Source organism: Corvus hawaiiensis, chromosome 30, assembly GCF_020740725.1.
Source record: "Corvus hawaiiensis isolate bCorHaw1 chromosome 30, bCorHaw1.pri.cur, whole genome shotgun sequence".
In the NCBI taxonomy this organism is placed as follows: domain Eukaryota; kingdom Metazoa; phylum Chordata; class Aves; order Passeriformes; family Corvidae; genus Corvus; species Corvus hawaiiensis.
This window is the reverse complement of record NC_063242.1, coordinates 7,576,231-7,637,178: the sequence shown is the minus strand read 5'-3', so window position 1 is coordinate 7,637,178 and position 60,948 is coordinate 7,576,231. Positions and strand designations below refer to the sequence as shown.

At 43.1% G+C, this 60,948-nt stretch overlaps 2 protein-coding genes and 1 long non-coding RNA gene across 3 annotated transcripts in view; 1 reads left to right on the top strand and 2 right to left on the bottom strand.

The window, feature by feature from the left end:
• Positions 1-5,620: 5,620 nt before the first annotated feature.
• Positions 5,621-12,528, bottom strand: LOC125318567. The gene is made up of 2 exons (XR_007200425.1): positions 10,755-12,528; positions 5,621-6,625 (listed from the first exon to the last, which is right to left on the bottom strand). It is a non-coding gene; the product is annotated as an uncharacterized LOC125318567 (long non-coding RNA).
• A 9,366-nt stretch (positions 12,529-21,894) lies between these two features.
• DIPK1C (divergent protein kinase domain 1C) lies at positions 21,895-34,046 on the bottom strand. Its single transcript, XM_048289456.1, has 4 exons — positions 33,786-34,046; positions 28,294-28,971; positions 24,707-24,871; positions 21,895-23,059 (listed from the first exon to the last, which is right to left on the bottom strand). Exons 1-4 carry the CDS (start codon positions 33,966-33,968, stop codon positions 22,844-22,846), a joined length of 1,242 nt encoding a protein of 413 aa, XP_048145413.1. The 5' UTR covers positions 33,969-34,046; the 3' UTR covers positions 21,895-22,843.
• A 13,668-nt stretch (positions 34,047-47,714) lies between these two features.
• The window catches only part of CNDP2 (carnosine dipeptidase 2), a 15,434-nt gene continuing 2,200 nt past the window's right edge, over positions 47,715-60,948 (top strand). The window contains exons 1-9 of the mRNA XM_048289118.1: positions 47,715-47,799; positions 50,390-50,485; positions 51,435-51,578; positions 53,475-53,637; positions 55,183-55,271; positions 56,161-56,361; positions 57,685-57,769; positions 58,331-58,491; positions 60,456-60,620. Coding sequence (XP_048145075.1) covers positions 50,426-50,485; positions 51,435-51,578; positions 53,475-53,637; positions 55,183-55,271; positions 56,161-56,361; positions 57,685-57,769; positions 58,331-58,491; positions 60,456-60,620 — 1,068 coding nt within the window. The 5' untranslated portion in view covers positions 47,715-47,799; positions 50,390-50,425. The remainder of the gene's footprint in view (positions 47,800-50,389; positions 50,486-51,434; positions 51,579-53,474; positions 53,638-55,182; positions 55,272-56,160; positions 56,362-57,684; positions 57,770-58,330; positions 58,492-60,455; positions 60,621-60,948) is intronic.

Genomic DNA, 60,948 nt, shown 5'->3' with positions numbered 1-60,948 from the left:
AAAATAAGAAGGGTTATTCTCTTGGGAGGTACAAGCAAGAAACCCCTATGCCTACACATCCAAAAAAGATAGGTACCTATTTAAGTTTTTATGTTGCCTTTCTTATTACATTATGCAGCAGAAATATTTTTATTGCAACTGGAGCTTCATGTCTCTGGTATATTTCAAAGCACATGAGGTAAATGAAACTAAATTAAACCTCTGCTGAAGAGGGAAAAAAAGGGGTGGTAAATCATAGTTCAAAATTATAGCGTCTAGTTCTAATCTTCAAAATAAAAAAAATCAGAAAATTAACTTAATTTCTTTTCCATTAATACAATGGTAAATAGTATGGGAAGAATTAAAGTGGACCCCTGGTAAAGCAGATAGCATTCTTCAGCTTACTGTGTCTCTTTTAATGTATGTGGCCAGCACTGTAAGGTACTGAAGTATGTATATATTCAAACATTTGTTAACCAGGAAAATTCTGTAGCGCTCTTTGTATTGCAAGAGAGACCTAAGTAAGGCTCAGTTCCATAAGTTTGTCTTTTCTGGGAGTGAGGATGCTTTGAAGGCTGACAAGAGCTTTTCAGTTTTTCCATCTCCTGTAGGAATGCCCTCACTAAAATGCCACAAAAAGTGAGCATGTTGTCCTGGGTTATTATTTTTCAGTCTCATACTACTAGTTGAATATTCTGCCTCTGCAGGCTTTTTAATTTAGAAAGAATAACAATAAAATCCAAATTCTGCCCATCAGTGAAAGTAAATGCATTCCAGTAATGGAAAACACATAGCTTCCAATACCTGGGCACCCGGCCAGCCCAGTTTAGTATGAATCATACATATTCATTAATTCTCATTTAGAGATGAGTCAATTGGTGTTAGCAGTGTAAGTGCATACAGTATGAGCCACCATTCAGCTGTAAAGGGAAAAACAACACCAGTTTGGGGATTTCATGTGCACTGGGAATACTGGATGAGCGCACATCCCTTGGCCACTGGCATGTGTGCATCTTCTGAAATCTGAGGCTGCAGGGGTGCATTCCCTCATGCCCTGCACTTTCCTGGCACAGCCAGACCTGCCGTCCTTTGGGTCAGAATGCCAATTTTACCTATTTTCCCAGGCCTTTTCTGGGCTGGAGTGAGCCAATCGGGTGGGAGTGGGCAAGAAGTTGAGTTAACTCACAGAGACACTCCTTTAGAAAGCTGATTTACATGTCTGACATATGACTACAAAGATTAATTTATTTTAAATGACTTAAACTAAAAGGCTAAAAGCTACTTATTTGCTGCATTGTTAGTCAGTGATAGTAAGCCTGAGGGAATTTGTTATAAGAATTATGCTGGGAGTTTCAGTACTCTGAATGCTTTAACTTTTGCAACTTTATGGAGAAAAGTTCTCATCTACTGGGATCTTTTCAAATATTAATGGAAAATTTAACATGTGCTATAGAAAAATATTTCTTTCGAAATATTTGGGTTTTTTCCAAACTTCAGTTAAAAAATAATATTTTTATGCTATTATCTGGAATTTTAAACCCAAGACAGAGATCTAAAGCAGTCATATTGACAACTGGAAAGGAGAAGAGAGATCTCACAGAAAGTCCCTGTAGATTAAATAGAAAAAGATACAGAGAAAGAAAGTTTTTTGGTGAACTAAGCCCATTCCCTGCCCAGAGGGAATATGCCCCCCTGACGGAGTACCTGCCTAGCTGGAATCTCATCTGAACCTACTGAGTTGTGCATCGGTAATGGGATAGCAGGGAAAGTATGCATCATTAATTTTTAAGAGAGCTACTGTTAGAAGAAAACGATCAGACTTTGTGAAGTGTAATAGACCTGTCAGGGCCATGTTTTAGTGCCAGAACATTTTTATTTTCATGTCTCTGAAGAGTCAGTATCTGTTTAAGTTACAGCAACACTCATTTATTGTGCAGTTTCACACAGTACCCAGGGGATATTTGATGCAAGGTTCAGCTCCTTCAAATCAGCTGCACATGCCTGCTACTGCATTATCAGGGCAAGTATTTTAGAGTAATTCAGAATACTAACAGTAACCTTTTAACATGTACATTACAAAAAAAAAAAGTGCACCAGGGATTTTTTGTATTTTTGTGAACTTAGGGTAAAGTACTTATTCAGTAACTCACTCTTACTAAGATACAATATGTCACACTGTCAATTTCAGATATAACAGTCACATAGGCTCAGAAGGTCTGTAAAAATTTAAGACTCACATAGCATCTCTGGATGTGCCACTTGCAGTTCTGATGAGCTTATACTCAAGCAGGACAGATACATTTTTGGAGGCACAGACTGTGGACAGGAAGAGAGAGTTGGTGAGTATCAAAATTTACAACTGATTCTATGTCACAGTTCCCATTGAGCTCTTTGCACATTTACTCATGTCTGCCTTTATGATTATGGTGGTACTTCTATTAAAGGTAATTAATCAATCATACTGAATTCTATGTAATTTGTGTCACTCTCCTCTGAGTTTATGCTTGCTCAGTCCAAAAGTGCAGTTCTCTGCCTCCATCCTGATGAGGATCTTCCCACCTCTGCCTCATGAGTTACAATGTGCTTAGAACTACAGTGTGAATAATGCACTTTTGGGAATGCTCTCCAGAAAGTAATTAATGGGACTGGCTTTCATTCCTAGTAAGTCATGTTTGGGCAAGTAACAATTTTCATATTGTCCGGGTTGCTCAATCTTGTTTAATAAGACAGATGTGATTAAATGCATTCAGATTGTCCGAGCCAGGTGTCTTTTGAAAAGGAAATCTAAGAAGAATTGAAATAAGCTTTATTTTTCCCACTTTGGTCTTTTGAGATCGAGGTATTTTGTTAATCACCAAACACATTCGATTTCTTTTACCTTTTCCTTCTAATGTTTATTCTTGGAGGGTTAAAAAATATTTTGACTTAAAACAAAACTGTGAGCATAGGTATTCAGCTCATGTATTTGTTCACGTGTTTGTTCATGTCTTTTTCATCCTTGGTCTTTTTGCTTCTTGCTTATGCTTACAATGCGTTATCTCACAGAGCTGCAAACTCCCATTTGTGATAACATTTTGCTGCTCACTGCTTTTTCTCCTGCTCTATTCTCAAGCGGGTCACCCACAGCTGCAGATCCTAGGGGTGTCCCTGCCCAAGGTGTCCCTGTGCCTGCCCCAGGGTGTCTCTGTGCCTGCCAGCGTCTCTCTGGCTAAGAGTGTCAGCCCAGCTACATAGTACCAGGACCATCATCGCCTGTGGTCAGGCATCCCTGGGATGGCAGGGCTCTCAGGCAGTATGACACGGCTGCAGATCTGGTTGGAGAGCAGGACCCAGACTTCTGTGCCTCAGCCTTCCTGTTTACACAATATCAGAGAAGATCTTAACACAAATGGTCTTTGTTTGAATGCAAACTCTTTGCTCTAAGGTGCTGATCCCACTTGGTACCCAGGCCCTGGCCACCTGGCTGCCTCCCGTAATGCCCTGATACCCATCCCTCCATTTCCCCATCCCAGGCTTGAAGTGATTATGCTGTTTGTTTGATGATGCTGACATGATTCCCTCCTGGGCCAGGAAAGGCCCAGGAGCAGCTAAGTCTGTCTGTGAGTACATGCCAGAAATCTATTTCTGAGCAGCCCAGTGCATCCCAGAAAACCAGACGGCGACAGCTTCTCCCACAAGGCTTGCTCTCTCCCACAGTCTTAGTCCAGTCTGATGTTTTCTTAGTTTCCCAGACAGAAATCTCTGTCACTCATCAGTGTTTTCTTACCCCTGCCTTAGCTTCCACAACTGTATCTGTCCAAACAAAGATCCAGGGAGGACAAAGAACTTTTCCAGTTTTTTATTCTTTCAAGATTTACTTTGAAGAGACCTTTGAAAGAGGGACCTTGAGACGTGTCTTTTAGAGCAGTGGCTTTCCCAGCATGCAAAATTAAGGGAATGTGCTGCTGAATTCAGACAGATGTTGTTCTTCCCCTGACTGCACCACTACCTTTCTTCCAGCTCCTACAGCCTTTTATGCCTGATGACCTGTGATCACTGCCAAAAAGTTATGTTCCTCCAGTTGTGTATCTGGATATCCGGAAACTGATCCTCTAGCAACCCAAGATGAGGTGACATGCCAGCACAACCTCCTCATCCCTGCCAGAGATAGAGTTGACACAGAAACCATCTAACAGGAAGGTTTGTGGTGGTTGTGCTGATTGCACAGCTTGGCTGCCATTAGGCAGTACCAGACTTGCCCAATGAGCAGGTGCACAGAGGGCATAAAGGATTAGAAATCCCAGGGGAGCTGGATCCATGACTGACACTCACCGGCAGCCCTGCAAGCAGTTAGTTTTCCATACGTAAGACTTGGCCCCAAACTATTCTTAATACTTGGGGAGTACATTTCATTGCTTAGAATTTGTGATTAAATGGGGAAGTAAGTTCTCATACCCCTTCATCTCCCATTCATCAGCATGGTTGCATCAAAACTAAAATAAATGACCTTAGAACGGAGAACTTTTATTACGAAAATATCCTTACAGTATGTATGGAAAGCATGTGACTGTTTCTGAAATATGATCAAAACAAAACCCAGATGACTGTAAGAGGTTGAAGTAACATTATCTTTCCTTTATTCAACCCAACCAGAATTTAAATCTGCTGCAGGCAGTCTTTAGAAATAGCACTTAATGCAATGCCAGAGTATCCTGCAGAAAAGGTACAGCACATTAATGTGCATGGATTGTCTTTGATTTCCTTTAGCTCTGTGAAAAGGCTCAACTGGACAACTGCACTAATGGGAATTGTGTAACTGATTCATTCACAACAGTTAGTTAAGTGCAGTGTTGTTCTTCCATGGTGGAGAACAACATCAAGAAGTTAGACCATTGAATCAATTATTAAAATGAATCTTGGCTACTTTGGTTTGTAAGGGTCTTTAAAACTTGGATTAGAAAGATGACAATAACGTTTGAGAGTAGCTCTTGGGAGCCTGTTTGGAGGGTTTTAAAAATATTTTAACTTTTCCTGCCCTTGCCCCTGGGCTCTGCCTGATTTGATATCTCTGTGGGCTTTGAGGCTGGTGGATTGTCTCAGGCTGTCAGTATGTCCTTATCCTGCCATCCTTCCCAACCCAGCCTGTAAACACAGGGCTGATAGATCCACCCTAGAACAGTGGCATTGACAGAGGGTGCGACATTGACAGTTCTTGAATTTCAGGGGACTGTGAATTGGAAATATTTCAATCAAAGTAGTAAAGTATGTTTTAGCATTGAGAGCAAAACTTGCATCAGTTCCAATAGACACAGACATAGATTTTTCAATTCTTCTCTCTGTTGTATGTTTAGTAGTTTTGAGTAATTCCTGGGTTTTTTTGGGTATCTGAGGACTCAGTTTCTCTGTCCATCTTGAATTCAGAGTAGAGTTTGCAGAGAAGAAACAGCTTTCTAATGAAAATATCATTACTGAATGCTATGGCTGAGTCTTTAAGGGGGTTTTTTTGCATGAGTTTTGTTAGAGATAGGTGAAGCTTTGAGTTTTATTCCATTTTCTTTAGTCAGCTAGACTGTCATCTGGAATTTCTTTTGAGTTTTCAGTACTGTTCTGGCCTAGTCCTTAGGTAGTGGATTTCTCTAACTTCATAAACAGACACTTGAGGTAGAAAAGAATGCAGTTGTTTATTATACAAAGCAGAAGAACAAATACATAGTTTTTTTTATTTTGTCAGTTCTCAATAATAGCTGCCTAGAGAAACATTAAAATAAAACCATATGCTTATAGAGCACTCAATGCCTTTTAAAATGCTGTATAAAACACCAATTTGCTGTGGATTTTTTAAATTTCAATTCATTTAAATAAGTAGGCAAATAGTTTTTTAATTAAAAATGCCAACAAGCATTCTTGCGGAGCATTTTGCTTGAGCGAACATAGCGTGCCAGTGCCTGACCCTGCCTTACCCAAAGCTGTCTTACATCACGAGAAAGACATTGGAAAAAAAAGTGGCTGGAAACCAGCATCAGGCAGACTTAATTGAGAAACAAGTGAGAGTGATTAGCCACTGGAACAAACCAGGAAGAGAAGTGAAGGGCTTTCCATGTCTGGATGTCTTCAAATCAACAATCAAATCTCACATGGAAGAAATGACTAATCAAACAAAAAATTTTGGGGCTCAACAAAGGGTAACTGTATGAAAGCCTGTGATCTACAGAAGATTACAGTATTTAATGATTCCTTCTGGATTTAAGCCCGATTTTGGGGCAAATTAAAATACTGATAACATGAGTGTGACTTTCTGAACCCTGAATTCCCTTTTGCAGATCTTTTTCTTCAAGTCTGCCAAATTCCAAACATCCAACTATTCTGTGAGCATGGAAATAATCTTGAAAAAGCCCAGGTTTGAAAAGTTGCCAAGAAAATCATGGGCCCACATGTAACAATAGACATCTGTAGGTGAAAACTCCTCACAGAAGAGAGAAGCTGTTTTTGTCCTGATGAGACATCAAGGAGCCCGACTGAGATACGGTCTGCTCACATCTTTGGCCCAGAAATCCTCTTGGTGACCTCAAATGTCAGACTGAGATAATTCTATTACTCAGTAAGTTGATCTGGATGGACATCAAATGCAAATGCTGCCAGGATTTGATTGTCTTCATGCTTGACAAGTCTGAGGACAGAAAAATTGATTGAGCAAACCGACTTGTAAGTCATCACCAGTTCTACCAATCACATTTTCCATCTAAGCATTGACTCGTCTGATAAAGCATTTTATCATTTGATAAAACTGAAGTGTCAGGGTTTAAGGTGAAAGAACATGTTACCATATAGGAAAGAACTTCATGCACTTATTTCATTAGATGCTTGTGGTGGTGGAGTCTCCACTCTGAGCCCAGCAAATAGACATGCCTCAGGACTGCCTTGGGACTCCTGCGGCGAGAGCAGGGAGCACAAGTAATCCAATCACCCCTCCTTGGGAATAGCTTGGATAGCAAGTATAAGGTCAGTATTTAAAATACTCACATGAACTGTGCAACATCTTCTGTCCATACCTAACAAATTAATAGTAATTAGAGGAGGAAGAATTCAGTGGCTCTTCCCTTTGCAATAAATTATATTCTGTGAGGTATTAAAAGAGCATCATCTCTTTCAACCCATTTTTGTACTATTTCTCTTGCAAAATAAGTAGATACAAGCTTTAATTTCAGGCTAGCACTCTAGCCAGTGGGATTTTGGTTTTTTTCAAAATGAGAAAAATTGGTTCCTTTGCTGAGTGGATTCCTGTGATCTAAAGCTGCAGTGCCTGTTATCAGTATGCAGCTGCTTGCTTTATATTGCTAACTTCTGAAACACTTCCTCAAGTATTCCTGAAATAGAATATTTCATGTAGAAATAAATGAATTTATGAAACCCTTTTAATTATTTTACTTCAGTAAAAAGATTAAAATCTAGGTCTCTCTTGCTCCACATCCATATTGTAACTTAGAGAATATAACAGAGATTAATCATTTTCAAATGCCAAATACAGAACAAAGTCTATTTTCCTTTCCCACACACAATCTGAAAGCCATCAAACTCCTCCACCGACCTACTGTGCATATGAGTTGAACATTGTCAAGTACAAATTAAGGATCTGATCTAGCAATTGCTTCCAAGCGCAGTCTTACAGAGCTGTGCCGGCTGCGCTGAGGAAATCACAGGCTCAATTCAAAGCCTGCAGAGCACTTCCTGACTGCACGGGGGAGCAGGCATCTCAGAGGAATAAAAAGGCTCTGAATCTGCAATTATGGGCCATATCTAATTGTGAATCTGCAAAAGAGAATATGTTGCTGTCTCAATTGTAGAAAAATTTTGTATCATTTAGCAATAAGATGGCCTGATGTGTTTTTGGAGAGGAGGGTGTACTTGTCTTGAGGGGCTGTTCCAGAATGAAGTTGGTGAGAAACTAGACATCAAGATTTGAGTTCATATGATCTTGCAGTGCCATTTATTCCCAGGGAACAGAGGAAGCCTCCTGCCCTGCTCCCAGGGAAGCTGTTCAGTGGGAATACGTTAGGGAGCAAGGGCTTATATGTAGCCTAGGCTACAGCTGGTGAATGCCACGCCACTCACTGCAGTGTGGATCTCTGTAATTAGCACTTTGTATTTGCACTATGCATTTTAAATCAGGTGTGCATTAATGCATTGGTTATCAAGAATGAGCAGCACAGAGCGTCGAGATTTTTATAAAGACTTATTCAAAGCTAGATGATTTTTAATGTGTGTGATTAGTTGCAACCAAAATTACAGTAATAAATAAAATTATATACAAAACAGGATAGGAGGCTTTTACATAAGAATGAGGCAAACGGTACAACAAATGCCAAATTGATTTCTAATGCTGGTTCAAATAAAATGTTTATAGGAATTGCTTATGCTTTGATCTCAGTACTGAAAAATGTGAAGATTTTGTTTAGTAAAAATATTTTAAAAGCTATTAAACTCTCTGTTAATGTAAGGCATGCAAGTATTTGTAAATGCCTTAAAGAGTGACACTAAAATTGGGAGTTTGTTTTATGCAGCATAGTGATGTGATTCACAGCAACAGAGGAATCCCAAAAATTATGGAGAGCTCTTTATCTTGAAATTCCCCTTTGCTCAAAGTTTCCAGTTCCCAAATAGTGGGTCTGTTCTCTGAAAACCATTATTTGAGCTGGGACTTCTACAGTGCCAGTTTTGCAAAAGGGTTTTGGAAACTGTGCAGAGCTGCTTTGAGGCAGCTCACAAACTGGGGCTAGTCTTTGGTATAAAAATTTTGGTGTTTGCAGGACTGCTCCTTTTGCTGAGAAGCCACAGGTCAACAGATTCTAGACGTTAAGAGTAGTCAGTAACTTAGAAAAAAAAATGCACTAATTCCTTGCCATTTTTGTATTCCTGTGGATATTTCTCAAAGCAGATACCTTTTTTTCCCCAAATATTTTCTTTAATTAATTGGTATTTCTCATTCTTTTAAAAGTTGCTAAAACATTCCCAAGCAGCTGGCTGTGGATGCTTTCCACTAGAAAAAATACTGAAGCACCCTTGAATCCAATCCTAATGAGCCCTGCACTTCTCTAGAGCAATTTATCCCCAAAGTCTTCTGTAGGGTCTGATCGACTGGTTTCTGTTTTCCCTGGCTCTGCTTCTCACTTTGGAGTAATTTCTGTCACCAGCTCTCTCAGTGGCTTCACCCTGAACAGATTTTCTGCTCAATTTCAGATTTTTCCCGTGTCTCTCAGGCATTCTAGGTTTCCTAATGGAATTAGTCTGTGCCCCCTAGCTGTGATTTAACTGATAGGAAAATGGGTTTCTCTTCTCCGTATTTTGTATTTGATGTTTATTCACCTCTCTCTCCATTTGTGCCTGTTGCATTTGTGTTTCAACGTATTTCATCACCCTCTGGAACACTTCCAAATGCCACCTCACCTTTCCAGCCTACAAAGGAAAGGAAATGTTGCACTGAGCCTGCTCCTGACCCCAGGGAAGCTGCCCTGGGTGCCTGAGCCACCCTGCCTACCTCACCTCCAGTCTCTGCAGTTCCAGCGGAGCTTTGCTGCAACTCCTGCTCCCCCTTCTGAAAGGAGTGGAGAGAGGCACAGACATCTCCGTGGAGGTTCCCACCACCTGATTTTTCTTTGAGTGCTGAAGACCACGGAAATGGTTGGTGCTTTAGAGCTGTCAATGCCAGCACTACCTTGGGCTTCTGGGTGCTTTGCTGGGCAGCCAGGATGCCAGTCCAGGGTGGCAATGCAAGGCATGGTAGTGCTGGAAGCTCCAGGGTGAAGACACTATCCCAAAGGTCAGGGATACCTTTCTTCCTCTATTTTTTGTAGGCTATTTTTTTTTTGTTTTTAGGGAAGGCCAAACCCTCAAGGAGTTCACTGTTAGATGTCACCTGCACATTGCTCATTAATAAAAAAATAATTTACTTTTCTGCCCTGAGGTAATCAGTAACAAATATGAGGTAGTGCATAACAAATGCATATCTCAGAGCACAACTTGACTGTGTAATTTCATTTGCAACACTAGACGAGAAGTTAGTCTGTCACTACAACCATGCCAGATTGCAACCAGTGAGGATCTGACTGCTAATTTTTCTCTCCCAATGGTCTGTACTATTTTACAAAGAAGTTTTCTTTAGTGAAAATCCCATTAACATTATTCTCTTTCACTCTCATTACCTAAGAAGGTTCTATTTATATGTGTATTTTTCAAATACACCTATTCTGACACTTTCTTGTTCTGATGATGAGAAAATCTCTGAATAACGTGAGAAGAATAAAAATGTGCTGCCCTTTTTTTTCCCCATAAGGAACATATTGTAAAAGATACTTACCAGTTTCACCAGAACTGTTTGTGTGAGAGCATTTTTGGCTTTCCTGAGAGCAGGGCTGTTAGACAACTATTTTGTCTGACTCAAGAGTTGCTGACATGTCTTATTTGATAACTGATGCAACTGCACAGCCTGTTTAAAATGTTCAACACCAGGTCCTCAGACTGTGTAAAAAGCCCCAGCTCCATTAAGTTCACTGGAGATTTGTCTATTTACACCAGCTGGCACAGTGGAAAATGCAGCTATTATCCGTGGAGGGAAGGGGATAGCAAATGCCGGACAGGCAGCCACTGACAAATAGATTATTTCTGACAACAGAAGAGGAGCAGAATGAAATTCCCCTCGCTTTCTTCAATACTGCTATTAAATACTGATCCACTAACTAATGCCACAAATCTTTTTCTTCCTACAAGCAGCAGGCTTGCCTCACAATTTATAACATACTCACAATTTCTGAGGGGCCTTCCAAGGAAAGTCTTTTAGTAACTCTCAAATATTTGCCACAAAATTACACCAAAGATCCTTCAGTATTCATCTGTGATGTTAAAAAGTCAAAATGCTGTTGTCAGTGGTAGCAAAACAGCTTGTAGCAGAATTCCTGGGAAGCCTGTGCACCCACTGAAGAGAGTTTGATAGGCTTCTGTGCTGTGGCCACTCCAAGTTCTGGCTCAAGACAATAAAGCCCCAAGGTGTCCCAGAAATTCAGCAATTCATGCCAGCAATTTCCAGCTGCTGACTTGGTGGATGACAATATCCCTAACTCTCAGCAACAAGCCCTTGCTTGCTCTCTGAGCCCACTGATTCAGAGGAGCCAGGTTTGTTCTCACTTTCAGCAGACACCGTTCTCTGTTTCCTGCGCCAAGCAGCAAAGAATGCGTTGGTGATTAGAAAACAAGGGGGGTTATTGCCTCCTCTCTGCAGATCTGATAAATTATGACAAGGTATACTTAACCTTTATCCTTTCTGGCATTCTGATGAGCTGCCTTGATGGTTTTTTGGCAGTCCAAGCTGCCCTCTCACTACAGTGGAAGGATGAAGGCAAGGCAGGAGCATCTGTGGCCACAGCTGAATGCCCTTGCAGCTTCAAGCAGAGGAGGAATCTCAACCTGCCTGAGCTTGTTCCTACTTAGAGAACCATGGGATGCATTCAGTCCTCTCCCTTGCCTCATATGGGTCAGATTTATGAAGAATTACTGTTTTTGCAGCCTTGTAAGGGGTCAATTTCAAGGTCTCCAGCCCTGTGTTATTAATGAAAACCTAAATAGTACAAAACTACTAATTAGGAGATCTTAACACCCTCCAACTTAATCTTCAGATCTGCTATGTATGAGGGACTATTGTTTCATACCATTATAACTTAATGAGGAGTATGTTATTAGTGACAATGAACTCTTTGTGGTTTATGGGTTACTGAAGAATATTTTTTAAAAGAAGGCTTTGTGCTCTCAGGGCAATTTATGTTGGAACAAGAATGTTTATAAACTGCAGGTGTCTCATTAAATTCTGCTGGTGATTAGAAGAAGCAGCCATGTGCAGAGATCTTCATCAGGGGCTCTATGATTTGTGTAGTCATGCTCAGTTTTTCCCTAATAGCTACACATTACTAAGCATTGATGCTCAGCTGCTGTGAGCAGAGCTCTGCAAAAATAGTTGGTTTCCATTCAGAAGCAAATGGCTTCGAGCCAGCTATTGATTTATAGACTGACACATCCTCCTTTAAAATGGGTGTGAGAACGTTAGCTATTACCTGTTACCTTTCTCTAGAAGTATGTTAAAAATAATTTTCCACTTGATAAACAGAAGCACAGAGTGTGATATTTATAGTGGTCATTTTCATAGAGACCTCTGAAAAGGGCTGCTTTATACAATTGCATTGGAGAGAGAGAGAGAGAGAAGGGTTGAGAAAGTTTGTCAGTATTCCCAGTTCTGGTTAAATGGTTTGGCCTGAAGGCAAGATGGATACATGCCCATTTCTTCCCAGCATCAACATGTGTTTGAAAACAGCAACTTGGCATAATGTTTTAAAAAAAAACCAACACTAAACACAAAACCCTTTTGTATCTGCAATATATACGGCTTCTTTGGGAGAAAAGGGCAATAATATCCAAGCTTATAACAATAGTGATACATTATTTAGAATTGTGCCATGTCTTATTCATCTTAAAAGACATTTATTTTCATATTCTTACAGAATTTTTTTTAAAATTCTCTGCTAGTAATGTGACAACTGCTTTTTAAAATTTTTATACCTCCAGCGCTTGGCTGGTCTTTTTTTTTGTTCTTCAACTTGCAGTTGTGCCCGGGATAAAGAAGGAGTACTGGGTTTTTCTCAGTACTGAGCTTCTGTTTGGGAGGGAGAATTTAAGCCGCACAAAAAAATATACCAAACTATTTGGCATGTTTCTGATTTTTTTCTCATGTTGAGGTCTTGCAGTGGACATAGATTATATTGATATCAGCTCTCAGCTCTGAAGGGCTAGAGAGGTACAAACATGAATGCAAACTCAGGCATTGTTTATTACCCTGGTCCTGTCCAGCCCCTGGCACAGTGAGGCCCTTATCCACTTGGCCTGAGACAGATACCAAAATATTTAAACCATGATCACATTTTCCTAGAAGTTCAGATGGAGATTGTTTTGGGATCCAAGAATTTTGCAGAGGATTCATCCTATTAGCAATGCAATTCTGCTTTTCCTTGGCATTCACAAAACGGTTGTTCTTCCCATTCCTCAGCTTCCTCAGCTAGCCTGAGCTGGCTTTGGCTAGGCCAGAGTGTGATACCTGTGCATCAGCTGAGGGTAGAAGATGCCTGCAAACTGAATGGGCCACCTGTTAGATGGAGATCAAATGCATGCTTTTGGCTGCTTCACATGAATAAGAGCCACAGTTAAAAGAAACATTTAGGTATTTTGAGTAATAATAGTTTTAAAAGGCCATTATCGTTCTCTGATTTTTAAAATGTGGTTCACATTTTTGAAAGGCTCCATGCTGGCACTGAGACATAAAGGCCACCTAGTCCAACCTCTTGTTCAAAGGTGGACCAGTTAGACTGGATTTCTTAGGGTACTGTCAAGCTTGAATATCTCCAAGGACATAGACTCTACAACCTTTTTGGAACACTGTTCCAGTGCTTGACCCTTTTCACTGCATAAAACCTTTTCTTAGTACCGAGTGTTCTTCCTTGTGCCTGTTGTCTCTTGTCCTGCCATCGTGCACTTCCAAGGAGAGTTTGGCTCCATCTCCTGTACATGCCTCCATTAGCTGTACACAGGAGTCACTGTTTAAAGCTAAACAAGCCCACTCCTCTCAGCCTCTTCTCATAACAATCTTCCCTGTTCCTATGCAAGAGAGAGGATGTGAGGTTTTTCGTAGGGCTTGCTTCTTCTAATGAAAAGCCACTGTTACTGTCTGCTTTTAATAGCAAGCACTTCATAGTACCAGAAGTGTCTGCAGAGATCCATACAAGCACCCTTTAAAAGCCCATACCTATTGATTTGGCACTGCTTCAGCTCTGCTTTCCAGCATCTTTGCAGCTTGAGAACACTCAGTCAGAGCAGCCAGTTTAAATATTTATAGCTGTGTAGTTGCACACTCCAGCTACCAGACTTTTATCCAAACGCCCAGACAGGTGTGTGTGCCTGCATTTAAAGCCCTGTTGCTTACAGAGATGGCATCTGACCTGGCTGACAGCTTTGTGAACTCCTGGACTAAAAATTAGATGCAGCCTTGATGTGCTTTTTCATCTATAATATAAAAGGATGGAGCCCAAATTCTTTCTCTTCCTTTACACTTACAAAAAGACTGCCTTATTTTGTACTGATTTTTCAAACAATTCTTCTCAGTTTTCCACATGGAAAAGCAGATAGTATTAAATACACCCCCACAATTTTTTTGCATCAGTCTACATTATGAGAGTAGGTCTTTCTCAGCAAAGTTTGTGTAAAGGCTGTGGGATGGGGTGATATTAATAGACGGGGAACTTCCATGGTGCCACATTTGTTTTGTGTTTTTTCACTGCCCTTCTTGGCATGAATGTGGTGTTCCTCTGAAGTGCCAGTCTCATCATGGAAAAGGTTATTTCCTTCTTTTCTGCAGCCAGAAGAGAAGGATGGCAGGCAGTGAGGTGAGTTCCCCACCATTGTGCTGGGACTGGGACAGGCCCCAGCTATGAAAGGGACTTTCCTGGAGGAGATACTTCAGCACTGGGAATGGTGTTAAGACTCGTCCTCTAGTACCCTATGGAGATCCATTAGAGAAGTCATTTTTATTTCCCAGTGAGCTTGCACTCAAGGACTGGGAGGGTGAACACTTGTAACTCATTGCCTAATGGTCATTAGAGAAGTCATTCTTATTTCCCAGTGAGCTTGCACTCAAGGACTGGGAGAGTGAACACTTGTAACTCATTGCCTAATGGTCAGTGCTGTCAGAGGAGAGGGGCCAAGATTCAGCCTTCAGCCAGCAGGGCAGCCTGATCTATCTGCTCATTGTCCAGGTACAAGAGAGAAGAACTCTCCTGAGCTGCACCCCCAAGCTCCTTGCCCTGCCCTAGAGACAAGAGGAGGTGCCTGAGGTGAGCTCAGAGCCCAGCCTCATCGCCAGCATGCCAGGCATCATTGGCGAGCCAGTGTGTATGGAGGGATAGCAGCAGGCTGTGCCACAGTCCTTGAGGAACATCCCTGGAACGTGTCTGAGTGGGTGCAGCCATGTGTCGGTCTTTCCACAGAGATTCCTGCTATGGAAAGGAAACAAGCACTGGGCTATGGTTAAACATCTGTATTCTCAGTTTTATTAAATGAGTTTATTGCTCATGTTACTCCTACCTCTGCCCATTTAAAATTCAAGGAGCCCCTGCTCTGCTGCTGACATGAATCAAGAGCACACACTAAAATGCCAGCAAATCATGCTGTTGTAAATCCAGCCTGAGCCTTAAAACATGCCAGTATCACATGTGACTTCATATTCAGGGGGAAACAAATGCAAAATGAATGAGGTGGAACTGAAGATCTGTCCCTTCAGAGCCCATTTCCAGGCTTTTCCATGGAGCTTATCACTGTCCTGTCCAGCTTTTGGCTTCATTTCTTCACTTTTGAAAGACAACTATTGAAATGACAGTGGAAATTCAGGCAGTATACTTGCATTATCTAATGCCTCTTCAGTGATATTGCTTTGGCTAATATAATACTGTTTATCCAATATTTTCTAAGAGCTGGAGACTAGAATCTGATCCAAAAAATGTAACTCTTTAATTACTTAAGAAAGCTCAGTGAAATCAATGGGTAAAAATGCAGAGCTTGATTAAGCATTCTGTTAACTTTTCATTATTTCTGTACACTGTGTGATGCTCATTCACGCTGCTAATTACTCTTGCATTTCCTCAATTTATGTAGAATATAATATGAAAAATAAAACCCCAGGCATTTGTGGTCTACCCACTCAGCATTTGTGACATGAAGTTGCAGTTCAACAATGGAATGCCTGAGTTATCTGTGTGTACACTGCCTTTACTCCACAAACAATAGAATACAAAGACTAAAAGAAAGACCACGGTTATAACTTTCCAAGGGTTGGTTTGTGTTCCTCCATGCTCTGGTCACAGTTTTTCCAACAGTCAGATGTAGGCTGAATCCATGCAAATGCACATCTGAACATCTGTTTGGCAAAGCACTTATATGTGCATATATAATCTAGAATCAGATAGACAAATGCTAGTATCGTTACATTAAAAGAAATTCTGAACACTGGAGTAATTACTTGGATATTTATTTACCTATTGTTGGACATTTGATCCCATTAAATAGGCCCTAGTTCATGTAATAAATATTCAGCCATTGATAATTGCCTGCAAGACTAGAATGGTTCTTAACAGCCCTTGTATAAGAGAAAAAAATAAAGCTGACTTTTCCCAGCTCTTCACTTTCTTGGGATAATGGAAAAATTCAGTTTCCTAGGGACAAAGATACAACCTGAAATTTCTGACATAGAAATGGGAAAGAACTAATTATCATACCTGTGAATTTTGGAGTAGTAAACACATTGTGCTTTTTTAATTTTCTTTTGAACTTGAAAGAAGCAGAGGGCTTTGAATTATGCAAATACAGAGGAATGTTAGCTCATTCATGTACATGGGATATTGGTTGAAATATCTATTTTTTCAGCTACTTACATTTAACTTCCTCTTTAGAAATAAAAACTGACCTCTGTTCTTTCCTGCAGCTTTGCATGTCGTACCTTTAAGAGAATGAACCCATCCTGAACTCAAGGCAGTTTGTTCTTTTCCTGCTGTAGCATGAATCTTGGAGAGATTATAACCAATTTAAACAGGATGGGGGATTCTGTTTCTAACTAGCTAGAAGCAAACTAACTGCTAAGGAACCAGCAAGGGAAAATGAGAGGTATTCACAATAGTCTCTGGCTTGGATTACATGTATCTTGAAAGCACTAGCAGCAGATGCTTGTGGAAGTGATTATGCACTGGATCATACGCACATCCTTCTGGCTGCCAACATCACTTAGGCACATTTTGTAGCGTAGGAAAAATCCCCTCCAGTTTCCAGGAGAAGTGTGCACTGCAGAAGGCACCAAGAATCATGGTGTTTAAAGGAGCTCAGCAATTACTCTGCTGCTCCGGGGCCCAAGGCTGCAGGATCAAAACTTTACCCACAGGATTATGGATTGTAGCCTTTCAGGGATTTCAGCATTTTGCTATACTTTAATTTATAGACACAATAACACTTCTAGTGAGAAAAACACTCCTTTTTCTCTTATTGGCCAATGTTGGCTGTTGCTAATTAGGGCAGTTTTATGCAATTATGTAAATAGTAGTTCTAAAAGCTTTTTCTAAGTGATTTTATTCTGTCTAGCCTTTAGGCTGCAGATGTCATTATACAGCTTCACAGTCTATCCGACAGATCCTTAGATGCATACAGCAAATGGCTTTGGCGATGACTGAGCTATATCCCATGTGCTATTGTACTTTTTTATTTTAAAGAACTACAGTGGAAATGTTGGGATTTTTTCCCCAATCAATTCATTGGCATTCTCTGATTTTTTGGTATGGAGTCTCTTATCTCTTTGGTTCTGAGTTCAATTATCCTGGATTTTCATTCTTCCAAGCATCTCGTTCTTTCCCTCGGAAGGTGTTGCTGCCTTTTTTTTGCTACTGAAAGGCCAGTAGTCTTTCTCCTGATTTCACTGAGGATCCAGGAAAGTGGCAGTGACTGAGGCTCCTGCAGAGTGACTTGGCTTGTTGTGTGGACTCGCTACAGGTCAGCCCAGACAGAGGGATTTCATTTTTCATCTTTACTAGGCTTCAGAAGGCATCTGCCAAAATAGCTTATCTGGTTGTTTGAATCCACTGATACTGGTTGTGGATTTATTTTACAGTTGGCTGTCCAGATGCATAAACTGACATTACAACTACAAGGCTCCCATGTTAGAGCCAGAAACTCATTAAAAGCTGCCATTTATCACCTGCCTGGCCATTACATATGACAATATGATCTGCTGAAAGACAGGCAACCTGGTACATGGCTTCTTCAACCTTTTTTTTTCTTTTTTATCTACACAAAAAAAATAGGGCAGCTTGGGTCTACACTTTATGACAAAGGAAAAAAATTATCAGTGAGGAGTCCTTAACTTCTTCAAATATGCGATGCCATTCTTCACCTTTAGAAAGCGTTTTTTTCAGTCAAAATTTCTAATCAAAAAAAAAAAAAGCAAACCCTTCCCTCTCTTCTCTCCTAGTCCCAAATATCTTTTGCTATCTCTAGTGCTGCCTCCAGCAATGTATCTGAGTGCTCTCATTGAAGAGGGTATCTGGGAATTCATATTAGGGAGTAGTAGCATCTGTAAGAACAACCCTGGCTATAAAAATGCCCTGCTTTTCTGGGCTAGTTACCATGAAGTCAACCTAAAAACACAAGGGGGACCACATAAACCCTTTGGGGCAAGGAGTTTTGCTCTGTTTTACATCATCCTAGTGCAGGACTATTGCTTGCAGATGTTTTTTGCAGAGCATAAAATGCCAATTGGAGAAAATCAGAAGTAGTTCTGTGAAAATCTTGAGCACAGGGTTGAATTTATCTTTCCTAAAGATTTCCTAAAGATGAAGTAGACCTCCAACTGGACTCACCTCTTGTAAAATGTGGAACAGACAGTGGATTATTGCAGAGCTGAAGCACATGCTGCTGAGATGCAAAGAATGAATAAACAATGACTTAATGCCATTCCTGTTTCACAGAGAGCCATAAATATGGGGTAGAAGTTGCTGACTAAGGCACTAATTCAGCAGAGTGGTACAAATTAATCAGGAGGTAATGCCACTTTTATGGGGCAAAAAGGATATGGGAACAGACTGACAGAGCAAAGGGATGGGGCTGAGATCAATTGAATGGGAACAGACATCTTGGACTAACGCGGCCATTCCCAGCGCAACCAAATGCTATCAGTGAACTTACGTAAGTCATCTTTTACACAGAAGGGATGAGCAGTGGGAAGAATCTTTGCAAAGCTACAGTGCACTAACTACCAAAGAGAGGTGTCAGTAGGAATGTGCTTTGGAGACACTGGAAAGAGAGAGGAACCAAGCAGGAAGCATTGCAGTCCAGTCCATAACAGCACAGCCAGTATGCAGAGGACAGCAAAGATGCCTTCAAAGCCGGTGTGTGGACTTCCTCTGCACTGGGCCTGGTCACTGGGGCTTCATGAAAACTTCTCTGCAAAAGATTTTGAGCTTTCATGAAATTTTTCATCTGAATCAGGATGAAAAGTAAACGTCAAAAAATGCTGAAGATACCAGCCCAGACAAAACACTGGTTTTGAAATTGTGATTCATTTCAATTATTGTCTCTTTCCTTTGCAAACCTTTTCAGTTTGAATTAAGTAAAACTGACAAAATATCTTGCATTTTTTTTCCAGCTAGAAAGTAACAAAACTAAGGATGTTAGACATTTTCAAAATTGGCTTAAAAGCTTTTTAAATGCATGACATACTGCAACAAGCACTGACGGCGTTCAGCAGCACCCAGGACTCAACACCCATCTGACCTGGCCCTGCCCTCTGCAGCACAGGCCAGCTGGGTATCTCTTCACGCCAGGGCTGTTTCAGTGGGCAGTGCTGCCAAGGCAGCATGAAAGGGGTTTCGTCAGAAAGGAGCATCAGGCCTGGTTCTTCTTGTCAAACAGCTGTATGGATTTTTCCATCCAAAAAAATAGATATTTTCACCAAAATTGTGATTGTAAAGCCATACAGGCTCAAATTACAGCAGTTTGCACTTGCCTCCTTAAGGTAAATGTCAACTAAACCAGTGTCTTACATTTTTATTTCTGTCCAAGGGACATAAAGGCACAACTACTGTTTTATTCCTGTTTTGGTCATTGGTACCTGTGCTAATTAATTACAGTATTCCATTTGCTTCACTGGTAGGACTTTCTCTCCTGTTCCCCAGGATTTAGTGACTTTACAAAGCACACAGGGGGCTGTGAAGAATCAAGCCCTGTGTTCACAGAGCCGGTCAGATTCTTCTTGTGTCCTTGAAGGTGTACACCAAAGCCTGCCTGGAGCTGGCTGCATCAGTGATATGCAATCTCACAGCCCTGCCAAGGACAAATAACCCATTTATGTTGCTCTTGAGAAGTTTCTGGGGATTATTCTCTGTATCCCGAAAAGAAGTGAAACCTAATGTCCTGGGAAAGTGTGGTGTGGGGAAGGGAGGTCCCTGCCAGGTGGAGGTGGCTGCAGCCAGGCCCTGAGGGGGTTGGAGAAATCTGTCAAAGGCCGCTTTCCTTCCTATATCCTGCCAAGGAAAAAGGATCTTCTGAGAAGAGTCACATTCCACCAGCATTTGGCTGCCACCAGTTTTCATTTCACTATGTTTTTTCCACCTGTTTTTGAAGTGGAATATCCCAACCAGCAGAAATTTCTCCTGTCTGAAATGCAAACCTGAAAATTATGTGGGGGGCCATAAGGGGAATATGACACTGCTGCAAAGTGCCAAGGGTCTGTGTGATACCTGCTTCTCCCTGAAGGTGCCCTCTGAGCTTGGGAAGGAGGAAAGAATGGGACCAGGGAAACAGGAGCACTGTGGTATATAAGATCTTCAAGTTCCCCAGCAGCATTTGGGATAAATATTGAGTCCCTCCTGACCTAGCAAAGATCAGTGCCATCAGCGGGGAGGTGGTGCAGGATCACACCAGTAGCACCATTTGCACAGTCGGAGATCTCTATGCCATCCCTTCCCAGGGGAGCTGACAGATTTGCATAGATAAGGTGAGGGAGCCACAAATGCTAACTGGTGATAACATAATCACATGACTTAGTGATAACATAATCACATGACTTGGAGATAAAACGCAGCATGGTTGATGTAACTTCATGTACATAACTCCTGACAAGCTCTCACTCTTGCCTGTAGTTAAAAACCACAATTTATGAAGTCTGAGGCTTTCCCAGATGATCTGTACCATATCTTCACTGTTCCTTTCTATCAGAAAGCCTATAACAAATGTCTTACCTGTTTTATTCCTTGCTACAGTTTAAGCTGTAAGTTTAAGCATATCCACCAAGGAAATCTGGACAGGGAAGTTCTCTCCTGTTCTCTTTTTAGCAACCTTTCTGTTTTTGAAGAGAGTTATCATGTTTATCTTCAGTCTCTTCTTCCTCAGACTAAATGAGACTTTGTTGAATCTTACATCATAAATCATGTTTCCATAAAGTGGGACATATTTTTTACTTCTTTTTTTTTTTCTTCTATTTTTCCTTAATCTCTCTTTCCTTGTCTTCTCTCTATCTGATGCTTTACCTATCCCCACTCCTTTACCACAATCTGATTCTAACCTTAATTATTTTCTCCATCTATTTCATGACTTTGTAACAGGGCTAATTCTGGAATCCATGTTTGTTCTTATTCTGCTTTGCCTTCCTGCTTTTGCAAAGGATGATCTTAAAGTATTGTAACCTTATCTGCCTGCCTGGTTAAAGGAGAAAAGTGGACTGAGAGCAGCTTTACCAGGCAGGAGCTCCTAAGCTTGTGCACCAGCTTAGCAGCAGCTTGTCCTGCCCCAGGCAAGGCAGCTAACCTTGTTCTTGCTCTCAGTTTCTTGAGGGCTAGCGTGATTTTTAAAAATATGGTAGCTTATTGCAAGAAATATATATAAAAACCCACTAGCACCAGTCTGTAAATTTGAGCTAGGTTTTAAGGGGTCAAAGTCTCCTAAGCAGATCCCATTTTTCTGGTCAGAGGCAGTCTTTAGCTTTACTTTAAGGAACCACTACAGAAATGGAAAGTTTATGTCTAATTAGGGCTCACAGGCTTCACAGCTGCCATAAGCCAGAGGGACATAAACATGGAGCAGATTAAGTGTTGTTACATGTCTCACATCCATAAATCAGTATTGTCGGTCTTAACACTGAGTTCTTCCAAGCTGAGGGCTTCCATAGGCTGCTGGGATTCCTGTTTGTGGGGTTTTTGATGTCCACATACCAAACCAGATCATGGAGACATTGCTCCTTATTGGGCCTACGCACGTGTAGTGTCTCCTGAAACCATGCTAGTTTTTCCAGCCACAACTCTGCACATTTGAAAGGCAAAGTTAATGATTTTAAGTTACTCTAGAGATCTTTATTTATGTAACTGACTGCAAGATAATGGATTTGTACAAAAATTTTCCTTTTGTTCATTAAAAAAATACTGTGGAAGAAAACTCTGGGTCTGGATATTGTTCTGTGCAAAGGACAGATTGTTGACATTCCTGGGCAATTTTGCTCTCTGGCAAAGGAGTGCTTCTTATCAAGTACTCTGATGTACAAGTGCCTGAGGGCTTGTTCACATGGGAAAATCCAGTGGCATTATTCATACTTCTTCACTGCAGAATATGAGTACCCACATGGGAACTCAGCAAGGGTATAATTATTGTGCTCTAGAAAAGTCCGAAGAGCTTTTATATAATTTCTCCCCAAAAAGTTAGCAATGACACAGGTAACGCACTGCCCCAGAGAAAATGCATTTAGGGACATCAGAAAGGACTGCTTTGTACAAAAGCAACTCTTTGCTTGTGTGACAGCACATTTCCCTGCTTGAGATCCCCTTTTTTTTTTCACAAAGAACACTCTGTCTCTACTGTAAAAAAAAACCCTCATATGATGGAGAAACTAAAACAAACACCATGCATGTACTTATTCACACCCACCCACCCATTATTTTAATTATTGATAGAGTTTTGCTGCACTTACACTTTTCTTCTGTAAATGCATCCTCTGAGCATCACACTTAGATGCTATCTGAGCAGTGACTACAGCTCAGAAGGATGTGATGAATGCTGATGGAGAGGGGTAGCGCTGGCTCAGGAAAATAAGCAAGAACAGAACCCAAGTAATGTAAAGCAATTTAACACTTGAGAGGATATTAACAGGACGTGCTGCACCTGCAGCCATGAACTTCATTTGCATAGCAGAAAAGCAATCTCTGTGCTGTAAAAGTACAAGGTTAGGAGGGATGGCAGAGAGACTGGGATGTAGCCTTTGCAGTTCTGCCTTTTGTGTCTACTCTGCCCCTTGCAGTTCTCGCTGAGTGACCCGAAGCAGGCGGTACAACTCGGAGAGAGATTTCAAAGTCCTCTGGTGCCCGGTGGCACCTGTGTGCCCTGGCTGAGCACACTCCTGCACGGCTTGCTGCAGCTGCAGCTGCAGGGGCAGGGAAACCAGTGGTCCTCTGAGACTTGGGGAAAACCAGCGACGGAATATTTTGTCACAAATTACCTGCGGAAAGGAAGAAGAGCAGATTGTTGTGTTCCAGAAGCTACTAATGCCCTGCTGCTTCCCTGGGACTGTAGCAAAACGTCACCTGAATCCAAAATGCCTTCAGCCATTCGAAGAGGGAGGTATAGAAAAGGAGCATCCACAAAGGCTACACTCTAGCTAAGGGATGACCCTTCTTCTCAGGCTGCTCCTGCACTTCACAGATCTTATGAGTGGCTGGAGGAGCTGGGGTTGTTTAGTCTGGGGAAGAGGATGCTGAGGGAGGACCTTATTGTCCTCTTCAAGTACCTGAAAGGAAGTTGTAGCCAGGTAAGGGTCTGCCTCTACTCTCAAGTGACAAGTGATACAAGGGGAAATGGCCTCAAGTTGTGCCAGGGAAGGTTATATTGGGTACTAGGAAAAATTTCTTTGCCAGAATGGTTGTCAAGCATTGGAACAAGCTGCCCAGGGAATTAGATGAGTCACCATCCCAGGAGATATTTAAAAGATGATATGCACTAGAGACGTGATCTAGAGGTGGACTTGGCAGTGCTGGGTTAATGGTTGGACTTGATCATCTTAAAGGCCTTTTCCAACAGAAACAATTCCGTGATTCTGCGTAACAAGGGTGACAGGGTGGGAGGAACAGGTAAAAGGTCAACAAGCTACACGCCCCCAGCCTCTCTGTTGCACTAGTGCCACCAACACAAGCTGGGTGAGCTGTAAGACACCTTATCCCCGGGCCAAGAACCCCATGGACACCCCTTTCCACCGCACCCACACATTACATCTGTACAGTGGAGAATCACAACCCCTGCTTACACTCGGGCAGCCGCCCAACTTTCACAGAATCATAGAATCACTAAGGTTGAGAAAGACTTCGAACATCATTGAGTCCAAGTGTCAGTGCAGCACTGCCAAGTCCATCACTAAACCATGTCCCCAGGTGCAACATCTACAAGCTTTTTGAACATTTACAAGAACGGTGATTCCACCACTTCCCTGGGCAGTCTGTTCCAATGCTTGACCACCCTTTCAGAAATTTTTCCTCATGTTCAACCTAAACCCTCCCTGATGCAACTTGGTGTCATTTTGTCTTGCCCTACCGCTTGTTACTTGGGAGAAGAGGCCAACACCCATCTCACTGCAACCTCCTTTCAGGTAGTTGTAGAGAGCAATAAGATGTCCCTGAGCCTCCTTTTCTCCAGGCTAAATATCTCCAGCTCCCTCAGCCACTCCTTACAAGACGTGCTCCAGACCCTTCAGCAGTTCTGTTGCCCTTCTCTGGACATGTTCCAGCACCTCAATGTCTTTGTTGAAGTGAGGGGCCCAGAAATGAACACAGGATTTGAGGTACAACTCAAGGATGTGACATTACCATCAGTGGAGACAGAAGTGCTAATCCCCTACCCCTACTTACTCTGCTCTCCTGTCTGAGGCACTGGGCTAACACCTACAAAAACCATGGCAAATAAGCACTATATATAGTGAATATAAAGATCTGTTTGTGTGCCCCAAGACAAGACTTCTGAACAGGACTGGCACTTACGTGGACACATTTGAAAACCTGACTGTCTTCATCTCACCGTCTCCTCATACATACCATGGATTTTATAGTCAGTGTGATTTTAAAAGGAATGGATTCATAAAACAGCTGTGTCTACTCACTTGCAAGTTGTTATTGGCTCTCTGTGCTCCACATTTTCTGATTTTCAGATTGCATTTTGAAAAGCAATCAAAGAAATTACAGTCTTCATCTCCCGTGCAGTTCTGTTCCAGGATGTCCCTCATTTTGGGTTCAAAAAAGGCCATATCCACATCAATGGCCACCACCTGTGAATCAAAACATCCCATCAGATCTGGCACGGCACAGCCTCTGGGACAGGGCTGAGCAGGCATTCTTTGCTGCTTGCTTTTGGAAATGCTGAGCTGAGAGCATCTGCTGGCAGGATCACAAGGGCTTTATTTCACTTAACTGAGCCACACTAGCCTTATAAACACCACTTTTTAAACAAAAACAACCAATGCTTAGGACACCGGGAATGGAAAAATTGCTTGTGAACAAAATGCATCCCTGGGGTCAATTGGATTGATTTGCTTTAAAATGGAACTACCCAATCTGAAGACTGATTCACTTGCTGGTGAAGCATATTTAGATGGCACCTCAATCTCTTAATTGTGCAAGATGGTGCACAATTACCCATGGCCAGACAGTATCATTTACAGCTCCGCATTCAAACGAAACCCCTGACTTTGCCACTGTGGAAAGGAGATAGCTGCACCTGGTACAGCTCCTGCAAACCTGTCCTTGCATTCAGTGGGTTTGAGTCTGTTCAGCTGTAGAAGGAGATCCCTGACTTTGCTGAAAGCTGGGTCTGGCTTTGTCCAGTCTTCTTTGACACATTTGACACATTTATTGTGCACAGTTCTTGTTCTTATGGTCTAGAAATATGTCCTGTAACAGAGTCCAGCCAGAAGTTGGTCACAGCAGAAAAAACGAGTGAAAGGGGTCAGTCACTTTCCTCCCCCTGACATGAGGCTCTCAGAGCAGTGTGTACGCAGCACAAAGTGTTTGCAGAACTGCTGCCTGTGCTGAGGGTGAGACCTCTCTGGAAGCGAAGGGCTGTAGTCTCAGTTTCTGCCAGTGCCACTCCAGCCATGAATGCTTCATTAAAGAAATCACAGCAATAAAGAGGGAAAGAAAGGAATCCAGTAAGGGGATGGCAGCTGCCTGACGTGAGCCAAGCTGTGGGTGACCACAGGGAAGGCGACCTCTCTCCAGCGTCGTGGATGTGCAGCCAGCTGCATTTCACACTTGGCAGTCAGGATCAGGGATGTTCCCCTGCAGCATCTGACACACATTCTCGTAGGAGAAAATGTCTGGGACCTGGGCAAAGCAGAGTTACTTGGGCTCAAATGGTAGTTTTATTTTTAAGATTCAACCTCCCAAGTAACAGGAGAAGATGAACTGTCTGACTGGAATAGCAACTGGATCAACCCCAGGAACTAATGATGTCTGGTTTGGTAGAAGGCCAAATAAACCTTCCACAGGCAAAATAAAGAACATGGTCTAATCTTCATTTTTTACTACTCCTTTTTCCATAGGGAAAAATCTTACAGAGATGAGGCATATCTTAAAAACATAAGTGTTTTTAAGCTTTTTGGAGAGCTTTATAATGATGATGTAGCCTAAGGAATTTCACATTTGGGCAGGCAAATCTTTTGTTGTTGTTGTTGTTTTTCTTCACTTCCTTAAGCTTTCTGTGACTTTGCTGCTCAGTTCTTTGGAGAAGAGACAGTGAAAGCAGTGCAGGGTTTCCCCAGTCCCAGCATCACTGCATCACCTCCCAGGCGGGGTCTTTGCCAGAACTGAGCACATTTGACAATCTGATCCATTGCTCCACTAGGAAAATCAGCCCAGTTCCCAAATATGTGGCTGCCAAAGCGTTCAGTGGCTTCACTGAAATTCATCTTTTACGAAAGTGTGTGGGCTTCCAGCTAGACTCTGTAAAGACATACCTGGGTGATACTCTGCCTATAAACAGCTACATTTTGGTGGGGTTTGCTGCGATCATAGTTGATGAAAAAAGTACCTAAGAAAATACAGGAAGGACCCAAATTGGCTCATGACCTGATTTAAAATCATGTTTAAGGTGCTGTAATCTTTCCAGTTTTCTCTGAAGTATTGGTGAAAGAGGAAGCTCTCTCCCAGAGCACTGTGCATTCACCCAAACCTCCTTCTGACTGCGTACCTTATGTGGCTCCATGGCAGCTTAAAATTCTTCTGGATGATCTAGCAGACAGCTCCTCTCTGTGCTGCAGGAGAGCATGTGAAGGCTGGGGACTTATCCCCACCACATGAAAATAATCCTCAAAGTAAAACTATTGCATTCCAGGCACATTTCTTTGGGCATTAGAAGTCTCATTACTCCAATGAGGAATAGTGGTACTATTACAAGGTTTTTTCTCTCCTATACAAGAAACCAGCAAGTGAAAAAATTGCTTAAAACAAACATAAGGGACAAAAAAGAGGCTGCCTTGCCGTGTTCCCATTCTGGAACTGGTTGGTCACTGGAAGATCCTGGCAAAGCAAGCCTCACTGAAAGGACTCATAAGAGAAGACACATCCGGTATTCATCCCCTTTCCCTAAATTTAATGTTTTTGTGTAAGTAGGTTGTAAAACAGATGCTCTGGCGTGTGCTCAGCCACAGGCAGCCACAGCCCTGAGTAACTGAGGAAGATGGGCATTGAGGAATTCCTGCTTTGCCTAAATAGTGGTACAGCTTTCTTTAGTTTCTTGCTGTAGCTCCTCACCCATTCCCTCTTCAGCTGCTGTATTGCACCTGAATAAACAGTGGAAGGGAGGGAAGGGTGAAGGGAAACACTCTAATTGCTCTTAATGACTGTATGTTTAGGCAATGTTTGTCTAGTACTCTGAAGATACAAGTGTTACACTAACACTCAGTGAGTACTAAAAACAGTATTAAAGTTCCTGAAAATGCTTTTTATTCACTCAGAGTGCAGAAACTCCACTGACGACACTGCAAACTGGGACCCTAGTTCAAACACTTACTGCATGGTGCCCCCAATCTGTAGACAAAATTCCAACCAAAACCAGAGGAATTTCTGTCCACAGAATGAATGTGAGCTGCACCACTACTCAGAAAATATGCATAGCTATTCAGGTCTGAGTTACAGCTGCACAATGAAAAGTCAAAGAGTGACAGTAGCAGGGAGTTTCATGTCACTGTCCTTGCATAGTTTCCAGACAGATAAGCTGAACACTGAAGCACAAATGTGCGTGTTTGGACATGGGGAGTTACCCTTGTGTCAGACCACGAATTCAGCCTGAGCTTTTAAATTCATACAGTTTTTTCCTTTCAGCATCACTACCAGAAATATGACTCAAATTACAGCTTCATTTAGAGCTTTTGAGATCCCCTTGCCTCAAGGAGGCATGCCTCACCCCATCCGAGGGACCTTGCACCAATGCCTTTGAAGAAGTGAAACAAAACAGAAGTGAGCAAGAAGTTTTCAAAAGAAGCAGGAGGATTTAGTGCTCCAAAAATGTGGCTGTACACATTACAAAGAGGAAAAGCAGTAGAGAATCTCCCCTGATGCTTGTAAATTCACTGGCTTTGCAAAAACTTAGCCAGAAGCTGTACAAGGAGGGGAGTGTCATTTTTACATGGTTGTCTTCAGACTAGAATTTGATCTCAAATTCCTGGAACACCACCCCAAACACCTAACTTACCGTGAGATCGTGCCTGATAGCGAAGTTTTCTGGTTTGATGTCACACAGGTGAAATCGGTGAGAGAAATCATTATCAAAATGCTGCACCATGTCCAGAAAGCTGAGTGCAATATCAGTGATGGCTCTCACCCTGCTTCTGTGTCCAGTAAGGGAGGGGCTGATCACGTTTTCCAAGGGAAAAAGAGTTTTGTGCCAGGCATGTCCAGCTGTGAGATACTCCACAGCATAAAAGTGTCCACAAGAGCCAATAATTCGTAGCACGTGTTTGCTGAGGTCCTGCAGCAAACTGAAGTAGATATATTCTTCCTGCTGGAGCAAGGACCACATGCTGGCCACCTGTGCTTTCCAACGTGGTCCCTTCTTCCTTGTCCACAGGGGCCCCATGGTATTGTTAGACAGTTCTAGCCCCAGGGCATTTTTGACCTCCAAAGCTACCATAAGCAGAAACTCTGTTTCAGGGATATCCTGTGTTTCCACCTCCTCTAGCATACTGAGGTGCTGGTAGCTGGAAAAGATCTCTTTTTTGGATTTCAGTATGATGGGCTGGCCTCTCCAATCAGCCTGAATGACCTTCTTACCTCTATCATAGTAAAGGCAGTGTTTGTACACCAGCTTCTGTGCCACGCACAGGTCTTCACAGAGGTCCCCAGTCAGGGCTCCGCTGCTGTAGTCGAGGCACTGGAGTGAAAGAGCAGAATATTCATAGTAGAGCCATGCTCCCGTGGACCACGTAAAAGAAAGACAAATAATGAGCAACAGTCCTAAGCTCGAGAGGTTTGCAGCAGCCATGGAACTGCAAACACACACCTACAACCAGTGAGTCATCCAGTGGTTTTTCAGAGTTCCCTAGAGATCTATTACTAGGGGAGTTCTGCTTCAAAACAGGGGTTCTGAGGATAGTAAAGGACAGGCTTTTCAGGGGCTAGGAAAGGGACTGGATGACTTGTTAATCTGAAATTTTTTACACATATGAGTTCAGTGAGACAAACTTGAAACACTTGTGGCTCTGTTGTGTGAGATGATGGGTTATAACACTTTAAGGCTCAGAGTAATGCAGGACTTCTCTGGAAGGTTCAGGGCAGCATAACTTAGACATCACCACTTAAACTACAGCAAAATCCATGGGTAGCTGGATTTCTGGAACATTCCACAGCTCTGCAGGTTTCAGCCTTACACTCAACATGCCCTGAAGGAAGATCTGATAACCTCCTCCTGTACTACCAGAAAACATAGAGGTTGCATTCAATGCCTTTTGGACCAAGAACTTTCAGAATTTTTGAATATGCAAATGCTGCAGAACACAATGACTTTTCAGGTGTTATATGTAGTTATCAGAAGTGACATTTTAATATTAATTGCTTCAATACTTAATTTTTTTTAAACTGGAATGAAATCAGGCCTTGGAAGCAAGAGAACTGTTGCTTGACAGTTTAGTGGTCAATGCAAATTAGTGAAAGAACTGCAAGGATTCCCTCACCAGTCCTTCTCTCAAGCCATAATAATTTCCATAATATAATTTCCAAAAGCCAAGGCAGTTGATATATTCCTATGGGCATTCAGAAGTGCAGGTGTAGGGACTGCTTTGGGATGCTCAGTAGAGGGGACGATCAGAGGTCTCTGGTAGAAGGGGAATAGAAGAGGTGGTGTAGAAAGCCAAACATCTGTGAGGCAGCTTGACAGTGTCATCCACCTCCATTGCTTTCTGGCATTTGAACCTTGATTTAAACAAGCTGGCAGATCCCCCTGCATGTTCAGGACTTGCAGCAGCTGCCTGAGCCTCACCTCACTTGTGACTGGCTGTTACACACACAAGGAACGTGACCATCGCATTCAAGTAATGTATTTTCTCAGGTGTGTACACCAGAGGAATATGTTCTGATGCCAAGCAGCATTTAGAGTCCAGCCTTAGACAACACACTGGGGAATGGGTGGAGGATTAAGTCCAAAATCCAAGAATGGTGATCAATTGACTGAAACAGCTCACTGAGAGCAGTTCAGAGAGACATAAAATTAATTTATTTACATTGTGATGTTCTCACAGCTGAAGTGACAACATGCAATGCCAGCAAGGAGTGTCTTGCACGATTGTCTGGACACTGAGTCCATGCATGTATGAAACACACACACACATCTGCATCCTCATCAGGATGGCCAAGGAGATTCACTGGACTGTCTGCAGGCTTCAGAGCCTGCAGATCAATATTCTTGCTTTTGAAAATCTGCCCCTATGAATGTAATACAGTTTTACCCTACCTTTTAAAGTAGAAAACGTAGTTTTTTCAACAAAATCTAGGTTAGCAGTTCTTACCATCCAGATCTCTAAGTATTTTTTGAAAGAAAATTACAAACAGAAGGAATTTTTTGGGTCTTCTTTGGATTGTAAGTATAAGCACATTTAAAACTCTATTGACAGACCACAGTCTCATTCTCTTCTGCTACAGTAAGAGAAGATAGGGCTTAGTCATGTCATTGGGTTCACATGGGTGAGCACTTGCCCCTGTGGACTATTTTTCTGTGGTTCACTCTCAGAGGATCCACATGCATGGACTTCTGGCATCTAGAACACATGACCATGACCTGTAGCCAAACATGGCAAGGTGTAGCTTATTTTCCTGTGTTGACATCACATCATTCTTAATGGCATTAGGGAGGAAAAGTAGTTGTGGAAAAAGCAGACTCAGATTTCACAGACAGGAGACAGATCCTTTTTGAACCTGGTTGCTGTTTAGGACTTGTCTGCTGTTTTTTTTCAGTTTAAGCTGTAAATATTTGATTGTTAACCTAGTATCTGACAAACAGTGTCTGAATCATATTCTTCTTACAATGAACTTGTGCAGTGTTTTGCAAACTGGGATCTGTGGAAGAGGCCTTGACCAAAGAGCTCATGGTCTCACAGTGATGAAACACAGATCAGCCTTCCAGAAGTGCATTCTCAGCTGGTCATCAAGGCAAGGAAGGCTTTCAAAAAGGCTTGCTCAAGGAAACAATCAAGAAGATTGAACCATTTCCCATCAGGCTTTGAGGCACAGTCTGCATTGGTAGTTCATCTTGAAGCAATTATTTGACCCTTACATCCATTCCAAAGTCACAGTTTTACAGGACAATCTTCCATCATATTGGCATGGCTTGTACTATTGTGCTCCCCAGTGTACGAGCTTGCATTTTACAGTATTAAAGCACAAATTTGGTGCTTTGGACTGAAAACATTTAACCAGGTAATACAGATTACCCTGCCATGACAAGACGAACCATTTATTATTTACCAACCCAGGAACTTTTGCACTAACTGCAGACCTCGCTATGCAAGACTGTCTATCATCCTGCTGATAAAAGGAAGAATCAATTCCCCAAAGAAATCTTTCAGAAATGGTCCTCCACACTGCCATCCCTGTCTTAATGACTGAATTTTGAGATCTGTTGATGAGACAGCTTTAAATCAACCTAATGATCGACCTTTGAAGGCCACAGATTCTTCTTTATGTGCCAGATTCTTAAAACTAAAATATGACAGTGATACTAAGCCAAAAGCCTTATAAAGAAGCAGCTGTACTACACAAAAACGCAAACACAAGCATGGTTCAGACTTGCTCATATGTTTCTTGTTAAAATTAGCTACATAATTTTTGAAGTCCTCAGTGCACTTATCAAGATAAGTTTAAAAAGCTGGGTTTAAATTAATGTAAAAGATTAAATTAATGTAAACCTTGCTAAGGATTTATATAAATTTAAGTAACTCACTGTACTGCCATCAGTGGCCTGAGACTGATGTTTTGCCTTGTTAGCTACTACTTCTATGTAAATGCAATACAGAGCCAGGTTTGGAAGGCATCAAAATGAATTGATTTCTCCAGAGGCAACAGAAATTGATTGCTATGATTTAGTGTGTTCTGTGTAAATGAAGATGAGACTGGAATTAGGAAAGAGGAAGAGGGATTCTTTTTGAGAGTTAAAGTTAGTCCCTGCAAATTGCCCAATGCTATTTCAGCCTTCTCAGTGCAGTACACATCTGCACAGATGGATATCTTACTCAGAATAAGAAAATAAAACCTTCAGAAATGCCACTTGCAAGGGTATTTTCACCCACTTCCTCAAAATAGCTCATCTCCTACTGACAGATGAATAGTAAAAGATTTTTGCTTAATGGAAGATGTGAGACTCAAGCTATCAGGTTGTTTGTTTCATTGCTCAGTTGCACTTTCTGTAACTGTGAAACTCATGCTGTGCTCAGAAGATGTAGGAAGACTTATTTTGGGGCTGATGAAGATGAGCTCATTTTCTATATTCCATTAGAAGGACAATTCCTTTCTAACGTCATCTGGGAAAACTGTTGCTTACAAACCTTACCGATAGTACTGATTCTTCACTTACAGATGAGCACAGCAACTTCAGCCACTCTTCCTCTGGAAGGAGGGTCTGAAACTGAGCTACCTCTCAGTGATAGAGACAACTTTCCAAGCTTGCGGCTGAAATCTGATCCCTGGGCTTTTGAAGCCTTGCCTGACGCTTTCCAAACTGAAGAACAGCAACAAGTCTCTGTCCATCTGTTTATTGGTGAATGTGATGGCGAGGACCTGGACCTCCCTGAACCTGATGGCTCCGTGCACCTCCATATATCAGTGTTCTTCCCAAGCACGTAAGGATGAGGCAGGAATCATTCCTTCAGCTGCAAACCTGAGCTCAGCCCCACCTCAGTCTGGCTCCTGAGGTAAAGAACCTGGAGCACACTGCCATTAAAAACACGCTGTCAGGACCGCTGCCTACACTTGCTTTTCCTTTATTATACAGAATTAAGGAAAATCTATGATCAGTTTTTGCTTCCTTGCAGTAATAGATTATTTAATTCCCACTAGGATTCCTCCCTTCCCAGCTAACCACCGGCATTACAGATACCTTAACTAAGAAACAAAATTAACTAAAAGCATTAACCCACGCTGCTCCTCTTCTCAAAGTGTTTCCTACACAATCCTAAATCTGTTCCTTATTATTTTAAGGGAAATTTCAATGAATATTCGCAAATCCTTTCTTGAATTTTAACCACTTCTTACACACCAGCCCCCTCCAGACATAAAGGAGGCGATACATGCTGCCTGGCACTTCTGAAAAGACGACTTTTGTCCAAACAGCTTTTCGGCTAAAAACAAACAAAACCCCCCAACACCCGGAGGAAGGCTTTCCTCCGCTTCGGAGCATTCGGCTCTCCGAGCTGCCCTTCCCGAAGCGCTTGGGCACCGCACCCGCACCCCACGCCCGGGAGCCGGCCCGCCGCCTGCACCTGACCTCGCCCCGGGAAGGGAGGCAGGCAGGGAGGGAAGGAGGGAGGGAGGTAGGGAGGCAGCCGCCCGCCCGTGCGCACCGGGAGGCGCCGGCGATGCGGCACCTCCGGCGGCCGGAGCCGGGCAGGGCACCCCGGAGAGCAGCCCCGACGGACCGCCCGCGCCTCGTCCTGCCGGGCAGCTCCCGGGAGATGCCCCGCGTCCCGCCGGGGCACGTACCAGCCTGGCCAGGATCCGGTGGCTTTTCTCGTCCGTGCAGCGCTCGGAGAAGACGCTCCTGTGGAGGAGGAACAGCGCAGCGCTCACCACCACCCAGCAGGCAGCCCAGAGGAGGAGCAGCAGCAGGGCGCATCGCCGCCAGATTTTGAGCCGCAGCCGCTTTAAGCCCGGGATGCCCCTCATCGCCGCGCCGGGGCTGGGCTGGGGCGGCCGCTTCAGCTGCGGCGGCCCCGAGCGAGCGGCGGCGGGGCCGGGGGAGCCGCGCTGCGCCCCCCGCACGCCCGTCCCACTCCCGCCGGCGCTCGGCGCCCGCAGCCCCCGCCGGGCTGCCCCGCTCCCGCTCCCGCCCCCTCCCCGGGCCGGGGCTGCCCTGGCGGAGCCCGGAGCGCCCCTTTTGAATTTAAGCCACGTAGTTCCGCCGGCTTTTGTCTGCGCTCCCCTGTGCCAAGCGGCCCCTGCAGCCACTTGGCGGCTGCTGCCCGCGCCCCCCGCCTCTCCTCTGCGAGTTTCTCACCCGAGAATAAAAGGGGTTTGAAGGGTGATGGATGCTGCTGTGGAAACCCTTTGCCGTCCAGGCGGCTGCTCGATACTTTGAAAGAGGCAGCCTGGAGACTGACAGGTACCTCTGGTGAAAGCTTCGTCTCCCGACAAATGGGGAAAGGAAAAAAAAAAAGGGTTGTAATTTATTCTGGAGTAACTTCTCCCGTTTTATCCGCCCGGAGATAATGGAGGAAGAGAGAGAAGCGACTCAGATGCCCTTTCAGTAACGCAGCCCCCAGCGCCCCCACGGTGGGTCGCCCCTTGGCTCCCCAGCAGCTCCCCCAGCCCCCGGTCGCGGGGCGCAGGCTGGCCCCTGCCCGGCACCCCCGTGTCCTGCCTCCCTCGGCGGCGGCGGACAACACCAGCCGAGCGGCCACGTCGGATACGTTGCCAAAACGGGCAGGGTGTACTGGGTCCGAGGATGCTGGCGTCGATAGATTGTCTCCCTGCCCTCTCATTGTCTCCCTGGCACCTGCGGCTGTGTCCCTGATACGGTGTGGTCAGCTCCACGGGACAGCCTCTGATACATCTGACTTCGTTAACGTTTCTGAGGGGTCAAAGACTCAGACGTGTGTTCCTGTGCAGCAAGGAAGATCCTGGCATCCTTTCCTCACTCCAGGTGCAGATGTTCACTGTCTTTGTTCAGAGAGTTCGGTTCAGTGATATATGTTCTTAGCATCATGTCTAACTTAATGAGAAATACTTCCTTGACAAGTCTTTAAAAAGAAAGATGTCTCTATTGACATGATCGAATTTTACCTCTCAGAACAGCAAGGGAAGAACACAGGTGCAGCAAACTTGCTGTTATCCACACCTTTTACATGATCAGTGCAGTTCTCCTCTACCTGGCAGAGCAGGGCTTGAAATTGAGCTTCTAAGTAGATGGTGGACTGTGGAAGAAAAGAAACAGAAAGATAGAAATATTGCTGGACATACTCCAGCTTTCCTTTCTAGAGACTGTCAGTGGGGAGGGAGATCCAAGAAGAGCAAAACTACTTTCATCTCCAAAGAGTCTCAGAAGCAGAATCATCATTAGCCACATCTTCTATCAGTGTTTTTCTTGATTTCTCCACCATCTCACTTCTTCACCTGCTGAGGCTGACTTTTCAAATTTTCTTTTTCTTTCCCCTGATCCTTTTACTGAGAAGCTTACTTTTGAGGCACTGGCGATGCAGTCTGTTTCTTGGGAATGTGGCAAGCAGCGAAGACCAAGGAGGCAGCTAGGAACTAAAACATTTTAATCCCGTTTCTCAGTCTGATACAAAATGTTTTCAGAAGCTGTCTCTGACCATCTTGGGATGCTCTTTGAACATTTCTAGGACAATAAGTGGACGAGGAGGAGTGTTGTTCAGCCATTCCTCTGTAGGAGTACCAGCTAGGCTTGAACACAGCCAACCTTCACCAGTGACTGCTGCCACCTAGGAGACAAAACTGCAGATCTGCCATACTGATATCTGGAACAATCCTGAGACATGAACCACATGGAAAAGGGATGCAGATGGTGGGGGAAAGTCAAGCATAAGTCCCTACTTCTCGGTCCTAAGCTGTCTGGGTAATAGTTTAGGCACTACCAAACCCACATGTATTTTAAAATGTGGATCTTGGCTTCTCTGTGTGTCAGCAATCCCCAAAGGATATTAGGTATTTTTATTAAATGTCTGTGAAATTCTGTGTATGTGTCATTTGTGTTTCAACAATAGTTCTGAAAACAAATCCTAACTACACCCGACTTTAAGCTAGGAACCAAATACAGAGACTTCAGACCAGATTATTTGTCACAGCTGAGCTTCTCTAATTGCTGCTGAAAAAACAAGCACGTTCCTTCCTCCTCCTCCACTGCCACCTCCCTGTTTTCCTCTTTGTCTTGCCTGCCTAGTGCAGTCCCTTCCCCCAGTGAAAGATACTCCTTGCTGCCCAGGGAGCTTTCTCAGCTTGCTAACAGGGCAGAGAAATGTAAAGCTGTTTCTTGCTGAGATTATTTTCAGAGAGGTCAGCAAGCCCCGAGGATGCCGCCAGGCTGGTGCAGGGAGGCACATTGCAGGGCCAGGCACTCTGGGTTGCTGGAGGCAGAACTGTCCCACTGGCTCAGCTGTATCAAATGTCTGCACCTTAAAGATGCAATGAGGTATTGCAGATAAGGTGATCTTAATGGAAATGGTTGCTGAAAGAAGAGTCCTGTCTTCCTTCCCATCCTGGCCATATGCTGCTCCCTCAGCAGCTGGATCAGGGTAGTTAGCCCAGCAGGCAGCATCAGTCGGGTGTCTGGCTGCACTTTTCATTTCATCCTAAGATACAAGCTAAACTTCACCGCGTTTTGGGGTCTGTAAGGAGCCCATATCCTCCTCTTTGGTTTGGAAACAGCTGCTACACATAGTAAGAGCAATTCTAGCTTTAACATGCAGGTATTTGCTGCTTTGAAATTAGGGAATATGAAGAAATAGACTAAGAAAATAATAATAATAATAGGTTTTAACGTAGTTTTAATATTGTTTTAATAGTTAAAAAAAAATAAAAGTACAAGATGAACGGAGCTTAGTGAAGCAAATGCAAGTTGGCTGACACGCATACTGGATAGTTTACCCATTTCATTTTACGGTAAATCCCACAGGAAGCATTTGCAGGGAATAAAGTTCTGAAAGATTTCAGCATAGCATTCAGGCGGGGCAAAGGGTTGTATCTAGTTGTTCAGACTCTGAATTTTTAAATATCTCACTAACTGTGGGTGTGAAAAGTTGGACAAGTCTAGTAAATATGTATGTGTGTGTATACGTACCTTCTTGTACACATATACATAGAGAACTTCAGAACAGGTCAATAATTGACCCAGAAAGCTTGGATTTAGTAAAAAATGAAAGCCTAGGTGACTCAGGATCAGGTGGTTTAGCCTTGAATAACAATCTATTGCTAGCTGCAAAATTCAAGTCTAATTTCAGATTTCCCTAAACTTCAAGGTTCTTAAGACTAACAGAGTCAATTGTAGTCCATCCTCCGTGAAACATATATATCTTAGTGTCCCTCTGTGCCACAGCAATTTTTCTTAAAAAAACCCCTCTGCATCAGAGAACCTTTGCTTTCTGTAGATATTAAACTGTGGCTGCTTCACATTGTGTTCCTGTGTTCCTAAAGGAAGCTATATTCCTATTCTCATTTTAACCTAGAATAAAGCTTGATGGAAATTAATTAGTAGAACTAAGGCAAGTGAAATCAGGGGCAGTAAAAATAATCCAGGATTAACTTAATTAGTTCATACCCAATTAATCTTTGAATTAGTGCTTAAAGAATGATGTCAGAATCAAGTTGGTCTCCTTTTCGTCACTGTGTTGGGCACATCACAAAATTGCACATCACTGGTGACGGTTCAGATGTGGAATAATCACAGGCTTCAGTGGCCAGGAGTGAGATCCCTCGGCACAGCCAGGTGAGGAGCCTGGCTTGGCATCCACCTGTGCTCTGTGCCTGTGCAGGGGCTCAGCAGCTCCTCAGACCAGGGCCAAGAGGAGTCCTCAGCCCAAAGAGCTGCTGAGCCCTCACGTTTCTCATCACCTTCAGACACAAACTGCATTGCGGGCTCAAGTCCTATTATGCCGCTAGACCTTATTTTCCTAATTACTGAATTCTTCATGAAGAAAGAAAGTAAATCAGTCATTAAGAACTACCTTGGCACTCAAGTTAATGAACTGTAAAACTGGTCCATTAGGACTTATTGTTCTCTTTGATTTTATCACCTTCTGTCATTGGTTGTCTATGGAAATAGGGTATGTGTCCGCAAATCTTTCACACGGCAGGTACAAATCTCCTAATTTCCTTCTAGGAGGTCAAGAAACTTTTAAGGGCTGTTCAAATCTACTTTGAAAATATATTTTAACATACAAATATTTCTTTCTGATTTCCTTTGGAAAAGTTGCTGCTGAGAAACCTCGCAAGGTGAGACATAGGTTTGAACATGCCCTTTAGGCAGTGAAATTCCCCTGCAGAGTTCTGAGTCTACCAGAGGAAACCAAACGTATTTTCTCATTTATGCCATTAATCAAAAAGAGTATGTTGCAAACTACTCACAGAAGTTTTATGGCATCAGTGAGCAGTGAGTTTATTGGGTCACACTGTGAACCAGAAGCAGAAAAATGGCACAGTATAAAATACAGCGTACAGCTTTGTGGGCAAGGGAAAAGCCTGGGATAATTCACTGATTTAAACAAGGACAAGTGTTTAGACAGAAAAAGCTTTCCCATGTATACATAGAAAAAAAAATTTAATATATTTTGTCCTGTTTGCTTTTTAATTTTTGAAGTATTTCTTAGGCATAGCTGCCCAGGAAAGCCAAAGGTATTAGCTTTCTCCTTCCCTTTTACCACTTTCTAGATTCCAAATATCAGTTTCCTTGTCCTGCTCTTCTCATACATCCCCTTTCAATTAATTTCTTTATTAACCTCATGCCAAGTTCTTCCTCTCATTTGGAAACAGTATTACCTGAAGAAGCCAGTAAGATACCTTGGCAATCACTGTAGCAGATTGTGGTTTGCTTGTAAGTCTTCAAACAAGATGGAAAAATTAAGATTTGAAAAATATTCTGGAATTTTTGTCCACATATCCCAAATGATGCCTGACACAATATTGCCTATTGCTTCTCTGCTACATCCTCTGCCTGTTTATGTTACCAGTCACCAAAAGGAAAATTAGCTGTAAGATGAAGCTTAATCAGTTTGTGAGGGGAATTATAAGTGGAATTTTCTTTGCATGGGATTGGAGTCAGTGGCATGAGAGCAATTTTCCAAGCCTAAGAGGATGCTCTCCAGTGGAATCTGCTGCTGTGTGGCATGTTGTGTGCCTGTCCACAGTGTGTGAAAGGGAGAACAAAGAAGGGAAAATGCTGAGATTGCTTTCCAGTCTTTCTGTACACAGTTTCTAGTCTTTGCATCAAGTTCAGGCCAAGTGGTCTCATTATGCCATCACTGCATCTGGCTCTTTGTAGCCTCCCTTTATGAGTGTCTGAAGCAATTCCAGAAATACTTAGAAGTTGCACTAGAGTTGTGTAGAAAGAAAGTTACACCCCACCATCTAATAAGCTAATTCCCTGTGGTATTGGGCTGTTATTTACATGAATGGTTCAAAGTAATTTAAATGGGCAGAATATTACACATACTAAACAGATGGCAGTCACAGGGCTGTGATCATTTAGATATGTGCTAGCTCAAAAGAGAAAAACTTAAGTGTCATCTTTTCTAGTCAAATGACCAGATTTATTATTTCAGTGCATTAAAAAGACATTTCTACAGCTGATACTACCAGAAAAGTTATCATGTTGTCATACAGATTAAAATCAATCCAGCTTTATGGCTGCAGACTCTGAAATGAGTTTATGCTGGGAATTTGCACCAGACTGATTTTAAATTTGTTTCTACTGGCAAGAGTGACCTAGGATACCCAAAGTCCACGTGTTCACGTCTTGTTATGCCACAGATTGTAAAATGCAGCCAGAGGTCTGCATGCTCTCTCTTACTAAAAGAGAAATGGAAAGCAAAACTGATTCTTGGAGATGGAAAAAAGCATCTCCTTTGTAGGCACAAGTAACCACCAAGTGGATACTTACGATACTGCATGTGAAAGGTTTTGTTAACTAGAACTAGATTTTCCAGGGAGAATCTGTGCTGCTTTTCTCCACTCACATAAGCAAATCTTCATTTATAGCATTTTCCTGATTCTTTCGCTTTGTTCTTTTGGCTTAAGGGCTGTGTACTCTAGTACTGCATGTTTAAAAATCAAATTAAATGTAGCCATCCCATACAATAGATCGTAGTGCATTTACGTGTGGATATGTCATTTCTTGATTTCTCCTCTAAAAATCCAAATCTGAAGTAGAAAAAAATGAGGGTTTTGGAAGATCATGGATGATTTTCAGTACCAGTTCTGTAAAACTTAATTACCTTCATTTATTTCCTTGAAGCTGCTCACTGCAATTTCTTTGCAAATGATGAATAGCTGGGCATGGAGCAAACTACAAAATTATCCATTAGTGAAATCCAATTTTCTATTAGACTTTCCAAGTAATTAGCTTGTCTTTAGGTAATATATTGTTAGTTTGCATGCATCCAATGTTGTATGACATTTGTTTAGGGAAGAGTAGACTATTCAATTTCTGTATTGCTTACAACAAACAAACAGCTCATAATTATATCAATGTTAAGCATCTCTTAGTGTGAGTGACTCCCCCGTGTTACTCCTGAGCAAGAAATCTGCATGTGGGATCCTGCCCAGCTGCCTGAGCAGCAGCACCACTACTGTGTGATGTTCCTCCTGTTACATGCAAGCATCCTCCAAGAACCTGAGTGGTTCTGGTGGCCAGGCCTGTTTCTGGGGGGTCACTGCTATACAGGCATCAACAGGCAATGTAACAATCAAGGAGTGCCATGGTGCTGCCTCCTGCTTTGAGCAGAACTGTTGGTGACTGAGAAGCCTCAGAAACAGATTTCCATAGCTGCTTCCACAGGCACAATCTTCTATTTTCTGTAGTTTTTCTTCAGTACAATCCCACTGTCTTCCCTACCTACATTTTCCTCCTTATTCTTCAATGATTTACCTTTTCAGTTCTTCACAACCCTTAATTGTCTACAACTAACATCCTCTGTCAGTCACCTCTCTCCTCAGAAGACTTTGTGTGTTGTAGAAGGAGTCCCTCTCCCCCATCCCTAGCAACAGCCTTCTTCTTCTTGGGGGGGGGGAAAAAAAAGAAAAAGGTCCTTAATTCTGATCCAGAATCAGTGGATTTGCTTTTGATTTACAATAAGGAATATAAAAGGAGGAACAAAGTAGGAATATGCAGAGATGCCACGATTAGACAACATTTAATATTCCCCAGTTTTGCAAGTCCCTGTTTCCTGCATAGAATTAAACTGTTTCAGGCCATGCTGTACAGATGCATACACACATGTAAAGGAGCTCATAGCAAGTCTCCCAAAATGAAAAACAGGGATTGCAATGTTCTGGATGTGATCCTCAGTCTGGGAAGTGAGGAGAACCACCAAAGGAGGGGGAATGCAACCACAGTGAAACCACAAGAGACACCAAAAGCAGCCCTGCAGAGCTGCATCTCTGGAGTGAAATTCCAGCTGGGGAAGCATTTAGGCTCCATTTTATTGAGGAGAACATGCATTCCTGGCCAGACCTCTTTAACATTTCTCTTTCACATTGACAAATCAACAACTTATAAAAGACCGAAATAAAGCCTCCCAACATCCCAAAATATATTCAAGGAGGAATTGAAAATGACATCTACTCACACATTCCATGCATTTTGTGCATGGATAAACTGGGCATGTAGTTGGGATAAAACACTGGAATGAAATACAGGATAGTTGAGATTAAGAAGAAAAAGGGTGAATGTTTTTGCATTTGGGCTCTGCGGTTGTTCCAAAGAGAAGTGCTGGGCTGAAGCAGTGCCCAAGGGCTGTGTTTCTCATTTGCACTGAGAGCACATCTAGCTGGGCTGTTGACCCTTTGCTTGCCTGTCCTTTACATGTGCCTTTTACATGACACACATCCCACCATCACATTTGAGCCATTGACTTGTTATATTAATGCAGAGTACCAGGACAAGCAGGCAGAAGCACAGAGTGCTTTAGTCACTCAGGCAGAGGAATAGACAATGAACAAAGGGATGTAGGTGCATTCTTTACTCCTTTTGGAGCACTGGTACAGCTGGACCAACACTTCAGCAAACAAGGAATCCTTTGGCATGCCCATTCAATGACTTTCTAAGATATGTTGGCTCTGCAATTTGCAAGCCAGTCCTCCAAGGTGCTGGAAAAGAACAATTTACTAACAGCCTCTCACACCATTCTTTAATCTGTGCCTCAGAATCATAAGTGGGAACAGTACCTGCCCTCTCTGAGCACAAGATCACCAAAATAGACTGCCGATTCCTGGGCAATGTTAGGGCAATGTAATGGGGAGAATGCTGCCAAAAGCATTGGCATATTGATATCTGGGCAATTTGCACATTGAATTTAGAAGATGGGGGAGGGGGGTAGGTTTTTTGGCTGGCTCTCTGCCACTCTGTCTAATTTGAGGCAATCTCTCCAGCACTCTAGACAGGCTAGCTTTGATGTTTCTGACAGTGACATTTTCAACGCGTCACTGCTGCATCCTGAGAAAAGGACATGGAAAACCCAGGTTGCAATATAGTGTACAGACTCAGCAAAATAGCACTTATGGGGAAGGGCAAAACCACCTTATATAAAGCCAGGAAAAAAGGAGCAAAGAGCTATCCAGCAGTGCACAGCAAGGCCCCTCTATTCTACTTTATGCTGTCATGGTTTGCAGATAAATCTAGTGCCTAAGATGAGAGACTTCAAGATCTATGGTGTCCTGAACTGGCTTAGTTAAGCAACTAGTGACTGCTGAAGGCTAGGAGTAATCCAGGATGTTTTGGTACTTTGTTAAGATACTGGAGGATCTAAAGTTTCAGCAAGCTTTCGAGTGTATTTTTTATCAGGAAAGTTACAACCTTACTGATACAGGGGCTACCAGAGCTGCAGAAATTTTGATGCATCAACCACGCTGGGCCTCCTGAGTATCCAACCCACCGCTGCAGGGCAAATTAGCTCCTCAAGCTGTGGCAACCAAGCCAGAGAGTCACCCTAGCAGAGCAGCACAGAGCCATCTTGCGTGCAGGCAAGGCACATCTGTCTGCTCCACAGTGGCACAACACTGTGGGGGCTCATGGAAGGCCAGTGCAGATGTCTCTGTTCTGAGTTGGACTGGACGGAATATAAGTCCTCCACTTGCCAGGTTCAGCATAATGAGAGGACACAGGAGATGACAAAAGGAGCAGACAGTAAATGGTAGAGGAAGGAAAGGAGCAGAGGGACAGAGAAGATTCCTTTAGCATTTATTATTACTTGGGCTACTGAGCCAGACAGGCTCCATTTCACACTAGTACTGCATTAGGCAAGGATGGGAAGAAGGATCACAAGACCAGGACTCTAGACTTTGATTCAGCTCCTGTCTCAATAGCAGCATTCCTCCTGTGCACGTTTCACAATGGCAAAAGCTGAGTGCAGAGTCCAATGAAGTGCCACGGAGCATTCTAACTGGATTCTGACTGGGGACTCAGATACACAGACACCCCACACTGGGCTCTCTCATGTAAATATCAACATTTTCTACATGGTTAAGTCTAGGTTAAGTGTAATCTGCCCTGTATTTTGATTAATTGCCTATCAAAATATTATTTTGTTGGAAGAAGCTTGTGAGAATCAAGCTCATTAATTACTACATGGCCCACATGCATATACAGATTAGGAAGGCCATGAACACACCCAAGTGTTCAGCACTCTGTAATTAGAGTACGCCACACAAGCAGCCCTGCTTCTTTGGAGGCCAGGGCAAGGTTACCTCTGAGCCACAGTACTGACTGAATAGTAAATAATACCTTGATTTGTTTTAGTTTCGTGCTATTCCTCTAAATGAGTTCAGGCTTTGAGGCCCCCTGGTTTTGAAAAGCCAGGGGTAACAGGTGAGGCTTACATTGCTGGAATGTCAATGGCAATGCAATTTCCAGGGATAAGCAGCTCTGTTCACCTTTAGTCAACAAAATCAAACCCAGCAGAAGTGGGAGTACTTAAGGCAAGCAACTTTAATGGAGTCTGAATGTCCACATTAGGTGCATGTACATGGGTGTGATATAAATAGGACACAGTTTAGAAGGGATTAAAGCAACCAGTGAGGACTTCCTTAAACATCCTGCTTTAAATTTGCTGTCACTAGTTCAAAAACTATTGTTTGCAGGAAATCAAAGAAATCCAACAAAGCTGCATTGTTCTGCACATCCCCATCTACAATCTTCCCTTTCAATCTAGCAGTTTACCTAATGTAGCATGAGCAACCAATGTTTAGGAAGTTTGGCTTGTGACTCACCTAAGCAGAAACATACAAAATAAAGAGGAAGGAAACAGAGCAGGAAACAGGAAGATACAATAAAGAGGCTGAAGATGACTAATTTCAGCTTTCTGTGCTACTCAGACGTGCACTGAAGTAGATGTTGTGCCTTCATCTCATGTAAGAGAAAAGACAAAAAAATTGAGAAATGTGAAATTTTTAGACGGCATACCCCTGGAAATAGGGACATGACCAACACTTGGAATTAACTTCGAAAGAAGTGAGTGAGATTTTGCCTGTGTACCATAGTATCCATAGAAACTTTCTGTCCCCTTTCATCACTTCACGTGGAATTTTTCAGAAAGGACAGCCACAGCTACTAATGGCGTTTCTGCCGACCTCCCACAGCCCTGTGGCTCTCAGTCCACAGCCATCCAAAAAGCTGATTCACACAGCTGTCCCCTCCCAGACCAGTGCTTATGTTTTAGGCTCCTCACTTACTCAGCTGCTACTGCTTCAGCTGACTGACATAAGCTACATCCCTGTGATTAAAAGCAATGGCACAAGCACCTACAAGTTATTTCTTTAGAACAAAACTACTTCAAAGACAACATATTACAAAACGAAATAGAGCAGCTTAGATGTTTAGATATCTCTGTCAGGACCAGAGAACACTGAGCATCCTTATATTTTCTTTATAAAGTACCTTGCTTTGTCATCCCCTGTCCCTAAACCATTTCTGATAAATGTGGTTTATCCTACCGCTCCTTTCTCCTCTGTTCCCAAAGGATTTTTATGTATACATATGTTATTTTCACCTCCAAATTAACAGCTGTGTAAAACAAAACTGTGTTTCCATAAAGACAATTTACCAGCCCCTCAAAGCTGATAATTGGGCCTCTTATCTTTCAAAAAAAGTTGTTGTTTTCCCCCGGATAAGTTGCTGTGTGGTTTTTGTGTTTTTTCTTCACATAATCCTTTGTGGATTTAGATCAATACAGGCTTGCAGAAATCTGTGATAACACAGTACACAATATTTGCTACACAATGTATGCTTCTCTGATGCCTTTCTTTTGTCAGCTCATGTCCTTGATTCTTATTCTGGTTTGTGATTTTTTTTTAAGGATGTGAGAAAAAAGTACCAAAAATTGCTTCCATGAACGAACACGAGAATAAAATAGGTCATCAGAAATCATCCTGTGTCATGTCACTTAATACCCCTCATAAATGCAACAAACTGCTTTTTACAAGCAGTTTCTCTTTCCTTTTTTTTTTTCTTATTTTTTAATCTTTTTTCCCCCTATTGCTTCCAGGCAAGATTTTTCCTAACATAAGTGTAAATACAAACTTTATTCCAGTTTCTAAGCTCCATTTGGGGTAGATTTTGCCATCTCCTCTCCCACCAACACAGAGCAGTGCCAGGTGTTCTGGTGCCAGGGGCTCCTCGCAGTCTGGGGTGCCAGGAGTGGCAGGGGCTCCCCATGGGGGCCTGTAAGGGGCAGCCTGGCAGCCAGTGCCCATCCCACCCCATCCCCAGCCAGGAGCTAGGTATCTGGGGGCACCAGGGCAGCCCCAGCCCCAGGCAGTTCCCTGAGGACAAACCAAGGCTGGTGTCAGCCTGTGAATCTCCAGCTCAACATGGCCTGTGGCCAGACCAGCCCCATGCGAGGTCCTAGCACTTACCTCACCTCACAAAGCACCACCAGCCAAGTTCCCAAATTACGTAGTTCTCCCCCACGGTAGCTCATAGACCAGCTAGTATGCCCCACTCTTCCTCCTTTGTTTCCAGCTCTTGAGCTCCCAGCTACCTAATTTCATCCTGGTTTTATTTCTGTGGTTCTCAGGGTCGTGAATTTTTCGAAGTTATTCCTTCCCTGTACTGACTCCATCTCCCCAGCTCTATGCCCTCAGCAAATTTCAGCAGCACTTTTCCTAATATTTGTGGCACTGGGAAGCACACTGCCCAATAGGTTTGAGTGAGTGGTGAACCTTCCTCAGTTCAGGTAACAAATACTTTTACTACAGCCAAGGGCCAACTGCCACTGTTACACTTATTTTAAAAATATCTATAAACCAATATGAGTTACCAAATTTCTACCTCCATGCATGGCTAGCAGCTTGACGTATCAGAGCTATTCATGAACAGCAGCAGTTCCCATCTAATGGCTTCATTCAGGGGAGCCCAAGGAAACAGCAAGCCTTACCTGAATTTTTATCTTTTTGCATGTAAAATTACTTTATTTCTTTCCACCATTGTTAGGAGCTCAGAAAACTCTTCATTAGGTGACCTCACTTCACTTTCTCATCTTACTATTCATACTGCACTTCCCTTATCCAAGCAGTGATATTAAATTGGTTTGTCAATGATACTAAATTGAGAGGATGTGTGCCTCCCTCGAAAACAGGGAGGCCCTGCAGACAGACCTTGATAAATTAGCGGGTTGGGCAGTCACCAGCCCTATGGAATTTAACAAGGGTGAGTGCCAGATTCTGCTCCTGGGATGGGGAAACCCTGGATTTACATACAGACTGGGGAATGAGATGCTGGAAAGCAGTGCTGCAAAAGGGACCTGGGGGTCCTGGCTGATGGCAAGTTGAATCTGAGTCAGCAGTGCCCTGGCAGCCAGAAGGGCCAAGCCTGTCCTGGGGGGCATCAGGCACAGCATCACCAGCCTGGCAAGGGAGGGGATTGTCCTGCTCTGCTCTGCACTGGGGCAGCCTCACCTCGAGTGCTGGGGGCAGGTTTGGGTGCCACAAGATAAAAAAGTCATTGAGTCATTGTCTAAAGGAGGGCTATGAAGATGGTGAAGGGCCTTGAGGGGAAGCTGTATGAGGAGAGGCTGAGGTCACTTGGTCAGTTCAGCCTGGAGAAGAGGAGACTGAGGACAGACCTCATTGCAGTCTGCAATGTCCTTGTGAGGGGAAGAGGAGGGGCAGGCACTGATCTCTCCTCTGTGGTGACCAGTGACAGGATCCGAGGGAATGGCTTGGAGTTGTGTCAGGGGAGGTTTAGGTTGGATATCAGGAAGAGGTTCTTCACCCAGAGGGTGGCTGGGCAGTGGAACAGGCTCCCCAGGGATGTGGTCACAGCACCAGCCTGACAGAGTTCAAGAGTGTTTGGGCAATGCTGTCAGCCATGTGGTGTGATTTTTGGGAATGTGCTGTGCAGGGCCAGGAGTTGGACTTTGACAATCCTTTTGGATGCCTTCCAACTCAGGATATTCTATAATTAATTCTATGATTCTAGGGACCTACCTAAACCACATCTAAATCTATCTAAATCTATTTAACCTATCTAAACCACAAATGTAGGAAGATAAGGGTACTCCCAGCTTCGGCTGGAATAATTCAGTTGTCCAGACAGGCTCTGCTCCAGGCCCCACAAACCCGATATTCGCTGTATGATATATTCCACTTTACCGCACCCCGCCATGATTGCGGCCCCGCCCCCGCCCCAAGCCCCGCCCCCGGGGCGCTCCCTGCCCGCGGATTGGCCGGCGCGGCGCGCGGCGCGGGGCGGGGCTGGCGCGGGGGTATTTAAAGCGCCGCGGCGGCGCCCGCTCCCGTGCCCTGCGGTGGAAGCCGGAACCGGGTGGGCGCGGTGAGTGTCGGGCGGGCCCCGGGGCCGGTCCCGTGGCGCGGCGGCTCCAGCGTGTGTGGCCGCCCCGGGCCTGCCCGGCCTGGCGGGACGGAGCCGGGAATGCCGGGTGCGCGGCGTCACCGGCGGGCCGGGCCTTGCTCCGTGTCCCGCGGTAGGGAGCGTCTGTTGGACCTCGGGGCGCGGCGGCGCCGTGACTGCCCCCGCCTCTCCGCTCCCGTCCCTTCCTCGCTGCCGCTCTCTCTCCCCCGGCGCTGTCCGTGGGAAGCACCCGCGCGCCTGCTCCCTCCCTCCCGTCCCGAGGCTGTCACCGACCTGGCGGGCTGCGGGGAGCTTGTCCCAGCGCTGCAAAACCCTGTAAAGTCCCGGGTTTAACCTTTAAGTCAGTCTCGGCCCGAAGTGCTGAGCCTGCAACGTGAGCATGGGGCTCGATGATGGCTGTAGAGCGCTCCGAACTTGATTCAGTGCTTTTCTCTGGCATACTAATGTTGCTTGTGGATAAGGAGGGTAAAGTTGTGATGGTGCATTGATAGTCCCTTGGGTTATCTTATTCAAGGTGCAACTTTTATAGTCTCGTGGAAAGGTAAAACTATGGAGCCTCTTCTGCTTAGGTAGGAAGATTTCAGCTCTCCATTCTGAAAGATTTACAGGGAATTCAAACCTGATTTTGAAGACGAAGGGGAAAGTGGCATCCATCCTTTTGCTAAGTAGTAACCAACATTTGCTTTTTGTAGTTTGAAGTTTTCTGGAGCAGGCTTCTTTACTGCTCTTCAGTGTGACTTGCGAGATTCAATACCCTTCTAATTTCAGAATAATTTAACTATGGTTAAGGTGACATTTAAAGTAGTCCCTGACTTAACAAGTACTTCAGGTCTTGTTTGTGCTGGACAGAATGTCAACCTCTATGTAACATGTTGTATTTTGTGCCTGTGCTATGAAACTGGAGCCCTGGGGTTGCTATAGAAACCAGGTGAGTGAAGGGGAGGGTCAGATGCGCCGGACTGATGCCTGTGTGCTGGTTTCCTGGAAAGCTCCACATGAATCCTGTCGGAGCTCTTAACTGCATGTGAAGAGCATGGCTTCATTAGGGAAGCCCAGCTTCAGTGTGAAGCATTGCTTTAACTTGGTTATGTCTGTGTAGTCCTTCTGAAGGTGTTCAGTTTTCACCTTTCATGACTATTGAAGTGAATGCTTACCTGTCTGGTGGTTTGGAGTTGTTCTAATTGGTGTTTAAAACTAGTTATCCAAATTAAATTGACGCTATCTCTGGTGAGGGAAAGGATTTTGTATGTCAAACCCCAGTATCCGTGTAAGTACAACCTTGCTTGAAAGAAAATGTGTAAATCTTTTAAATTTGGGGTGGTGCTTGTATTGCAGTATATTGTGTGGGATACAATTGGATATTGCTGTATATTTTCACAGCTGGAATGGATTTGTTTCAGATATGTAGTGTAGTCAGCTGTTGAAGAAATCCTAAGACAAGCAGTCAGATGTTTTAACAACTGTCTTGTGACTACTGTGTAGAAGTAGAAGAAAGGCTTAAAGGATCTGGCATAAAGCTGACTCAACAAAATACTGAATCACAGTGGCTGGAGCTGCTGAACATGCCTGTTTAGTGTATTACATGGACGCTGGAGATTTTCCTCCTGGTCAAGGCACTTGGATTCCAGAGACACACTTCAGGGAGCCTCCTTCTCTGGAGTTACTCAAAAGGCTCCTGGACACCCTCCTGAGTAATGTGTTGTGGGGCCACATCTTAGACCAGATGACCTCCAGTGGTCCTTTTCAACCTTAGCCATTCTGGGATTGAACAGAACTATGTAAATTATGAGTAAAGAGATAAGAAATTAGTAAAGCTCATTATTTTCCTGGCTTAGATGAGGTGCTGTATCTTTAGTTCTAACTTGAGAGTTAAGCTTAAGCTTGTTTGCTTTGTTGCTTTAATGGACTGTATTTCTCTTCAGTATTGATTTCACACTGGTAAGGAAGACAGAAAACTGAGAAGGGGAGAGGTTTTCTCACGTGGACAGCAGTTGAAATAAAAACAAAAGAAGGAAGTGGTAGCACTGAAGTAGTCCCTGACCACTTGCTCATGACCTGCCAGGGCTGGCCTCTGTTCCCACGGATTCATTCTGACCTTATTTGTGAAATCTGAGTGGTAGGCTGAGACTTTAAGGCTGAAGAAAGCACAGTTCTTCAGCTGCCTGCTTTTAACCTCCTTTGCAGAACACAAAGTGTGGTGCTTTCTTGGACCTAGCTACTATGAGTTGCATTTTACTTGAGTAGCATTTTGCCTGTAATTCTGCAGTAAAATGAAGTATATGATTTCACTGAAGTATCTCTAGAGACAACATTGCTCAGTTTAGCTTTGAAAGTTATTTTGAGGGGAGAGGCAGAAAGAGTTGTTGAAATTAAATAGGCTTTTGTTTAGCCACTTCACTGTGGTGATTTCATGAAAGGGAGAGGCCTCAAGTTTTATATTAGTACAACTTGATGTGGTGTTAGAAGCTGAAAGGTGAAAGTCTCCTGTGGCTCTTGATTACTGACTCTTACTTCTTAAACCTTTGAAGGCTAAGTTATTTTTCTGTCACAGAATCTTCAGCAGCACTGTTCTGAAAACCAGGCCAGAATGTCTGCTCTTGAAACCCTCTTTAAATACATTGATGAACACCAGGACCTCTATGTTCAGGTAAGTTTTCTTTGAGTTTTGTCCTGCATCATGGGCAGCTATGGGATATTAAATTTAGGTGGTCAGCTTCAAGTTTGTCGTTACATCTATATAGTATGCCCAGTAACAATGTCAAGTAATGGGAGAAAGGGAAGAGCAGGCCGCAAGTGTGAGTGATTTGAGTCAGGCCAGAAAACTGTTTCTTAAGTTTTGGCATAGTTCTGTTCAAGAACCTAAGTGTCCTTGGTAGATTTATTAGGAAATGATCTATTACTGTGTAGTGCAACTGGTGACTTATTTAGAGGTAGAAGAAGCTGACACTGGCTTCTGAATGCCAAACTAGGTTTATAGTTTCTTTCCTTTTGAGATGGGAGATGAAGGATATAAATGAGGCTGGAACAAAGCTTTCTTGCATGAAATGATTTATGCTGGGCTGCAGAGGGAGAGGTTGCCCTCTCCAAAGAGGTACTTTGTTGCTTGATCTACTATTTAGTTACAGGTTGTATTATAGTCCCTCTCACTGTGAGGAATCAGTGGTACAGCTCTGTGAACTCAGGTAGGAACTATGCCTGAGTGTTCAGCTTGATTTCTGTAAATTGTTCTTGCTGATCTCACATGGGGAGAAGAAGCTAAAGTGGCCTTTTTGAGATGCCTGGAAGACTTTAGCTGGCTCTGGATACTTAAAGAGCAGTGACTAAAAAGGCCCAACAAGCACAATCTGTCATACTTGTGAGCTTACTTGATGTATCTCTAAGCTTAGTGCTATGCTGCAGGGACAGCTGTAGGGGAGTGCAGCTTTAGAGAGCTTTTGAGAGTAATATTAATGGTTAAAGTTCCTCTTTGGGCAGAGGACAGAGCTGATTTGCCTCAATTTGAGATTGGCTTAAACCAGTGTTTGTTGAATTACAAGGTGTGGTATTTGCATGGTGCCTGTTGTGTAGTAAAACCTGTAGCTCTTCCATCTCTCCAGCGCCTGGCAGAGTGGGTGGCAATCCAGAGTGTGTCAGCATGGCCGGAGAAGAGGGGTGAAATCAAGCGCATGATGGAGGTTGCTGCGAAGGATATTGAGCGACTGGGAGGCACAACCAAACTTATGGATATTGGGAAACAAAAGGTACGTGAGCATCTCCATGTCAGATTAGTAGAAAAAAGGCAGTAGTCTGTTGGTGTGTAGAATGATGTCTTTCCTGCCATGCAGTCTGAACTTTGTTAAAAACTTTGGTTAATAGTAAACCTTGAGAGTCAGTTAAGGATGTTAAAGTACATTTTGGACTGTATTAAATGTGTTTTAAATACTTTTTGAATTTAACATGAACAGAGCACCTGCAAACAAAAATGCTAGACATTTTTAACAACAGGCTGGTATTGGTCCTTACACCCATAAAGATACTGACTGAAGTTACAGTAAGTCTTCCAAAAGACTTCTGGGCTCCTTCAGAGGTGTTACATTTATCACAGGATTGCATAGCTCCCTTACTAGATACAAAAGTATCATTAAAAGAATGACTTCTCTCCTTTATTTTTAGCTAGCCAGACTGCTTATTCCCCCCAGCAAAAAGTATGTGCTTATGAGAATGATAATGATAAGCTCATCCTAAGGAGCTATCCACTTGATATGCTTCTCCTTTGAAGTGCCTAGCCACTACCTCAGAGTAGGAACCATACCAAAATTGTTAGACTAGGATTGGGATAGTGGCATTAAAAATCTTGCATTAGAATGTTGGCTAGTTCTAGGAGATCGTCCTCGTAATTGGTGTGAAAGGCTGCCGGGTGAAATCTGTGTTTATGGGAACCTTCTGAGCAGTTCTTGCTTTTGGCAACTGGATTACACTTGTTTGTAGCTACAGGTTCCAGCAGGAAAACAGCTGCCTTGGGAGGAAATCTGTAGGTTAACTCTAGCTCTGCTACTACCTACAGCCTGAAACTCCATCAAAAGTGTTTCAGTTAATTCAGAGACAAAGTTGTTCTTTTCATCACTAACTTTTTGGTAGCAAGAACTGATTTTAGAGTTTTATATGTAATATTTTTATTCAGATAACTTTAATCCATCTGCAAGGGTTACCTTCAGTGTTCAGTTTTATATTATGTATGGGGAGAGCTAGTCAGTGCATTTTGTATGTTGCTGCTGTATCTGTGAGGGACAATGTAAAGCAACTGAACTTGTCAGATCAAAGTTGCTTCACTGCTGCACAGCAGTTTGTTGTGTATTGATTAGTGTAAATTCTTGCAGTAGTGCTTTAATCCTGCAGAGCTGCAGCTGGCCAAGGACCATGTAACCTTTTGATAAAAAATTGGAGCCTGGAACCCATATAAGCAAAAAGTCAAAGATGATCTTGATCTGCTGAACAGTATGTAGATGTTTACAGGAAGGGAAATACTTGCTGACTGGGAACAGCATGTGATAATTGCTTGTGGGGTATTCCAAGGGATTAAGCCAAATTCAACTCTTGAACTCCTGAACTGAGTTTATCAGCACTACCCTGCCCTTAGCTTAACAATGTTGGCTAGTACAGAGAAATACATCTGTTATGCTGATCTCATTTGGGTGTAGGCACATGTTCCACCCAGCGGTACCACTGTCAGGAAACTTTTGTCCAGAGAGCTATACTGTGGACAGGATGAAAGTGCAGTGATGAGCAACACAGAATGCAATATTGAATGGAGTTTATCATTTATGCTTAGGCCAGCATTAGATATGGCAATTTGGCATGCAGTCAGCTTGCTCTGCTAAAATCTGATGTAGGATTGGTAGTTTAAAGCTATCAGTTCTAAGTGGCTTGGAACATTTTGACTGTTACTGGGACTTGTCAGGAAACTAATTGGCATGATGCCATCAGGCGTTCTTTGGCACCCTGCTTCTGGCAGTTGGTTTAAGTAGATTAGTTTTGTTTAGCTGTCTCTGCCTCTACTCTCATAACTTCCATAGTATTAAAGTAATTCATGTACCTGATAAAAACATGTCCCTCTGACATTCCATATTTTAATAAAACTTCTACCTTCCTATTTCTAGCTGCCTGATGGATCAGAGATCCCCCTACCACCAATTGTTCTGGGAACGCTGGGCACAGATCCCTGCAAAAAGACGGTGTGTGTATATGGTCACCTGGATGTTCAGCCAGCAGCATTAGAGGATGGCTGGGATAGCGAGCCCTTCACACTGGTGGAAAGAGATGGTAAGAGCACTGGACTTGACACTGATGAACGCTTCTGTAACGAGTGTGGTATGCCTCAATTGTTCCAAAGTTGTGCCACTGAAAGGGGGAAGGAGAGTAAGAAGTGGTGTGGGTGTTTATTTAATACTGTTGATGTAAAAAGGTGCAGGTGGGGAAATGGTAAAGAAGTCAAGCTGCAAAATCTCAGCTGCTCTTGGGATGGTTTCCTTTTCTGATAGTCTAGGCTGTAATTTGCATATTTTCTTCCTTGTAGCTACAGCACAATCTTAACTGCTGCTTTCCATGGTGCCTGTTTGTTGCCAGAGAGCTTTTTAGAACTAATTTCTTTGTGCTGTTCACAGCTTGAAGCCTGTAAGGTCATGTCAGACTGCAGGAATTTTGAACCATTACTGAGAAAAAATACACAACACAACTTTTGTGGCTGGAGACAGGAGTGGCACAGCAGCCTCCCTGGGTTGCCTTGTGTTTAACTGTGCTACTATGAGTACTACAGAAGCTCTTTAGCAGAGGTAGTGCCCCAGAACTTGTCCCTCTCTCATAAATGGGGTGAAGTAATGGTGCAGTATCTCCTGTTGAAACAGCATTGCCAGTGGGCAAGAAGACTAAAACTTTGTTTTCTATTTAAAGCTGGTGCTTCCAACAGCTGCTTCTTTGTTTCACTTTCTCAGTGTTAGTGTCAAAGGTCATTAATAGAAGGACATTAACCACTTGTGTTGCATAAGCATTAATGATTGCCAGAAAAAGGAGTATCTGTGCTAACTGGTACTTCTGCTTGGGCACTTAGTCACAGGCAGCAGAGTCCAAGTTACTAAGTTGGGTTATCTCATCTGCTAGCAAGACCTAGACTTGCCTCAGGCTGTGGCTTGCCTCTGTGCAGCTTGGCCATGCAGGAGTCATTCACCAATGGCTCTTTACCTTTGCAAGCTGTCTGGCCAGTTCTGTCACTGGTTACATGGGGTGCTGAGGGGTTGTAGCCACAGCTCTGAGTTGCACTGATAAAACTGCCTCTGCTGTGAACCCGTGTGCTACATATTTTGGGAATTCCCTGTGGCCTGTGAAACTTGTCTTTGACTAAATTCCTTTCTAGGGAGATCCACTTTTATCTGGTGAATCTAGAGAAGTGACTTGTCACTAGCTACTGAATTCTTACTCTTCAAACAAAGAATCGTTGAACTGAAGCTAATACCTGATAAATTTCTGTTAAAAGGAGGGAACTTGTTTCTATACACTTAGATGTTTGTAGAAAATCATATTATTGTGAAGGATAAAGCAGTTACATCTTTTCCAGGCATATATTAAACTCCTGTCAAGGGAACAGCTGGGGGAAGAGGTGGGGTAGCTCTGTAAGTGGGAGAACTATTGCAGTCCTGTACCTATCCCACTTGTGAAGCAGGATGTAAGACTGCTACTTATGAAGAATCAGAAATGAAAGTTTTTATATAAGCAGGGTTAAAAAAGTTATTTTAAAAAGTGTTCTCCTGTAGATGAGATGAAACTTCATAATAATTTTTTCTTCAATGATTAATTTGTATCCTGTTTCTACAGGGAAGTTGTATGGGAGAGGATCAACAGATGACAAAGGTCCAGTGCTTGCCTGGCTGAATGCCTTGGAGGCTTATCAACAAACTAACCAGGTATGTGCCCAAAACATACTCTGCTTTTTCACACACAGCTGAGTCCAGCAGTGAACGCTATCCAAGCCACGAACCCTTGTGAGGGAAGCCTGCTTATTCAGCTGATTGGAGGAATGATGCAATAGTCCTGTAAATTCCTTGATTTCCTAATAGAGTTAAGTTGACTTGCTGACAAGTTAGTCTTACAGATTCTTGGGTTGCACTTTTAACAATTTTCCTTTAATGAAATATGTAGGAAGGAAAATACATGTGCCAGCATGTGGAGCAGGAGGAATAATCGAATGTGATCACTGTCATGTAAGGATGTCAGATTAGTTTGGCGTTTATCAAAGCTTAATGTCTCACTGCCACTGAGCTCTAAGGGGAGGTTCACTTATTAACACCAAAACTGGGAGCTTTGCTTATTTCTGTTAAAGAAAATGTGCAATCAGAAATAACTCAGGGTGTTTGATTTATCTTGCAAGACAAGTTCCTGTCACTTTTAAGAGGAATAACCAGTTCTAGGTTGCTGTCTAGGTATGTAGAATATGCTAGACTGGATAGGCAGGGTAGCTCTGTTCCTACTGTGACATGCAGTTCCTGTGGTTTTAGTTTTCCTAGCCTGGTGGCTTACCTTTGGCAACAGATTTCTGCTGTGTTCCCACGGTTAAGTTTTTGACTTTTTTGAAGTGTTTGAATTCTATCAAATGAAGGGTGGTATAAATGCCCTCAACATAAGCACAGTCCAAAATTTAAACCAGTTTCTGTATAATTAACAAATTCCACTGTCACAGAACTACTTTACCGGTGTCTGTTTTTCTGCTTTGAACATGATAGATGAAAATTACTGATTGCTGAAGGAGTCGAGTGTTTTCACATGCTTAACCTGTTCTTGTTTTTCATTTCAAAGGAGTTTCCAGTAAATATTAAGTTTTGCCTCGAGGGTATGGAAGAGTCAGGATCTGAAGGCCTTGATGAGCTGATTTTTGCTCAGCGAGATGCTTTCTTTAAAGATGTGGATTATGTTTGCATTTCTGACAACTACTGGCTAGGCAAGAAGAAGCCTTGTATCACTTATGGTTTGAGAGGTATCTGCTACTACTTCATAGAGGTAAGTGCTGATATACACTGCAAATCCAGTATTATTAAACTGAAATTTCCACTGGAGAAGAGTGGTAATTCAAACCTTTTCATGCCAGTAGCTTTTTTTTCAGAAAAGATGAAACTGACTACTTACGTGGAATGTTTTTTCCTAATTGTCTAAACTTCCTTCTCTTGCTGTCCTATCTGATACTTGGGTAGGTGGGATAGCTTTTGGATATGTGAAGCAAGATAAGCCAGCACCTTCACTGAAGGATTGTCTCATAGCATAGATATCTTCATCCACATGGACCCTTCTTATAGAAGGGTTTCACATTTGTGGTTTTCTGTGGGGTATGCCCAGCCCCTGCCCTGGAGGGATGTCTGCTGAGATAAGGAGATTGCTCAATCTCCCAGCAGAACTCCCCTGGAAAGGCAGCCACTTTTTCAGTTACAGCGAGAAGAAGACAAACCCAGAATCCTCTGGGAGACCCTGTGCAGATCCTTTGTAGCCCATTGGCCCTTACCCTCTGACACCCACCCCCTGTATCCCTATAAAGCTCGCCCCCTGCCCCTGCAAGGGCAGAGAGTTGCTTGTCCCTGGCTCCCCTTTGCCGGAGTACGGATCAATAAAGCTCCCTCATGTGGAACAGCCACACGAGCCTCTTGTCTTTCTCTGGTCTGGCCTGGAGGCTGCCCTGCAGAGCTGTGCTAAAATCACGAGCTGACAATCACTAAAGAGCTGACAGCTTCTGCACGGGCCCTCCTGCCAGCAGCTGAGGGAAGACACTGGGCCTCGGGAAGACGATCTCTTTTGGGACCATCTCTCCAGACTGGTCACAGCTTCCTCGGTCAGAGCTACTGACCCCTCACCAGCTGTCATAGTTTTCCAGTCAGCTGGAACTTCTCCAGTTAACCAGAACTGCTGGTAGATGATTGAGAGTGGTTTGACGAGTTCTTTTGCCAGTTCCCTCAATATTCTGGTGTGGGATGGATCCTGTCTGGGGCCATAGACTTGTGGGTGGCTAGTTGGCATTGCGGGTCACTAACCATCTCTTCTTGGATTATGGGCTTCCTTTATCTCCCCATCCCCGACTTCCAGCTCAGGGAACTGGGCATCCTGGGGACGACTGGTCTTGATACTGAAGACTGAGGCAAAGAAGGCATTAAATACCTCTGCCTTTTCTTCATCCCCTGTCACTACACTACCCTCTGCTTTTAAGAAATGATGGGGACTCTCCTTGACCCTTGGCCAAATTAATTTCTAGCTAGGTTTTGGCTGTTCTAGTCTCTTCCCTACATGGCAGTATCTTTGTGCTAAAAATTGACCTGAATCTTCATTCACTTCAATCAGGTAGAATGTTGTGACAAAGACCTTCACTCTGGAGTTTATGGTGGTTCAGTACATGAGGCCATGACAGATCTCATTGCTCTAATGGGTAAGAAAAAACAGGTTTCATTGAATGCATTTAAAATGGGAGCAAGAACCATCAAAGTGTGACTGAGTTTGCAATGAGGGAGTTGCTAAGGACTGTTTGCAGTAGCAAAGCAGTGACCAGTGAAATGGTGCTTGCCAGGTATGCAAAGCTAATGCCTTAAATACAGAAATACGGTGAAGATCTTGCCAAGGAGTTGTCTATCTACTCTTAGCTTTCCCTAAAATCTTACTGCAAATTTGCATGTTAATTAAATCAGCTGTTTTCTCAAACTCTGCTGTGGACGTGATATTGAACTCTTTGGGAATCCTACCTTCAGCCAGCCAAATGTAGCAGTAGAATTAAATACAGTAGCAAGCAAGTGAACATTTTGGACAGAGACAAATTCTTTTAAGTGTCTTCCATGCTCAGTGGTGCATGCTCTGGGAAACAGAAGTCTGAATTTCATTACATTTTCTGAGTTTTCAGAAGGCCAAGACTTCTGTTTCCCAAGGAAAGTGCTCCCAGCAATGACATCTTGTATCTCCTGGTTGAATACTGATATTAGGTACTTCTTGTTTACAGGTTCTCTTGTGGACAAGAAAGGGAAAATCCTAATCCCAGGTGTTAATGAAGCAGTGGCACCTGTTACTGATGAAGAGCTGGCATTATATGAGAAGATTGACTTTGACCTGACAGACTATGCAAAAGATGTAGGAGCAACAAGACTCCTGCATGATGCAAAGGTGTGCTGCACTCTTTCTCTACCCTGTCTAGAGCAAGCTGTCTGATTAGTAGGAAACAGAAACAAGCTTCTGTGGATGTGTGTGTAGTTACCAAGTAATTTATTAGGCAGAGGATTAATCTGATGTCTTCAAAATGGTGAGAATGCCTTGTAGATAATTTTGCTTACTGTATGGCTGACTGCAGACTTAACACTTTGCAGAGGTACTGCTAGTGTTAGGTGCTCGAAAACTTAGTGAAGGCTATCCCATGTTTAACCCAAGCAGCCTTAACAACTTTAAATTTGCTCCTTACTCTGTATAAGTAGCATTTGAAACTTGAACAGAACTTTATCTAGTGCCATTCTCTTAATGTTGGTAAGAATGTTGGCAGCTTTCTAGAGGTCAGATGACAATCTACACAAAACACCTGATTTTCTTCATTGGTAGGAAGTTCAGTGGGTTATCAGAAATAAAGTAGTTGCTCAGAGATGATTGCCTGTGAGGTGAGAAAACAGCTTGAAACCTAGCTGTGCTGAATTTAAGGCTGACATGCTGAACATCTTTCTAGACCTGGCAAACAAGGACTGTTTTATAATCATGAACTAGGCAGCCCAAATCTTTGAACAGCCTCAAGCTCAATAAACTCATGTCTAAAGTTAAATCTTCATCCTGGGAACTCTCCAAATGAATGCTTTTAACAGCATTGAATCTTACAAGGTACAGGTATTACATACTAACTTTAAAACTCTAGATGTAAATACATCTTCTGTCATAAAAAGCAGACACAGGTGTTGTAAAAGGCAAGTTTACATGTGCAGATCTGTCTTCTCTCCTAGTACTGTCAGGAGGAGACTTCAGACTTAACTCAGATAGGTATAAGTAACAGTTTATATCCTCAACCTTGGCTTTACATGCTCAGGTTTATATCAACTGGGAGCACACAGACTTTCTTGTTTAGCCTTGTCCTTTAAAGTACTGGATGAATTATAGCTTGGATATAAGGAGGAGATGGCAAGATGTTCATTGTGATACTGAGCTGAAGCTGTTCAGTCTTGGCTAAACTGAAATTCCAGCTAAGAGACTTGTAAGCTGCATGCATGCAGGAAGGGTTTTGGGGCTAAGGAGAGAGAAGAGAGAGATGGCTGTAACTTCCAGATAAGAAGCAAATGTGCTTGAGAGATTTGAACTGTGGCAGCTACATTTGCTTTGAGAGAAGATTGGAGGCAGGTTGTACCTGGAAAAAAACAAACTTGTAACATAAAGGACGCAAAATTTCTAAGTCTCCTGCGTTTCTGCAGTGAAGTTCAGGCTTGAGACACTGTACTTGTGTCTGCACAGAACTCAACAGCTGCATTGAATTCAGGATCCAGTGTATTGAACAGCTGTATCCAAGGCAACAGGGAGGAAATGCAGGAAGTGTACCTGGAAGGCAGTGGTGGTCAATTTAATCAGCGGGGAGTTAAGGCTTTTTAATACAGCTGATGATATAAAGAAAAGAACACTCTAAGCCTCAGTCTGAGCTGTGGTAAGGCTTTTAGAAAACATGAACTTAAGCAGTATCTTCATGATGAAGGTACCTGCCTGTCCTGAGGCAGTGGGAACTAAAGCTTTCAATGCTCCCTACAAACTGTGGTTGAGCACCTTATAAATGGTGCTCGTGTCCTTACCAGAAGCAGACTGGTCATGTCCCTTAAGTTCCACAGAGGTAGGAGAGAGCCAAACTAGAACTACTGAGTCTTAAGGTGCTGAGAACCCAGCTGTTGTATCAAAATGTGTGATTAATATGAGTAACAGCTTCTGAGTGTATCTGCTGAGAAGCAGATACTGTTGAATATGCAGCAGAAATATTTTGGGATGGGGAGAGTGCCAGAACCCTGTGAAAAAAGAGATTAAAATTGCAAATTCTTTATTAGGTTGAAGAAATCATTAGTTTAGGGAACTGTCAGACTTCATGTAGCCTTCTGTCTTTCTCTTTGTGTCTACAGAGAGAGATCCTTATGCACAGGTGGAGATACCCTTCCTTGTCTCTCCATGGAATTGAAGGAGCCTTCTCAGCCTCTGGTGCCAAGACTGTGATTCCTAGGGAAGTGATTGGCAAGTTCTCAATCAGACTTGTGCCAAACATGACTCCTGAAGAAGTCACAAAGAATGTATGTTGAGATGAATTGCTGCTATCTAAACTAGTGTCTCTAAATCTCTGTTCACCTTGCCTTGGGGGAAGAGTTTTTCCATTTTCTAAAGCAGTTCTCTGTTCATTTGCTTTCCTACCATCTTCCCTGTACTGCACCTCAACACGAGATAACTGAGGGAATCCTGTGTGGTGCTCCAGTGGACTGTAGTCTGTAAACTCAAAAAGGCTTAGGAGTAAACACTGACTTAATTGTAGGGCACTTGGACTGCCAGAAATGCATATTCAAAAGCAGCAGTGTTTGACATACTGGCTAATTGTGCTACAATATACTGCTAATTTGCCTAAAG

What these genes read in the sequence shown, in the direction of transcription:
- DIPK1C (XM_048289456.1), bottom strand. Translation starts at nt 33,968, where the DNA reads ATGAGGGGCATCCCGGGCTTAAAGCGGCTGCGGCTCAAAATCTGGCGG. An exon ending in ACCGGATCCTGGCCAGGCTG is followed by an intron (nt 28,972 to 33,785) that starts GTACGTGCCCCG and finishes CTTTCACTCCAG; the next exon opens with TGCCTCGACTACAGCAGCGG. An exon ending in GAGCCAATAACAACTTGCAA is followed by an intron (nt 23,060 to 24,706) that starts GTGAGTAGACAC and finishes TCCTTTCCGCAG; the next exon opens with GTAATTTGTGACAAAATATT.